Source organism: Apium graveolens, chromosome 3, assembly GCF_009905375.1.
Source record: "Apium graveolens cultivar Ventura chromosome 3, ASM990537v1, whole genome shotgun sequence".
In the NCBI taxonomy this organism is placed as follows: Eukaryota; Viridiplantae; Streptophyta; class Magnoliopsida; order Apiales; family Apiaceae; genus Apium; species Apium graveolens.
Window position 1 is genome coordinate 13,575,891 of NC_133649.1, and position 72,089 is coordinate 13,647,979.

The following is a 72,089-nucleotide window of genomic DNA, read 5'->3' on the forward strand; positions in this document are numbered from 1 at the left end:
TCTGGTTGGGTCTATAACCAACATGTCCCTGTCCTTCGGCCGGGCCTTCGGGCCGGCCGACGGACACCGGTTTTGGCCCATATTGGGGCGAAGAAACCCTAGGGCGATCGCTTCAGTTCCGCCTCGATCTTCGGTCGTACACGTGGTGGCAAACTTGTGGGGACTTGCATTGTATTAATGTGACAGCTGTTGGCACGTCGTTCCATGGCTCAATCTCAGCCGTTGAATATCAACCGTTTTGATCTGGGACGTCTATTTCAAAACCCCCCAAACGTCGCTCTTCTGAATTCATTTTAGGCGCCTATATAAGCCCATTTGTGTATTTTCTTTTCTTTTCATCACTTTTAGTTTCTCCATACACAGTGACAAATTGCGGTGAATCTTTCAATCACGGGCAACAGCAACTCCGTCTTCCCAGATCATCCCATTTCAATCCAAGAACATCTCCAGATAAGTAAGTCCTTTTTCTTGTTTTCCAGTTTTGAATTTGCATGCCGGTTTCCTTTGTTTTAGGATGTTTGCATGTGGACTTAGAGGTTTTGTTCTGGGTTCGTGGGATTTTTCTGGGTTTTGTGCGTGTGCCATTGTGTTTTTTGGGGTTTTTGGGAATTTCTGGGTAGGTAATAGAAGTTTCTCCGGGTTTTATCAATTTGAGGGGGCCCCATGGGTTTAAAGATGGCATGCGAGATGTTTTCTGACCAAGAACGTTTTTCGAGATTTCTTGGTTTTAGAACGTCTTTCGGGAGCCGACCCAGGGCGTAAATATGTGGTCCGGAGTCTGAGATGTTTGCGAAAGGTTCTGTAGGCAAGAACATCCTTCAGGATGGCTTGCCCCAGGAACAGCCTTCGGAAACCGCCTCCGGGGTTCTGGTTTGTTCGGTCCTGGGACGTGTACTCGGTTTTTTATTTTTTCTTTTCTGTCTGCTAATCCGAGTACATGGACTAATGTTTCTCTGTTCCTGATACAGGGACATGGACCGAGCAAATCGCCCCCCAGATTCTTGGGACCCCTTGTCGAATAGCTTGGCGGGAACGCCTTCTATTCGCCCCGAGCGGACGGGACGGGCCCTTTTTGGTTCGGCTGCTGACTACCCCGCAGCCAATAATCGATCAGAACTGACGAAGGGACGCGTGGTTCAGATGTACGATGATTATTCTGTCCCTCGAGGGTTTTGTTAGCTGTATGCGCCGAGGGAGGGCGAAAGGATCTACGATACTCCTGGGGTGCCAGATGGATATGAAGGCAGCGCTGTAGGGGTTTTGGAAGCGGCCTTCAAGTGTGGCTTGCGGGTGCCTCCGTTGAAGTTGATCAAGCACCTTTTCTTCCAGATGGGCATCGCCCTCGGACAGATGGACCCGAACTGGTTCATCCATATTAACTGTTTCCAGAACAGATGTCTTCACGCCGGGATCGCACCCAACACTCGTCTATTCTGGTATCATTACGACTTTCGGAAGAATCCGAAGAGTCCCAGTTTCTACACCATTGCCCGTCGAGCAGGGCGACCTGATTGGACGGCGACCAATTCGAACAATAAATCCACTCACACTCATTGGTGTTATGTGAGTGGTCCAAGGTTGGCGGCCATGTCGGTTTGGCGAGATGTGAATCCCTCGCTGCTTCTCATGCCGAGCCTGACCTTGGAGGAGAAGGAGAATTACACGGCGTTGGTAGACGTCAACGTGAAGAAGCTGGGTCCCGGAGAGTTTCGGGACAAGGACTGGCTCTTCAGCTTGTGGGGTGGGGGTAACAAAACTTCTTCCTTTGTGTTTTCTTTCATTAGTTTTGTCCCATCACCTGTGTATTTGTTTTTCCTTGTTATGCATTCGATTATATACACTCGGACTAACTTGTTTCCCCGTTGTGTTTCAGTGTCTTCGAGAAAGGCTTTGATCGAGAGGAAAAAGGCCAGGGCGGCTGAAAAGAGGGCGGCTGAGGAGGCGGCGAAGAAGGTCGCCGATCAGAGGGCTACGCCAGATCCTTCGGAGGGCACAGGCGAGAGGGCTCAGACCGAGAGGGCTCCGTCGCCCCGCCAATCTCATGCGGCTTCTGAGGCCGAGGAGGGGGACGACCTGGAGTACATGGGAGAGGGAAACCCTTCCAAGAGGACTTGGAGCAAGGAGGGGATTGTGTGCTCTTATCTCCCAGGGTGGGGCGTGCTCACGTCCGACCATATTGTGTATCCAGCCCGGCAATCCACAAAGGAGGTGGCTTCAGACCTATGCCATGGCCTCCAGCTTCCGGTCGATCTTCCGACCTTTGCTTCGGCCTCTGCAACCGAGGCCTGCACGGAGCTTCTGTCATTCCTGTCCTTGGTACGTTTTTTAATCTCCCCTTTTATTTTTCGTCCATCTTTTTCCCTTCGGCACCTTTTAGTAATATTTTTTGTCTTGTCCTTTTGCAGGCTGCTCCTTGGGTCGCAGCTGTGGAAGATAAAGTTAAGGACATGGAGACTCGGATGGCTGAGGTGAAGGAGTTGGAGAGGAGGGCCACGACGGCCGAGGAGGAACTCGTAAGGGTGAAAGCCCAGAACGAGGTCGAGGCCACCGCGCTGAAGGAGGACAGATCTCGGCTGGAGACTGAACTGGAGAAGGCGAACCGGAGGATCTCCCACCGGAACGTCCAGCTGAAGAGGTCTCGAAAGGAGCTTCGGAAGAAGCAGAAGCAGCTGGACCTGACGGAGGAGCGGTGCTTTCAGTTCGGTGCTGACTATGTCCTGGAAAAGGCCCATGACCTGAACTGGGATTATAAGCAGTTGTTGGACGACAGCCTGGAGGATCCTATCGGCCGGCCAGCAGTCGAAGTCCCTCCTGTCTCCTCCGGCGAAGACGAAGAGCTCTCGAATGAAGACCCTCAAGCCTAAGCCTTCAGCACTGAGGTGCTTGATATAACGGAAGATGATCTTGTTGCGAAGTTTGTCGTTGGTGTTTCCATGGTCGTACCCAACTCTTGCAGCGGCATTCTTCATTCATCTTCTTGTATTTTTATTTTTTGTAATTGGTACTCTTTTTATAATTGGTACTCCTGCCTTCGAGTTTTTGTAATTTAACTAGCCTTCGGGTTTTTATATTTTAATGCATCTTTCGTCTTTCGTCAGCATTGTCACTGCATTTAATAGTTGTATCTTTGGCTTCATTCGCCTTAACAATTTTAATAATTTGAATAAGATGAATCGTATCTTCGGCTTATTTATTCGCCTTAACGATTTTATCGAATTGTATCTTCGGCTTTATCTGTCTTAACAATTTTAATAAAATGAGTTGTATCTTCGGCTTCATTCGCCTTTACAATTCATTCGCCTTAATGATCTTAACAAATTGTATCCTCGGCTTATTTGCCTTAACAATTTTAATGAAGTGAATTGTATTTTTGGCTTCATTCGCCTTAACAATTTTAATAATTTAAATAAGATGAATCGTATCTTCGGCTTATTTATTCGCCTTAAAGATTTTATCGAATTGTATCTTCGGCTTTATCTACCTTAACAATTTTAATAAAATGAATCGTATATTCGGCTTATTTATCCGCCTTAACGATCTTATCGAATTGCTGCCTTATTACCCCCTACGGCCCCAAGGGTTAAAGGCCGAAGTTAGCTTCGGGCTGTTAATCCTTTTTACTGGATGTAAGCGAAGGAACAGGAATGCTGACCTTTCAGTGATTGCCCCTAGATCAGCATGTCATGTTTCGTTCGTCCCAGAGGAGGTCTTCTTCGGGATTGCCCCTAGACCTGGTTTTGGGTTTAATTTTGAATACCTGATTGAGGCCGAAGGACCATGTTCTTCTTTTGATCGCCCCGGGACAGGGGTTTTTTAGGCCTTTTTAATATCAAATGATTAGGGAAGACGAATGATAGGGCGTTATTCCAGGATTGCCCCTTAAGGCCCTCAATTCGTGTTTACCAATTGCAAATTGAATCATAATATTGGTGTGAAGGATGCTCCCGTTTTGGGCGATTTCCCCTTTTGTTACATGTTTATCAAATTGGATAAGGGCGGCGGCCGAATGGTTTATCTTCTTCGGGATCGCCCTCAGATAATACTCGGTCGGCCGTAATATGTGCAAATAAAGCAATGTGCCAGAATGTGCTTCTTTATTTAGTCGAATTGTTTACATTTTTCGAATAAAATTCAAATACAAACTTTTAAAGAAATTCCTTACTGATAAAATTTTCAAAGGCGACTGGCATGCCAAGTGTTTTTGATTGCCTCGCCGGATAACGTTTCAAGCTTGTACGTTCCCGGGCGAATGACCTCGATCACCTTATAAGGCCCTTCCCATTTGGGCTGAAGCTTTCCTTGTTTGGACGGCATAGATGCGGCTAATTCCCTTAGGACTAGGTCTCCTATTCCAAGGACCTTTTCTTTATATTGGAGTTATAGTGTTGTGCCGCTTGTAGTAAATACCTCATGTTCCTTTGATGTACAGCTTCTCTTTCTTCCTCCAGTAAGTCTACGTTTGCCTTCAACCCGAAACTATTAGTTTCCACATTGTAGGTCTCGTTTCGGTATGATTCCAAGCCCACTTCAACAGGAACTAGGGCCTCGGTTCCATAGGCCATTCTGAAAGGAGTTTCTCCCGTTGATGTCCTAGGGGTGGTTCGGTAAGCCCATAAGATCCAAGGGAGTTCTTCCGCCCATCTTCCTTTGGCCTCGCCCAACCTCTTTTTTATTCCTCGGAATATCACTTTGTTTGCCGCCTCGATTGCCCCATTTCCTTGCGGGTGGGCGACTGAGCTAAATTTCTGTTCAATTCCGAAATGGTGCAGAAACTTGCGGAATTTGTTTCCAATAAACCGAGTTCCATTATCTGAGATGCATGTTTTTGGAATGCCAAATCGGAGAATGACCTGTTCCAGGAAGAACTTCTTCGTGGCTTCTTCGGTTATGGAGGACAGAGGACGGGCTTCGACCCATTTGGTCATGTAGTCGATGGTGATTATGCAGTACTTCGCTTGCTTCGTGCTAGTGGGCAGTATGCCAACTATGTCCACGGCCCATACGGCGAATGAAATAGGGCTTAGTACAGAGGTCATTTCTTCTGGGGGCTGCTTCGGGACGGTGGCGAACAGCTGGCACTGTACACACCTTTTTGCATAGTCGCTGGCATCGGCCCTCAGAGTGGGCCAGAAGAATCCCTGTCGGAGAATTTTAAAGGTGAGCGACCGGCCAGCCAGGTGCTCGCCGCAAATTCCTTCGTGCACTGCCTCCAGAGCCTGTAGCTGTTCTTCGTTGTTCAAACAGCGCAAAAGGGGTTGACTAACTGATCGGCGATACATCCGCCCATTGATTACTGTGTAGTTCGATGCTCTGTATTTAATTTTCAGCGCCTCCTTTAGGTCGGGTGGTAGAATGCCTTTCTCCAGAAAGTTCCTGAGGGGGGTCATCCAGTCGCTCCCCTGGTGGATTTCAAGACATTCTTTCTTTTCGATCGAAGGCGTCTTGGCTTCGGTGAGGTAAATAGAACCAGTTAAGTTCTGTGTCTCGGTCGAAGCTAGCCTCGAAAGGGCATCTGCCCTGGAATTGTTCTCTCTGCCAATTTGACTTAGTTCAAAGGTTTCAAATGATAAAGAAGCATCACGTACCTTGGCAGCATAGGTTTTCGTTCGGGGATCTCTTTTCTCATATTCCCCTGTGAAGTTTTTCAAGACCAACATGGAGTCGCTGAAGGCTCTTAGGTGTTTTGCCTCAAGGTTTCGGGCCCGCTTCATCCCTGCGAGGAGGGCCTCATATTCGGCCTCATTATTTGTCAAAGGGAAGTCGAACCTTATGGTTTGGCATATCTCAAATCCTTCGGGGCTGGAGAGGATCAAGCCGGCCCCACACTTTTTTCCGGCTACCGACCCATCTACAAAAAGCTTCCACTTTCCTGGGATCCGGATTAGTTGTTCATCAGGTGAAAGATCCTTCGGGCCCGAGAATGTGCATTCAACCATGAAGTCGGCCAAAGCCTGGGCCTTAATTGTCGTTCGGGGAACGTATTCGAGATCAAATTCTCCGAGTTCGATGGACCATGCTACGACTCTCCCAGAGGCTTCGGGCCTAGTCAAAATCTTCTTCAGAGGTTGGCTGGTGACAACTTGGACCGTCCGGCCTTGGAAATAATGCCGCAATTTTCGGGAGGCCATAACCAACCCATATGCGAATTTTTCGGCGTTGGGGTACCTTGTCTCTGCGTCCTTGAGGACATGGGACACGTAGAACACAAGATGTTGATTACCTTCATAGTTTTTCACAAGGACGGCCCCCAGAGTTCTGTCGGACACAGCTAGATAAAGCTGAAGAGTTTCCTTTGGATCGGGCCTCATCAAGAGTGGTGCCTTTGTCAAATATTCTTTTACTTCTTCGAACGCCTTTTGGTATTCGGGCCCCCACTCAAAATTCTTTGACCCTTTGAGCACGGCGAAGAAGGGAAGTGCTTTCTCGGCCGACCGGGAAATGAAACGCCGAAGAACGGCGAGCTGGCCTGTCAATTTCTGTATATCTCTGATGCATTTAGGAGGTTCCATATTGATAACTGCTTCGATCTTCTCTGGGTTCGTCTCTATTCCCCTGGCGCTGACCATGTACCCGAGAAACTTTCCACTAGAGACTCCGAAGGTACATTTGTTCGGATTGATCCTCATGTTGTTCTTTCGGAGCGTTTCGAAGCATTCCTTTAAGTCTTCGGCATGATCTTGGAATAGTGATTTTACTATCATATCATCCACGTATACTTCCATGTTCCTCCCGATCTGCTCTTTAAAGACCTTGTTCACCATTCGCCGGAATGTGGCTCCAGCGTTCTTCAGTCCGAAGGGCATTTTAATATAAGCATAAGTCCCCTTCGGAGTTATGAACGTTGTCTTGGGCACATCCCTATCATTTATAGCAATTTGATGATAACCAGAAAAAGCGTCCAAAAAACTAAGTACTTCATATCCTGCCGTTGCGTCTATCAGTTGGTCGATGTTAGGCAAGGGGTAGTGATCCTTCGGACATGCCTTATTGAGATCCGTGTAATCCACGCACATCCTCCATTTCCCATTCGACTTCTTCACAACCACCACATTGGCTAGCCAGTCGGGATACTCGATTTCTTCGATAAATTTGGCTTCTAACAATTTTTCCACTTCGGCTTCTATTACCTTCTGTCGTTCGACTGCAAATGTCCTCTTCTTCTGCTTTACCGGCTTGGCCTCGGGCTGCACATTCAAGCAGTGCGTTGCCGTCTTGGGATCCAATCCGGGCATATCATCCGCCCCCCAGGCGAACACATCATGGTATTGCTATTGCCGGATGACAGCTATTACCTTTGCCTTCAGATCCACCCCCATGTTTTTCCAATCCGAACCATCTTTCCCGAATGGCCCGCGTACAATTCCACTTCTTCGGTCTCTGCTGCGGGTTCGGCAATTGGGCTCGAGAGATCGGCCCCAAATTTTTCCAGCTCGATGTTCAATGTTTCCCGGCTTCCGCTGGGTTCGGATTCTGCCCGCTTCCTCTTCCCGGTTCCATCTGGTCCTTCATATTCCTGATCCTTCTCAAGGTCTTCGAGCATTCTGATTCGGGCGGTTTTCTGATCGCCCCTCATTTCTTCTACCCCTTTTTCAGTGGGGAACTTGAGTTTGAGGTGGGGTATAGACTCCACTGCTTCAAAGGTTGATAAGAAGGGCCTGCCAAATATTGCATTGTACGGGCTTTCAATCCGAACCATATAGAACTTCACCAGCTTTTCGACGGTATACGGCAACTTGCCCAGGAGGACCGGAAGAGTAATCGTTCCTTCGAACTGAATAGGATGTCCTCCGATGGCATAAAGGGGAGCCTCGTTACAGGGCTCTAGTTGCTCTCCCGCCAAGTTCATCTTGCAGTAGGTTTTGTGGAACAGTATATTGGCCGAGCTGCCTGTATCCACCATCACTTTCCATATCTTGTTCTGCCCGATGATGGGATTGATGATTAGAGGTTCCTCGTACGGGCGAATGACATCCTCGTAATCTTCAGTGCTGAAGGTCATGGGCATGTGGGGCTTTGCCTATCCGAATTGATACAGATTGTACACCTGTCGGGCATACTTCTTCTTTGCTGTCTTGCTATCCTTATCCAGCATGCTTCCCCCAGATATAGTTTTTACTTCGCCCCTTATCCTGTCCCTTCGCTCTGGCTTATCGGCCTCTACTTCCTCCTCTTGGTTCTCCTTCGGCCCCAACCTATCTCTCAGATCTCGGACGAACTGATTAAGCTCGTCGTCTTTGATCATGCGCTCAATGAGCTTTTTGAGGTGATAGCATTCATCGGTGTTATGCCCCTTGTCCCTGTGATAGTCGCAGTACTTAACGAGGTTTTTCTTATGGTTCGGGACCTTAATCTTGGCGGGGCGAACAAACCCTGGCTTGCCCTTTATCTCATGGAGAATCTTGGAGATTGGCGCATTCAAAGGAGTGAACACGGCCGAATCTCTATCTCGACGCCGTTCGGCCCCACGGTCTGTTTCTTTCCTTCCTTCTTTCCTGCTATCCCTCCGGTCAGATCCTGATCTTGAGCCCTCATATCTGTCGGCTCGCTTTGATTGGTCGTCCCTTCTTGAGTCTTTATATCCTCCAATATTTTCCATCTTTCGGCGAATATTCTCGCCTCTTACATATATATCATTCAGGGATTTTGGGGGAAAATCGTAAAGAGATGAGCGAAGCTTTTTACCTTTACAGGGGTCTAGCCCCGCCGTTAGGAAGCCCATTGCTTTGATTTTGTCCAGGTTAGTGACCATCCCCGCTTCTTCCTTGAACTGAGCGAGATAATCCCCCAGCTCTTCATTCGCCCTCTGTCGACAGTGGACCAGGGCTTCAGTATCCTTCGCCTTTCGGCATAGGTGCGAGTAGTACTTTAAGAACTTCCTCTTCAACTGCTCGTAAGACCCGATAGACCGAGGTTTCAGGGATTTGTACCACATCGAAGCAGACCCTTTGAGATAAGTCTTGAACATTTTGCACAGCATGATATCATTGTGGCCCATCCCAATCATCAGGAGTTCATACTTTTCACAGTGGTCCTCGGGGTCTCCCTTCCCGTTGAACTCGCTCATCTTGGGGAATTGTCTCTCTTCGCCCGGAGGGGGTCGGTATAGCTCAATCTCTTGTGTTACAACAGGTTCTCGGTCGGGCCTCCTATCACCGAACAGGGCCTTCTCTAAGCGATTGAGCCTGAGGCGGGATCCATCGGGCTCCTCATCTGAATCAGAAGAGTAAGGTTGCTTAGTCCTCTTCCTTCGGGGACGCGAATCAGAGTCAGACTCATCTTCTTCGTCATATGCCCTACGTTCCCTTCTATCTTTATGTACTCTGCCGGTCTCGTCGGCCCGCATCGCCTCCCTCAAGGTTTGTTCTTGTAGTTCAATTTCCTCCCTCTGTAGTTGCAGGGCTTTCAGTCGGAGCGCATCAGCTTCTCTTTTCTTGGCTCGCGCTTCCGCTTCTTTGTCAATCTGATCAACTTTGGTCTTACCCTTCTCCGCGGCCTTCTCCGCCCGGATCTTTAGGAGTACGGCCTCTTCTTCAGGGGTTAGTGTGATAACCCCGTCCTCGTCGATTAGGGAGGACGGTTGTCCTTTGTCGGTGAAACCAGACGGCGGTGAATGTTCATGAATTGTTTCTGTCATAGTCTCGTTCTCAACTTGTAACTCTCGTATTTCCCACAGACGGCGCCAAATGTTACGCCCAGATCCTTTCAGTAACTTGAACAGGTTTCGGCTGCCTTCGAGGTGGTTTCGGCCGTACCTGAAAGTGAAGAGAATGCGAGAGTTTGTACCCCCGATTCACCTCCGGTGTGAGAATCAGAATCTGGCTGTAAAAGTAGGGTAATAATACAAGAAAAGCAGAGTGTTTACGAGAATGTCTGTCTATTTTGTCTTACTTCACCAGGGTTTTTATACCCAATTCTGCTTTAAATGTCAGCCGTTATCAATCATTAAGGAGGGAGTGAAATGGGGGCGTTATATCCCTTGTTCTGTCCAACGGTCTGCAAGTAGTGGGTCTCGGCCTGGACTTTCGTGGGTCTTCGTTTCTCGGGCCTGGAGTTCCTTCGGCACAGTACCTTAACTGCTTATTGGGCCTTCGTTCAATGGGCCTATAACCAACCAACAGTATGTCTCCAATGGGTTTGGATTGTATAGCAAAAATGGGCAAGAACGGCAGATTAAACAAGATTTTTTAATCTTGACGCGTTTTGAGACGGAAGATTATACATACAAGTTGACATTTTCCTGTACTCAAGTATTTTGTTTGGATTATATTGACTTTTCAGTAAGGGTCCGCTTAACTTTTCAGTAAGGGTCCGCTTATAACATCCTTTACCCTCCATTAAACCATGAACGGTAATTAGCAAGAAAAAAAATAAACTAGCTGAACTTTTACATTAAACTAGCTGAACTGTTACGGGTAAAAACTAAAAGCCGTAGCATCGCCATTAATTTTGGCAACTTGAATCGGCAGCTTATTCCATCGTTCAGGACCACCCCTGGCTTATTCAGTCCTGATGGCAAAATATTATATTCCCGAGCATTCACCCATTAATCAAGACAAAATTTTGCTAATCTTGCTACTTCATTAAAAGGAGATTTACGTTGCCATATTAACTCACTACGCGCTTTCTAAACTGACCACAATACAAAACTTTCTTACCAAATCGGTTTTTTCATAAAACAAATTACATACTAATATGTTCCACAGTAATCAGGGTATCCTTAAGAAATTTTATAAAAAAAGTACAACAATATAACAACATACATGGTTGCAGATAACTAACGTTCAACTCTCGTTTATAAAAAAGCAAAATTAACTAGTCCAAGGAAAAAACATAAATCCTTCTGCCTAGCGTTCAGATGGGGGGCACTCACAATTAAGCAAACGAGTGTATATATCCCCACAACTCGGTCTTTCATGCGGTTCTGCCCAACAATCTGCATCAACCAGATGCAGTCAGTTTCTCTAAAAAAGCACTACAATTTTAAATAAAAATGGCATAAGAATATGATGTGGAAGACCTGCAATTAGCCCGCTAAGTGGACCTTCAGGGATTTCTAATCGCGATCCCTCATGTCCAACAGTATAAACAACCTATATACGGAAAGCAACAGTCAAGATCTGACTCTATTCTGTAAGAGAAGCAGAGATGTAAAATTAACATTAAACTCTATAAGAAATATGTAGGACAAATTACCCTCTCTGGTGGAGTACCGTGCCAAGGCCTACGTAGTGTGGATAATTCCCACATTATCACTCCCAGGCTAAAAATATCACACTTCTCGTTGAAGGGCTCATTTCGAAAAAGTTCTGGAGCCATCCACTCTGGAGTCCCTGCTGAAGAGGAGTCAGTGATGGGTGCATCTACCATCATTCTTGAAAGCCCAAAATCGCAGATCTTAACTGTCCAATGTTTATTCACCAGGCAATTTGCACTCTTTATATCACGGTGAACTATGTTCATCCGGTGTATACACATCAGCCCTCTTGATTGCAAGAGATAAAGCAATAGTCAGATCATGTTTACCACAATAACTATGATATTTAGCTTAACTATGATATTTTTCTTAACAAATTTGAGTTACTGATACTTGTATTTAAACGATAAGCAAAACGGTGTATGTGAAAAGAGGATGTCAAAGCATACAAGTTAACAAGTAATTAAAAATTAAAATATTAAAAGTAAATGCTTATAATAACTCACAATCCCTCTGGAGCCTGGTATGGTTACATAATGTGCTAGCTAATATTTCACAAATAGTAAAGAAAATTGCACAATGCACCTTTCGCAGATAAGCCACACAAAGTCGGTAGTGGCCTATAAATTAAAATTAGACCAACAATGCTGTACCAAATTTATTTTAAAGATATCAACAATATTACAAAAGACAGTCTATAGAGCGTAATACAAGATTCTGTCTTAGTTTTCAGCAGATCAAACACCTGACCACAAAGGATATATCACTTGATGTCAAAGTAGAAATTCGCTATAGAATACAGATGACAACCAGATACAATAATTAGAAATTAGTCACTGCTATGTTTAGAGCAAAAAGAAAGTTTGTGAATGATCTCAGTCTCTTAGTTTGAAATTTGTATTACATTCAAGGGAACCCAGCAGTTCGTAGAAGTTCAAAACCAAAAACCATTCACGATTTGCAATTTGGAGAGCTTTTACATAATATAAAGTACAAACTGAAATATTTTCATTTCAGGTTTTCAGATACAGGGGCATGGAGATTTTAATCTAGATTTACTATGTGTGCATCACAAAAGCATTGGAAGTTGCTTTATACATGATCACGACTAACTTGCTAGGTGATGAAACACAATATAAGATATAGTCATTGATTAAGTAGATCTATAGGTAACTTGATATTCTTTAGAATGAGATTGAAAAACAATAATTCTAAGAAAAAATATGAGAATGGTAGAAGTCATCACTGACATAAATGCTAACCTGCAGATATCACGCAACATTTTAAGCCTTTTTCTCCAGCTAAGTACATTCTTCTGACCACTTGAATGAATCAAGTAATACAGCGATCCCATCTCCATGTATTCAGTAACCATAGATAAGTATGGAGGCTTCATGCATGCTCCAAGAAACAAAATAACTATATAGTAAAGGTGGAATAGTTAGAGATGAATAGCTATTGTTCTTATTCTACACATTTTAGTCAAATACAAAATTCACCATATACTCCCCCCACCTCCTACATATTGGTTCTATTTATATTGAAATGGTTAAATAGAAGATTATTTTTTGTTACTATTTATATTCATAAGTTCGGGAGGGTGGTGTTAGAGCATCTCTAAACCAACATGAACACACAATAATAGTGTAAAACTTACACTACTAGTGTAAAACCGACTCCAACCCAACACTATAATGGTGTAAACTTTACACTAAATGAATAGGGTGACATCAAATTTGGTGTCAAATGTTCATTTGGTGTAATTTTTTACACCAATTTGGCATCTTTCAGACTGCCAAGTATTCCCTCCTGTTTGTTAACAAAACAAATTCATTCCCCGTGTGTCCCATTTTTATCCTATTGTATCACAACAATACAATTAATTATATTTCTTCTATTGGACACAAGATTTTTTTTAGTGTAAGATACAATGTAAAAGTGTTGGAGTTGGTTTTCCAAATAGTGTAATTTTTACACAAAAGTTGTGTAACTTTTACACTACTCAAGTGAAATGGATTGGAGATGGTCTTCAGGACTGAGCATTGGCTTTTACTTTTTAGGCTACCCTGAGTGAGACCTCTATGGAAAAATATTTATTTGCAATACTCTAAATTTTATATCAAAGCATAGAGAGGAATTTCAGTGAAAAAGAAAGGAGATAAGTACCGTTCGGATGTCGAAGTCGACTGGAAGAGAAGGAAAAAAATTCACAAGAAACACAGGGCAGTTAGAAACACATCACATAAAAAAAAAGGTTAAATTATAGAGAATTATAACTAGAAGAGAAAACTAAGGTCATATATATATACAGAGTAATATACCCCAGGATGGATATTTCATTACAAAAATCTTCCATGTTTTCAGAAGTAAGATCTTGTTCCAGGAACACTTTAATTGCAACATCAGTTCCATTCCAGGTGCCACGAAAAACCTCTCCAAAGAAACCTATCAATTAACCAATTTGAGAATCAAATTATAGCACTGCAAGAATTATCTAATCATTTAGCTAAAACAAATATACACACATGCACATACGAGTCTATGTACACCTATAATCGTAAATACTGCTGTGTGCTCTACATTTGTTATCTCACCCAACATTTTACTGAAAGATGAAAGCAGTATCTACCAACCAAGACAGTTTTAGTGTATACTTTTTCCTTCCAGTAGGGTGCCAAGAAAGGGATCAAACAATGAGAGACACACGTCACGGTGGTGATGTTCCTAGTGGCAGAACATACAGAAAACCACATACCAGCATTACCATTCACAATAGACCAATTCCCTTCTAAACTAATTAATCACCTTGCAATATAACATAATTGATAATTTTCTCAGAAGGGTACTGCTTAGAACAGTTTATTCGAAGCAGGTTTGTTTGGTTACAAAATCGTTGAGGCTGTATACTTTAACCTGAGAACTGGAAGTCATAAAGTTGTTGGCTCAAAAGAGAACAATGCAAACAGGAAGTAGCATAAGAGGAAAAGAGAGGACTTATTTGGCCAATGCTGCTTGTAACATTGTAGATTTAAATAGGTAGACTATGGGACACGTCACATGTATATTTTCTGATATGGATATTTGGTTGGTAAAATGTCTCAAAAGTGTTGAAAATGGACATCTAAGACTGTATGGCCCTTTGGCATATATATGCCAGTCCTTCAGCGTCTAGAGCTAGTGGACACTTGAATATTCATCAAATATGGATCATCTAATCTTCTGTGCTAGGCCTATAAGATTAGGTTGTCATCAGTGTTAAATGATCATAAGTGAGCTTGTGTCTGAACACATAAGCCATTTCAAATAGCACCAGAATCTATTCTTATACCTGTTTCACAGTCTTATGTCTATAAAGCAACATAATTACAGTTGATATTAACTATTAAAAAAAAGAAAGCCAACTTTTTTAAGGCTGAAAGTAAAATAGCAAATATGCGGAATTAGACACTAGGGCTGAAATACAAAGAACGCTCACCAATCCCAACTCGTGAGCCAACAGTTATTTCTGAGAAGTCAATATTCCATTCATGGAAAGGTAAAAGAAGCTTATTCTGGAACATAGGTGATTCCAGAATTTTGTTCCATGTAGAGACCATTTCATCATTCCCCCCACTTCTAGCAGAAGCCCGACTACTATATTCATGAGGAGATGAAGGTAATGACATTGCCTTCTGCGAACTGTAATGCTTCTTGGGAAAAGCATGCACGGACGAATTGTTGGCAGATAGTTCATTTCGACCATCAGGTTGAAACTCACTTACCTGAAGTAAAGCATACAAAAAAAATTAAAGACCGTAAGGTGGAAAAATTTCTCAGAAACATGTAAATGCTATGGTGCAACATTCAACAGAAGAGAAAATAGTTAGGCCTTCCTTATTTTAATAAAAGTAGGAAATAACTACATTCCAGGGGACACTTAACAACTTGGTAAATTACAAGCCATTGTGCCACCAAACTGGGGAGTTGAGAAACACAAAAAAATCCTCACGACCCAAAATCACATGGTTATAACAAGGCTTCAATTTCTCAACACTGACATTATAATTATTCTTATAATATCAGCATTCGACAAAAAATATCAAAATAACATATTTTAATCCATTTCCACAGAAATTACGAAATTAATAAATTTGAAGTTTCTTTTAACTTTTTATGATATATAATAAAAATATTATATATTTTGATCTTAAACATAACAAGTGTACTTAAAAAGATAAATACATCAGACTGGAGATGGTAACACGATGATTTATACATCAGAAATATCGCGTACATATATTCAAATCCCCTACAACAATAAAAATGCCAAATATGAAAGCAAAACAATGAGCTGGTCATGTATTTAGCAATCACACTTCTAAAACATAAAAAGGTTCATGAGGATTCACATAAGTACATAAAGCAATTCACTCTTAAGGCAAATCTGTTGCTCCAACGCCTGGGTGGTTATTTAATTTTCTTCTACATTCTCCAAGCCTAGTTCATTTTAGACACCACAGTAGAATTTCCATATCGAAACATGTGGAACGACTCCAGCATGAACACATGTATACGAGCTTAATTTTAAAACTACCAATATGCAGCTTGACTTTTGGAATATTCCATTGTAGCATAGAATAGACACTATAAAAGCGCCTGGCGGCAATTTTAAACATGATTTGTACTTGATTAATTGTGACCAGTCAATGACCCCTCCCCCCATCTTGATTTATCACCTATCTACTTGATGTAAGCAAAAGAAAACTACAAAGAGGTGAGGAGCCACATGTGCCGCACTATATGGTGCTGAAGTCAGACTGAGCCTAGTAGGCTAATAAAGGTGCATGTTTTCAGGAGAAAATTTACCACCATCTACAGATGGAACTTAACGAAAATTAATAAAAATGTAGTGTATAATCTGTGCTACAAGGAAACAAGAACCTTCTTATGAGTTATGACTTTAACTTAGCCTATGGTCAACCACTTATTTTCTTTACACTGATATCAATCATTGCTCCATGCTAATGGTGAGGCTTAGGTCACTGAAAAGTAACCTGCGTGTACAACTTGACACTGTAAATCACTTTTCGGATTATATCTATCACCCTCCATATCTTTCTACTATCTTTACTGGTTTTAACTTCTAGAAAGATGTACTCTTGAGCAGCATTGCAAACCAAAGGGAAAGTACACTTCAACATATAAGATGTTGGAAAATGGAAACTGATAACAGCAATGGGAAAAACAACAAAAAAAACACATCGGCAACAGCAACATATCCATGATCAAAAGTTCGTCTCAATTAGCGCAACTCAAAAATGTACATCCAAGTATTGGAATCATCAGCAACTGATAGACCAAAAGAGCAAAGACACATACACTTTTTTGAAGATCTTCACCGCTATTTTTGCCAGCCGAAGAGTGAGGATTCAAGCTATTACTTCCTTGCTGACGTAAAAGGCGATCATGTTTCAGCGTTTCACTCATTGCTCTTACAGCCCTACAAACATATTACATTCAACGTATAAATCAAACTTTAAAAGAAGAATATGAGAATCTAGGCACATCAATCTGACATAAAGAGAGGAACCACCAATGTCATTAATATACAAATTTATTTAGATAATAGGTTATACCCAACTTGTGTATGTGACTATGAAAGAACATTAATAATTAAATCTAAATACTTGAACTAGCTTTTGTCAAAATAAAAAATAAAATCAAAGCATGATTTAAAGATTTTTAATTTGTCTTGAAAAATTTAAAGTTTTGCAACATGTTCAAGCAGATTTCTAATTCTTGCACAGACAATGATATGTTTAAATTGCTGCATTCTAGAAACTGAAACTATGATAAGACCAGGCTAATCTTTTAGAGAATCTTCATTTCTGCCAGTAGCTAAGGTGGGTGCTTTGAGTTTAATTCCAGATCAATATCATGTAAGGATGTCAAAATCCTATTACTATTTCAGCTATTAACTAAATATACAATTATTTAACCACTCCGCCAAAAGATGCCACAATTTTGATCTAAGATTAACTTTTATATGCAGATTTCTATCCTAAAAAGCTATCAGTTGCAAGTCCAACAAATACTAGTTGTAGGTGAATGCTGATTTAATTGAACTGAAATCTCTCAGAGCCATAGGATGGTATGAAAAGAGACCCAATTAATAATTTCCTTTTCTGTCCGCTCATGCACACACACTAAATACATATTTTGTATCTCGGCCGGTACTTGATAGGACCAACCATATTCCTGTTAAATCTTGCTAGGCAACGATAAAGCACTGTGCAAATAATATATAAGGAGCGTTTATTCACTAATTTAAAACTCAATAATGAACTATATATCATTCAAGAGGTGTTAATATTTGATATTCATACGCACCAGGAAAAAATAATGAAAAAAATTACTAACTCTTGAGACTAATACTAACATAAGCATTGAATATATCACTGCATATAGACGGAAATAAGAAGGCCCAGTTCCCCAAAACAAGCCTACCGCTTAAACAATGCCTACAAATGGTAAGATCCATCAGTTTGGATTTGGAAATGCAGCAATAACTACTAATATTTACTGCCGAATAAAACACAACTTTATTATCAGCCTATTTAAGCATATCAAAACTCGATTTAATTAGAAATCTCCGCAAGAAACTAAGTTAAAATGCAAAGACCAAAGTAAACCTCAACAATAGACTATTCCTAGAAACTACCGATACTATTGTAGATCTGTGTGTTTTGTTAACAGAGCAAAGGGCATCTACTTCAATAGGTGCTAAATTGAAAAGCTTTGGGATAGAAGAGACCTTGTAGACTGGTGACTAATTGCACGGCTTCTTCGATTTCACGTATATCTTTCCCAGAAAAAAGTTATGAAAATTTGGATTGATTATTACTTTATAAGATGGAGGAGCCAAATTTGTCAAATCAAGAGCAGCATAAATTCGTCGGATTTTAATAGATGCACGTCTTGCCTAAGGGCTGTAAAGTTGAGGGAAGGTTAAAGCCTAGTATTCTAATAGTAAAAAAAGAAGCATCTTTGCGGTTGGAAGGGTGCTTCTAAACAGATGGTACATCTTTATCATTCTTGCCTAAGGGTTTTATTTGTGTACCCAATTCCAGTTCACGAATAAAACCAAATTACTTCTAAATTACAATTATGTCCCATGTATTTCATTTTATTTACAAGACTTCCAAGTTGCAAAGCCTTTTGTTGTGTGTTTTGGGAAGGGCTAGTTTAGTCATTAAGTCTATCTTTCTTTACTCTCTCCATTCACCAAGTTCCTGGCCATATTCATCACCCCTAGCCATATACTCGATTATTTGACATCACGGTTGCTGCTTACAGATAAATACGTTGTTTGTTCAAATGTAACTTCTATTTGTACAATTGTACTCTAGCATCACATCTAACATATCTTAAATTACATATTATATATTTCCCAAAGTATAACGCAGAAGTACAAAAAATGTGTACAAAAAATGTATGCATTTTAATTTCACATCATAGATAACATCGATATGGAGATTTATATATATGCCAAAATCATTAGTAAATTGCATTTACTTTATTCTACTACTGAAACAACATGGTTTTTAACTATTTTACTCCGACTCGTCATTCTGCCTCAACTACCCGTGTCGGACACTCGACACTCGCACATGCACAGTCGGACTTGGACACTTCTTTGAAATGTTGTTGTGTCCGACAGTTGGACACATATCCATGTTGAAAACTTCTAGCCGAGTTCGAGTAACAAAGGTTTTTGAAAAGGTTATCATAAGATACCAGCTATATAATATCTAGATAAGCTATGAGTATGACTAAACCTAAGTCATACATGTAACCACAAAATCATTTTTTGCACACCACATTGAACATAATTTTATTTGATCCATATATTGCTCCAAGTGAAACATTCATCTCCATATTCAGACTCTCTGATTTATCATGATGAATAACATAAAATTTAAAAGAGAGGATGTCAAAAGGTTGTTCATTGAAGTATATGTTATTTGTCTAAGAATATTGTTAAAAGAGGGTGACAAGGAACAACTTTTACCGAATATGATGATCATTGAGCTAGAACAAATTATTCTCCTTGATAATGAATCAATTTTGAGAAAATAGAATCTTCATATTACACCATGTCCAAAATCTAGAAATCATCAAAAAAAAATTTTTGTCCAAATTTAACTTTCTTTCATAAATGAAACACAATGTATTCAGGAGAGATGGTGTATCCTTATCCGAGATCACATGGAGAATGGTAAAATATAGACGGTGTGGTATGGAGCTGCAAATAGAATCCTGGAAAGGTCTATGATAATGTACCATGTGAACATATTCGAAAAGTTAAATAATTGAAGAAGCGTCATAGATGCATGTTAGAGAAATACAAGATATGTCTATAAGCACCTGTGCACCTGTGGTTGAGGGAAGGTTAAAGCCTAATATTTTAATAGGCTATGAGTATGAATTAAACCTAAGTCATGTAACCACAAAATCATTTTTTGCACACCACGTTGAACATGATTTTATTTGATCCATATATTGCTCCAAGTGAAACATTCATCTCCTTGTTCAGCCTCTTCGATTTATACATGACGGGTAACATAAAATTCAAAAAGAGAAGATGTCAAAAGGTTGTTTATTGAGGTATATGTTATTTGTCTAAAAATATTGTTAAAAGAGGGTGACAAAAAACAACTTTTACCGAATATGATGATCATTGAGCTAAAACAAATTATTTTCTTTAATAATGAATCAACTTTGAGAAAATAAAATCTTCATTTAGACCATGTCCAAAATCTAGAAATTATCAAAAAAAAATCTTTTGTCCAAGTTAACTTTCTTTAATAAAGGAAACACAATGTATTCAGGAGAGATGGTGTATCACATGAAGAATGGTATAATATAAACAGTGTGGTATGGATCTGCAAATGAAATCCTGAAAAGGTCTATGATAATGCACCATGTGAACATATTCAAAAGAGTTAAATAATTGAAGAAGTGTTATAGATGCATGTTAGAGAAATACAAGATATGTCTATAAACACCTGTGGTGCCTAGTGGGTAACAATACCCATGGGTAGCTTTAGTATTACACTTGAGAAACAAGATGTGTGCGCTAGTTGCTTTAAGACAACACATTTCATCACAACTTACATGAGGTGCACAAAAAAGGTAAAAGTAGGCTTCTCGGTAGGGGGGAATGAAGGTCAAAGATCTTAAAGATAGTTTTAAATATATGAGATCTTTAAAATGTCATGCGGTTATAAAGGTCTAGTCATTAGATAAGTAGAGATTTACCGATTAGTTTACATGAACAGGGCCGATCCTTGGGTAAGGCGACCGCCTAGGGCATTACCTCGGGTAGGGGCACCAAAATTTTCCAGTAACATATATATTTATATAGGTGTAATTTTTAAATTTAAGATAAAAATTCTATCCAAAATATACTAATATTTAAACATATTTGAGTCACTCATTTAATTAAAAACATAATATTCGAGAACTATTTTTTAAAGCTAAAAATCAACTTAAATTGAAAAATAAGGAATAAGGCAAAACTATAATAATCCATTATCGTGCCTATTTGGTGCATCATTTAAGTAACTCTCTAGGATGATAACGCCAGTGCTTTTCAAGTAGTGTTTGGGTGATTTGCTTAATGAAGCCGATAACAACTTAAATTTGGAAAATGAGAAAGCTAGGGAGCCTGTACTTTCTTGCTTCATTTTGTTCATCATTCATTCGTGCTCTTGCAATTCCTTTATTTTAATATCATTTGAATTGTATTCGATGATGACTAATTTTTTAGAGTTATCTAAAATATATTTAATTACAAATTATATTAGTTCACACTGCAATATTATTCTCTCCGTCTCACCCGATTTTTTATACTGAGGACAGGCATCTCATCACACACTTTAAATCTCTTATATGATGTAGTTGACTAAATTATTTTTTTTTAAAAAAATTCCTCTAAATAAAAATATAATGTTCAAATTTTTATAAAAGAAAATTTTTAAAAATAAATTATGAAACTACTATATAGTAGCCTTAGACTACGCGCCCAGACACGGAAAAACTATAAAAAAAATGAGTGGGACGGAAGGAATAATTAAAAGAGATTTTTTTAAATGCAACTTTTTAAATATTTTTACAAGAATATGTTCTTTATAATATTTATTTAAAAATAAGATTTTTTTATTAAAAAACAATTTTGCACCTCATTGTAACTAAATGCATTCTCAAATACGACAAAAAGTAATCTCGAATGCAATCAAAAAGAATTTTAGTTACTTTTTTAGAGAACAAATAAAAATTGTATTTCTATTTTCCTATTTTAAAATTTAGTTTTCTTAATTTTATATTTAAGTATTAAAATTGTTATATTTAAGTTTTAATCCTTTTTAAAAAAAAATAACTTATAAACTATTATTTACCAAATACATCAATAATTTATAATTAAATTATCCAAACGCCTAAATCACTTATTTGCAAAAATTCACATCTCACTTTATATTTTCTAAGAAACCCCAAACGAGTCCATTATAACATGATGCATTTCTAATCAGTTATTCAAAAAATTATAGAGAGAGAGAGCCCATTATATCTTCTTGAAGAATACATGATTTTACAAAGTTTATTAGAGAGAGCAAAGAATTTAGAGAGAGAAACTGAATTGGTGGAATGAATTCTTTTTTATAAATGTGCATACCAGTGATTTGGAGGAGATCTCTCATAACTGAAATACAAAGTTCATAATAGTATTTGTATTACTTAACATCCCAACTATTAAGTAAAAGACTAAAGTACCCTTGGTTATTACAATTGAACAATACTACTAATACTACTGCTTAGCCTAGATTTCCCTTTCCTGCATAAGTGTTGTGTGACAAAAATCCTTGTTAAAACCGAAGAGTGGAAATTAAAAGCATTGAGTGATGAAGAAGGCGTTGGAGCGGAATATAGAAGTTGAGAAATTAAGGGCATGAAGGTTACTATTTAGTTGCCTAGTGTTGTATAGAATACTAAATGAAGTATTTCAGACAAATTTTAAGAGTTGTACCTTTTATTGATGAAAAGAAGAAAAACTAAAGTTGTTTGGCTACACTCAGAGACTAAGGACGGCCACTGTGATCACTGTTAGAAGGATAAAGATTGTTTTGATCAAGACCAATGATGACAGGAAGTCACGAAAGACATGGAATGGGCAGCCAAGACTCCTTGTGGGTATGACCATATTATACTTTTAGTATGCTAGTATAGGAACTCAAGGAGGAGTTTCAAAAGACGACTTATTACAATAGTTGATTCTTTTGGGATTAAAGAGTTGGGGGTTGTGGGCTGGAATAACCTTGAAGTGAGAATCTAGATCTCTATAACATGTTATAGCAATATCTCCTTACAAAAAAATCAAATTTTATAAAGGTAAAGAGAAACTCAAACTTAACTAATCATCAACCATTGACAATTTCAAAATATTTGCATAAAAATGGGAAAAAAAAGTAACTCAATATATAGCGAATACTAACCTTACAATGTCATCACCAATTTCAGGAGTAATACTCACGCTTCTTCTTCTTAGTTTACGAAATTCTGATGTTGAAGCTCCTTCTGACCTACAGCTACATTACAACTAGGTAGTCAGCACCTTAAATTTTACAGCTTAAGAAAGTACTTCTTATAGAGTTTAACCCCGGTGCACATATTGAAAAAAAACTCTATAACCTTTTTACTAAAAGTTCAGATTAAGTTCTAATGGTATTTAATATTAGTACGAATAGTACGAGGATGCTGGTTTTCCCAAAATTTTTAATAAAAATAATAATAGTTATTATTATTTTAATTATAATAAAAATTATTATTATTATTATTATTTATTTTTACTATTAAAATTCTATAATTGTATTAGAATCTTAAATTTATTTAGATCTACATCAATTCCTTGGATTCAACTAGAATTGCAAATTTATATATCTACTTCTACAAGTAAAATTCTATAATTGAATTTTAAATTCATTTATATCTACTTTTTTGTACTCTTAAAAGAACTACTATTATTGAAACATATATATATATATATAAATTCTATGATTGTATCAGAATCTTAAATTTATTTAGATCTACATCAATTTCTTGAATTCAACTAGAATTGCAAATTTATATATCTACTTCTACAAGTAAAATTCTATAATTGAATTTTAAATTCATTTATATCTACTTTTTTGTACTCTTAAAAGAACTACTATTATTGAAACATATATATATATAAAGTATGATTTTCAAGTTTATATGTCTCTTAGAGAGTATAGAATTTTTGCATAGTATGTTTAGCATGTTGAGGTGGTCAGATTTGTCATATGACCGAAAGAAAACAACTTAGATTATGGAATAAAGATGATAATAATTCATTATTACATATATTCAAGTAGTATAAACTATTAAATTATATATTTCAGTCTCAATCATATCACACAGAATTTGTTTCGTTTTTCAACATTAATATTTTATAGATCATACTCTACAAAAAGCCTAATTTTGTTAAATATTGTCTAGTTTGGTGCCAATGCTACGTTAGTATATAAAAGTCTAATGTGTCCGATTATATAATCAGTTTGCATCCATATATTTGCTTCATTGGTTACGTAGGTAGAGTTATAAAATCACAATATATACAATACTGATGGTAGTTAATCAGAGATGGAAGCACCCATAATATTATAACATCAGAACTATCATCCAATTTTCTAAACATACCAGTAGTGTAAAAGCAATTATTAGACATCAATCTACGTGCAGTTAAAAACTTTAAACTAACACTTAAGCAAATGGAGGAAACGACCGGAAATTTTTTGCAAGAAGCACCTAGTTGCAGCAATATCGCCAGAATAGTCTCTCAATGATTTCCGGTCACCACTAAGCATGGAGCGGCCACGTGCTCGAAATGACGGATGCTCCGGACTAAAAAAACCCAATCAGAAAACAAAAGAAAAGGTATAAATGACTGAAACGTTACAGTAAAGATAGTAAATATTCAGCCTCGTATCAATATAATTATATCTAGTAGTCAAAAGTATTATCATGATTTTGATATACCCACGAAACAGTCTTTCAATGAACAAAGTCAACCAAGACTTTATAAGCAATGAAAGGAGTAACATAATATATATATTATTATATTCCCAATAGATTTAATACAAAGTCATGAATCTTTGCCCAAGTTTTGTGCTACAATATCATTCTCTTAAGGTGATTAGAATGGTAACTAATGCTGCTTAAGTACTAAAAAAAACCTTGAACTTGCAGTCCTCGTTTCAGCGACCGTTTTACGGCTTCTTCGCCAAAAAGTGGTTGCAATATTAGGTTCACTTTGTGATAAACTGAAAAAGATTCATAAGATCTTGTAAGGATCATGCCATGGTGATAAATGATCTAATAAGTTTGAAATCTTCTGTTAACAGAATATGCAAAGCAAGAATAGTAGATTGTATTATAGAAATCTTGACTCGATTTTCAGGTCAAAAGTAGGGATTGCAAAAACAAGAGTACTACATCACCTCAAGTTTCTGTCAATAGAGGTGGACCGCAACATCATACTCCTTAAAGAAGGCCCCGTAGCATTTAAGGATGCTTCTAATCTGCGCTGGAAGTGTTGGCTGTCATCTTTATCAGCACTGCAGAATAAATGAAACATATCATGAAGTAATCAGGTTACGCCCACAATGTATATTCCACATCTTATATGAGTATGAACTCCCACATACAACCTATAAGCTGCTACTCACCTGTCTGGATCATGTCTATCTGAAACTCCATATAGAGGACTATTTGGTTCAAGTGGTGAATCACAGGAATCATTTTCAGCAGAATCACTTTCCCCAGCTGCAGATACATGAGTCATAAAAATTGCTTTGGTAGATTGAGGTATCAATTGGCCAGGGAAACGCATAAGATCTACAAGTAGTTCGACGGAATTCAGGACAACTATTACAGACATGTGTTTATATGAGTCCACGCAATCAGATGTTCCTTGGTCAGGAAAGCCCTGTATATGAATTTAAAAAGAAAGAATATATGTTTAGAATTCACTGCCAATACTTATCAATTCATCAATTGCAAATCTGGTGCAAAATATTGACAAACTTAGTTGTAGGATATAAATTTTAATTATCATATGATATAGGAAAAATCTGAAGGAAAATATATATTCCATAAGGTCCGCACATGAAATGGTAATTGTTTCTCACATTTTTTTGGAAAAGGGTCGTGTTGAACAATATATATTTACCTTGAGGTTGAGGGTAATATCAGTTCCTAACCAAATACAGAATATGCAGAAAAGAGAACCCTTACCACCATTAACCTACTTTTAAGACCGACAGCATCTGCAAGAACTTTGAATAAGATGGCTCGAGGACGGCATGAACCATTCTTTATTTGTCCCAGCATCTGAACCCCTCGATTAGGACAGACATGAGAGGTTTCCTCGCATCGAGCTTTTGCTGTTGGTCGTTTATGTACATCAGACACCTACAGAAGAAATAGCATGTTGTGTATAAAAAAATGATACCTACACAAAGAATCGCACAACTAACAGGCATGGCAGCGTAGATCTTATTTCAGAGGCAAGATAGCTAGCAATTTTACAGTCAACAGATTAAAGGTGATCTATACTCTATAGTTTAGCACATCTTCCTTTCGATCATTCAAGAACACAAGGTTATCCAAAGGTCACAAACCAATTATAGTTTTCAATCTTCAAGTACGCCATCCTAAAACTTAGGCCCCATTTGTTTGCCCATAACGCTTCTGAATGAAGTCTTACCTGACCGAATCCTATATTTAGTTCATTTGTTTGAAAGTTTTTTGGCTATGAACGATTTATATATTACTTAATCATTCATGTAAAATAATGTGGCCTAATGGTTCATGTGTAGTGCTGCTGCCTGCTAGCCTGTTAACTTCCATTTTACCCCTTCCTCTTATTTCAATTTTTATGCTTTATTTTTGTAGAATAAATCTTTTTCCAATCCTAATATAATATATAAATAAATAAATTTGATAAATAAATAAAATCTTAGATTTTAAACGGCGTCATTTATCAAAATTTAATGTATCATCTAACATCTTGATATATATTATTAATATTAATAATACATATTTTCTCTGCATCTAGTATTTTAATACTATCTAGATTCTTAAGCTTCGTAATTTTCTAAACTTATTTTTCAAAAAATTATTAGCAAATTCTTCATTCAGAAATCATAAAAAATATTATATACCAAACAATCTTATTCGTTCAACATTCAGAATTTTGATTCGTTTGGATCATTCAGAAATATAAATAAATCAGATATAAATGATTCAGATTTGCCAAATGACCCTTTAATATATTAAATAAAGGAGAGCGCCATTTTTGCACACTGACCAGTGACCACAATCAATCATGGGAGATACCATCCAGTGACCACAATCAATCATGGGAGATACATGGTAACCCGACTTCAAACACTGATATCTTAAGTAGACCAGAGAATTTTCTACAGTTTGGGTTTAGATTTTGGTACCGAAAGCACAAGCAAGATTTAATTTTTTGTTTGGGTTTTCAATTCAGGTACACGACACAACATTGAAGTACACAAAATAAACAAATTAATATATTTTTTATATTTCATATAGTTCTTAAGCTGCAACTTGGGGTACCAATTGATGGAATTTTGACACTGCATGATCAGGAAAAAGTACCTACAAGACTACAACAATTTTTATACATAAACAGGAATCTGCAGGGGGGGGATTTTTGAAATGTAAAAGAAAACTCACCAATACTGCAATCTTTTTTATCATCGCCGCAGGGTTTGAGCTTAAACCTTTAACCAAAGTCACAATCAATTGCTTTAGCTTAGACAGCTTCTTATCCTTCTCTGAATCTACAAGAATAATATCACCCCATAAGCCCTCATGCTCTAAAGCAGAGAGCTCATCCAAAGTAGGAACGTAATGAAAAAGATCTTTGAGTTTTTTTTCCTGGACAAAAGAATATGCTAAATCAATTATTAAGAAATACACCAATTATTAAACAACTGAATTTGCTATACATGCTGAGAATACCAAAAGACCAACAATGAAACATGTTTCTCCTACAGAAGTAATAAGTAGTACAATGAAGGCGTAGATTCTGGTTGACAGACAAAATATTTGGTAACAACTATTGGAACCCGTTCTGCAAGTCAAAACCGATTACACTGATTTACAAAGAGAAAAATTCACAGCTTCGGTTAAACACTTAAAAGCTATTAAAAAGAGAACAAGTGAAACTAAGATACAATATAGGTGTACAAGTTAGGACCAACTGAGACTGCAAGGATGTGCATAATGTTATTTTTTTATTTTTTTTTAAAAAAAGAACACTCTAAGCTCTATATGCTACATGAAACAAAGTTATTTAGAATTTGAAACCAGCTTTTCAAATTTCAAATCACGCCCAACTTTCTATCTGCTTCCAAATAATCAACTTGAATCAGATTACTAAAGATACATTGTGACCTAGAACAAGTGATCAACAACCCAATCAATTTTGCTATGTGCATGTTCCACCTGCCACACCATTCATCTTATATGTCTTAAAAACTACCATGTTTATCATTTCATTGTGAAATATTTACATATACATATACATATATATAAGCAAAACGGGCAAATTACTTGGTAAATGTCCCCGTGTTGCTGTAGGAATTATACAGTTGGGACTATAGTCAATGCAGTCATTCTGACAAAATGATTCCTGGAGAAACGCAATTCCAATTTCACCAAAAGCACATAGGCCAAGAATCTATAGGTCCCAAACGGAAGGAGATCATGACATAGACACAAAAAGGCAATTCCTAATATTAAGTGTCAACTCCAAGGACTGAAAACTGGCAGAGACCTTCAAGAATAATCTCAAGGCCGAAAAATTCAATTTTACATGCTTTGGGACATTTTTCATGTTAAAACATTATAATGACAACAATCATATATTTAAACAAATCTACATATAAGAGAAATTTTCTCTCAGTTCTCACATGAATGACAGAGTAAAAACCATCTGGAATAGGTTCTGAAAGCATTTCAGTACTCCAGAGAATCTGTGATGCTGTGGGAGATGAATAATCATCGTATGCAATGTCACTTATTAGTTGGTTTCCGCTCAAATTATCAATTTCAGAGTTCAAAGAAGCTGATCCAAATTTTTCAATGAAATCTGCAGGCCAGCAATTAGTACTAAAAGGCTTCTGCTCTGAGGGCCCTGCTTCATCCCTTGAGTCTTCCATTTCCATGTGCTTTTCAATGTTAACATCTTCTTCCTCCTACCTATTACACATAAAATCCATTTCCAGTAGAGGAATTAACCAACAACAGTGTATCAATTGACTACATTCCTTAATTCCCTAGGGCTGGAGGCACATCACCTGGAAAAATTAAATAAAAATATTCAAATTCAAATTTAAGCAGCACAGGCCTCTGCAGGCGACATAGGACAAGTAGTAATTGATGAAAGGATGATTTAAAAATGAAAACAATGACTAACAGTGTGATGTGATGTGATGATAAAAGGATGTAAAACAAAATGTAAAAGTTTAAGCTGGTGAAATGTAAAAAAGTTAAAAAGATAAATGGTCAACATTAAAATACTCAAAAAGAGGCATTTCCACCCAACCCCTTTTGGTCTCCCTCTCCCTTCACGGGATGTCAAAAGGTTCGAACATTGTCAAAGACAAGATGGGTGTGTAAAAAAAGAAAAGCATTTCCAACCTACAAATATGAAGTGCTAAAGCTAGTGTAGACTACACAGCCCGCAGACTTGGCTTAGTGTCCGCATAAACAATTTAAATTAAGATCGGAAGGCTGACCATTATTAAGTCCTTTAGTAATTTAGAACCAGATCTTAATACAGATATACACTATCATATAAATTATTGTCTCACTTATGCAATTCAAGAACTAGTCGGAAGTAGACTGCATTCATTAGTTCCAGTTTTAGTTCTAATCTCCAGAGTTTATCAGAGTCCTGCATCGGATTTGATGTAATAATATCCTTTACAAAATGAATTAAGCAGCTCTTCAGCACAATGACCCACTATAATTGCTTCGAGGGAAAAAATGCCAGTTAAACAGGAATCTAACTGGTTAATACTTTAGTATTGAGGAGGTACAGTATTTTGATCAGCCACGGAGGCTGATGTGCACTACAGAAAATTTTCGTAATGAGGGTCCTGCTCACTCAGTCAAGAACATTGTGATAACATAATTTTACTAAAAATTATCCAATGGGTGCTAGAAGCTTCAACAAAAAAGATTAGAGTACTAAAAGGAATGGTAGGGCAAACAGTTTCAGAATCCTGATGACCTACAAGGCTACCATCAATTGTGTTCACACCAACAGTCCAACTAGACCCAAGAAAGCCTAGTGGTATAGCTCCGCAAGTGCAGCTTTTATGGCTAGCCGCTCAGGTATAGCTCTGCAAGTGCAGCATTTAAAGCTCAGGTTTCCTCATTGACAACCCACACCAAAGTTTCAAAAATAAGTTTGTCTTTACAGTTACATAAAAGGGAAAAGGGAGTGAGGAATTGAACCCATAACCTTTTTCAAAAATGGTTGTCTTTAGGACTATGCTAAACCTCCAGCCTCCATAATTGAAAACTACCACATAAGTGCCATATGCATCACGCAAGAATTACCACAGAAGTGCTATATGCATCACATAAAACTTGTATTCACAAAGATTCTCAATTATTTGCAAGTCTTAGGCTCTTAGCTTTAAGAATACCCCCTCTCCTCTTGATAATAAGAGGTGGTCATTGAAGTCAAACGAAAAAATTAGAATATTAGTTTGTATATATTTTATATTACTAGTTAGAAATAGATTTAATTTTAATATATTTCGAAGTTAAATCATATATATTAGTAGATATCTTCAAGACATGGTAGAGAATAAGAAAAGGATTTGTTTCCTTTATTAACAACAGACCACTTGATAGTTAAGTTTTAAGATTTATTTTATAAACAATTGTAATCTTCATTATTAAATAGAGTTCAATTATATGAATTGAATCTGCGGATTTCTAGTGTTTCTTGCCGATTCTCTGCCAAGATAGATATTTACCCCTTCTTTTAACCCTTCCACCACCCTTGTCCTACATCAAGTGGTTTCAGAACCCACCGTTCCTTCACCAAAACACCATTTCCAACCATTCTATAACCAAAATTAACCTACAAACACATGCAAAATCACTGCCCGTCCATTCTTGTCTCTCGAAAATTTCATCAAACACTTGACGACAGCCATTATAAACCGGCCCAGCAGCCGCCAGCTATCAAAAACCACCCTAGAACTTGCAAAACAGCCCCTAAATTTTACAGAACTTGCATCAGGCGTTTATTTTACACAATGATTAATGCCGATGAAGTAAAAGCAGTTTTGTTACATATATCGAGAAAAACATCACGAGATAACGAAATTTGGAGAATAAGTTTGAAGATTTAAGTTTACGAATAAAAGATTTTCAAGTATCCCTCAAAGTTCAGTAAATTAACATTGAAACACAAGAGGATGAGAAGACGTCTATTCAGCGTTTTAACATTGGAAAGGATGAGGCAGAGGAGGTTGGTTGTTAAAAGTGAAAAAGTTGTAAACCCCGAGAACAACATCGTCAAGGAGAAATATCGTGATTCTTTTAGGCATTTACATATCGGGAACGTCTACCACGTCAAAAAATCTTATTATGCATATGTTGTTTCCAAAATTCTTGATGTTTTCAAGTGTCATGACTCATGACAAGTCATTTCTTTGTTGATTCTTAAACTTTATAAAACTTGTTGAAGAGTTTTTTCCAAAGGAATGGAGAATGATGCCAAAAAAAGAATTAGAATTTTAGTTCATTTTTTTAAAATTTATTAGTTAAAAATAGATTTAATTTAATATATTTTACACTTAAATAATATATTTTAGTAGATATATTCTATATATCGTAGAGAATAAAAAAATGATTTGCTTCCTTTGATAACAAGATAATTACTTGATAGTTAAGTTGTAGAATGTATTATATAAACAATTTTAATTCTCATTATTGAATAGAGTTGAATTACATGAATTGAATCTGCTTATTTATAGTGTTTCTTGCCGATTATCTATGGAGATGGGTTATTACATCTTTCCCCACCATTATCTTGCAGGACAAAAAAGAAGATAGACAGAGGTTTATGGAACTATATAATAACAAAGATATATGTTAGTTGATTAATTGTGATAACCACAAGCCCTATGATGATCCAACAAAAGAGAAACCATTACCTCCGGAGAGATGGTGCTGTCAAACGAATAATTTGGATATGGATCTGTCTATATTCTCTCTGAAATTGTCGGATTCAGATACAAATAATATTTGCTTTATTAAAGATACAGATAATATCCACTTTATCTCGGATACGGATGCATATATTTCATAATGGTATTGGATTTTTTTACAACTGTACGACATTAACGATTATTTCGAAACAATAAAATTGCGAACATCAACTAATTTTATACATCTTTCAATCTAATTTGTTATCTTTAAAATATTGAACTCAAACGAAATTTTAATATATGTAGATAATATTTTTACAATTATATAAAATATAATGACTATACACATACAAACACTATAAGCTAATTGAATAAATTTTAAATTTTATATAATTACATATATAAATATATAATTTAAATATAACATATATTTAATTTCGGGTTCGAATATTCCGGTTTCAGATACGGATAAGATCCGTTTTATTTCGAATACAGATATTATTATCCGCTTTTTCTCGGATACGAATGCAGATATTTCGGACGAATATCAGATTTTTCAAATTTTTCGAATGTTTTTAACAGGCCTACCAGGAGAAGAATCAATCAAAGCCTTCCCGTAATACAATATTAAATCTCCATATAGAGAGGAGCAAACCATGATACTTGACCAATGAGTAAAATCCTAATAAAATGTAACAAATTTTTTTCTTAACCTCTACCGTAATCTTAAATATTCCTGATTACCTAATCATATAATATATTTAACTTTTATAATGAATCGTGACTAAATCTAATCCTAATACATAAAACAAATACAAATTAACATTTTAATTTCTTTTATCAGCATCATTCGCCTCTATAAAAACTCGTCCATGAGTTTTATAATATATATGAATTAACAGACAAAGAGATGATTCACCATAGAGTGTAAAGACATCAAATTTTAACTCTATGAGCAATACTTTCGAAAACAGCCTCTGAATTATAAGATATTTTATTGTGTCAGGTCCTTCAAAATGAATATAACATGATGATGTATGTCTCCTTATTTAGAACTTAAGTTTTAAATGCCTAATCTGCCTCTACTTTTGTAGTGTTGGTACACATAAGTTTAGGAGGTTCAACCATCATATACTTTCACAATCATTTTTCTACAAAACTTGGAACATGCTCACCATCTGAAATACTTTTATCTAATATGTTTTTTAACACTTTTTTCCACCTCATCTCACCACCACGTCATCACCCATAACAAGAATATTCTTACATTCAGGATTCAGCAAAACCGGTGGTAGTGACCATCATATTATGATAAGTCTCTTCAATGCCCTGGATTTGTTTTGGAGAACGGTACCTCATTAACAATACTGTGAATGGTACCGGATGAACAGTACTAATGTGTCCTAGTAGATGACAGCAAGAAGACACTTGACTATCATATCAAGTCCTAATGTCAACAGAATTATAAAGTTGATACTTATTTTTTATGACATAAATTCTTAACCCATATACTTGACCACTTAGGAACTTAGATCAGACTTCAGAATTTCCCAATAATATCATTTAACAAGTTAAATCTATGTAAAAATTGCAAGTTAAATATGTTGTTAAGTGCGGGCAGTAGCGAATCTCTTCATTTAAAAAAACAACTTGTCTAAAAGCAACAAATGTGGACAACAGGTAAATTGGTAACACGTAACAGGACTGATCTGGCTCTCTGCTCTGAATCACTAAATTCTCAATCATGATCAAGTATATTACAGCATTATGCCAAGACCGGCATCCACATAAATACATCTACATCAGTTCCGGTGTCACATCCACAATCAACTAGTTTCGGCATAGAGGAAGCATTCAGTTTTCAAAATTCATCCCTGCTTCCGGAACATCCAAATTCCTGAAGCCCCAACCTAGATCCTAATTACGTAATAACCTACACCTTTTCTCCAATTATAACTAAGGCAACACTGCGAACAAAATGAATAATCCAAAATGAACATAGTCCAGTCTTACTGAATTCATACTAAGGTCTCGAAACAAAAGTTGATCACTAAATTGGATTTTATATTTGAAACCATACAGATTTATCAGAATTCAAATATTAGGCAACCAGCACAAAACTAGCATGTACTATGTAAAGTATAAAAAATCACTCACAGCAGCACAAACTGATCAAAACATGCGTATGCATATACATAGAGATAAAAAAAATAAGAGATAAGTTACCAGGAGTAGATCCAAGAGAGTTGAATATTGAGGTGAATCAGGTGCGGATACTAGTCCGAGAAGTAAGGAGAAGATTGAATATTAGAGAGGGAGGTAGGGAGAGAGAGAGACAATGAGATTGATGCAAACTAGTAGAGTAGTAGTAGTAGAATAAAAGTAATGTTAATATGGAGGGAGAGAGAGAGAGAGAGAGAGAGAGAGAGAGAGAGAGACTGGGCGGGCGTTGGATTCAATATTTGTGGGTTTAAGTAATACAAAAATAAACTATACACAGAGGGTAGGGGGTAGTACGTGTATTGAAATTGGAGGGGATAGTGTAAAAATGGCTGGGGTGAGTCACGTGGTTGAGGAGGGAAAGGAGGGCTTTACTTTGCGTCCGACACCCCAGCTGGCTTATCAGAGGGGGCGGCCTGCCTATTATTATTTCACTGCTCTACGCGTCATGTTTAGACTTTCCCGACTCTCTTCGATACATTTTTTTGGCAGGGACTTGCAATAACACTTAAATTCGAACAAGTCCGCCCAATTTTATGATAAGTTATGCTTTTAAAATTTCCTTTTTGAAATATGTTATTCATTTTTTTACATTTTAAAACTTACCAAAAATAGTTAATGAATCTCTCATTCCTCCACTTTTCCTTCCTTTTCACACTATTTTTACCTCACTATCTCTCTTCACTCATTTTTCTTTCTTTTTTTCACTATTTTATACATATTTCTTCAGTCCTTTTGATAACAAATCAAAAAAACGGAGGGAATAAATTTTTTTTCAACTCTATCAGATTATTTTAAGCAAAGTTGAACAAATTTGCATCTTCAACGAGTAATTTAAAATTTTAAATTTAGGACAAATTATCCTAAATTGATCCAAATTTCGATCACTCTTTATATAAAATATTAATTTTATTATTAGTGTAATTTAATTTTATTAGACCTAAAATTAATTTATGGTTAATTAATAAATGTTAATGATATTTTATATCTTAAATAATGAAATGCATGTGTTTTTAGCTAATTAAGTATATAAACTTAATATTTTTTATAGTGTAATAATAATCTATAAATTTTAGATAATTGTTACTTAATTTCACTTTACACCCAATTGAGCAGAGTTGTTGAAAAAATTCTCGTAAATTCATGCTCATTTAAATAGAGTTACTATAATTTTTTCAAAAATCTCATTATGCTGCTAAGATTTCAAAGGACAAAAAATATATCAATATATAGCATTTTATTAAATGACAAGAAAGAAACCACAGTTAAATACCGTAAAATTTTAATAAATTCTAAAATTCAAATTAAATATCACCATAATTTTAATATATTTTTTAAATTGAATACTCAAAATTTAAAAAACTTTTTCTATTTCCTTTCAAATACCGCCTGATTTTAAAAAATATATATATTTCAAATTAAATACGCGTGAATTTTAAAGCCCAACAAAATTATTTAAAACTGAAATTTATGCACTCCTAGTATACGAGCTAATATACGGGCGCTTAAAAGTGATTAGTTTGTCTTTTTAATAGTATTAGCTTAAAATCTGTGCGATACACGGATGTACAATTTTTTTTAATATTATATAATCTTTTAAATAAAAATATTTTGAATTGAATTTTTTAAATTTTATCATTAATTTTTATTTATACCTTTTTAAATGATATGACTTCGTGATAATTATATTAATACACGTATATGTTCATAGTTTTTTTAAAATATTATTATAGCGATTTTATAGTTTTTTTAGAATAAAAATATAATGTTTCTATTATGTTGGAACTTTAACAAAAATATTATTTTGAGAGGTTATTACTTAATCGATAAAGTATGGATAACTATCTTCTTGATCACAAGTTCGAATCCCACGGGAGAAGAATTTATGGTTATGCATCATGAGTCAGAGCGTCTGTCGCTTAAATGCGGTTTATCTTGGTTCACGTGTTTTGCACGCTATTGCGTGAGCCCGTGGGGTTTACCAGTGCGCACCCGAAAGGTAGCGGATGCGGGTTCCCTACGATAAATAGAAAAAGACAATAGTACCGATTGAACGATATAGTTTTATTGATCATTTTATGTGTTTAAAAAATAATAATTATTATTATGTTTAATTAAAAGTTAATTTTTGGTTCATATCAATAGGATACAAATTATGCTTAATCTGATATTAATTTGATTTATCCCGATTTAATTTATTCTATTCTAACACGAGGCCCATTACTACGAGCAAGTTCAACTAATTAAATTTAGTTTATTTTTAATTTTTTATGTCCGGATCAATATGATAATTTTGTTCTAGCCCGAATAATTAATATATATATAATTTTATTTTAGTTGGTTGAATTATATTTTAATTATCTTGGATAACTAATATATATTATTTCGTTTATTCTAATTCAATATAATATAATTTTTTAAACGGAGCGATAGTATTTATTATTTTTTCTTAACCCGATACACATTATATTAACTAAATTCAACATTTTTTTTGCTAAGCTGTGTATATATATAAACAAACAAACAAAAGGGGCAGGGATTAACCCTTGCTCTAAGACATGCCTTAGAGACCACTATCTATAAACAATCTTTAAGGAGAAAGATTGTAAATAGAAAGCCAAAAGAAATTCCTACATCAGCCTAGCCAATCAGAGAATATGTCTATATAATCTAAATTACTAAACCAACTAGAAGAGGAAACTCTAGCTTTAATATCAAGTAAGATCCCCGAGATCATCTTGTGGGGACAAAAAGCACCTTTGTTATGGATGCATGCATTCCTTTCTCGCCAAATGTGATATCCAAAAACTTGCAAGCAAAGAAGGGCCAGTGATCTTTGTCCCATGTGTTGGATTTGATTCCAAGCATTGAGATGGTCATTCCAGGAGTCCCTAGGGGGCAAGTGCAGTTTCAAGGCAAGGTGTCTTAAAACATAGCTACTGTAAGAGCAGGATCCGAATAGGTGATAATGAGATTATATACCACCAACACAAAGACTGCACGTTGCATCAACTTGGAGCCCAAAAGAAGAGAGTATGTCCATAGTGGGGAGTCGTTTATGACAGATTAGCCATTGCGTGAACGCGTACCTGGGGACCATGAGTTTATGCCAGACACTGCGATGCCATGAGCATTCCTGACCTCGATGGCGAATGGTGTCCCATATATGCCACGTTTTAACCTTCTTCAACTCCAGATTATCCCAGCAGATTGTATCAGACCTGTTGATTACCAGAGGGGGGAATTCAAAAGAGTTCAACCATTATTCGAGGGTGGGACTAATGTGGTGCAGTCTTCTATTCACTGTAGGCAGCATACATTGTCCATCAACAATAATAAAGGAAACTGTAGCTCGAATATTAGATCGCACTTGTAAACAAATTGGATCTTTGATACTTGTGGCAAGACAAGTTTTTCTCCACCACGGGTCCAACCAAAGGTTAGTTGAACCACCATCACCTATGTTGTAATTGATAAATTGTCTCGCCATATTCCTGAGTTTCAACACTTGACGCCAAATCCATGAACAATCTGTAGGCTCTTTCATAGTCCAGAATGAAGAAATTTTTAAGTGAGTGGAATGCACCCACCGTGACCATAGTGAAGGAGCCCGTCTAACCACTTTGCATAATTGGAAAAGCAGTTGCACCTTGTTCCATTCCTCAGGGTCCCTAAGACCAATGCCACCCTCAGAACGGGGTAAAGTTAAATTAATCCAGCTGATTTTTGCACCACGCTTTTTAGTAGAGTCTCCCTTACAAAGAAATCTAGAAAGCATTTGACGAATATATTTATGAATCGATTTGGGGAGCATAAAGTGATTCGTCCAAAACCCCAGAATTGCATTGAGAACCGTCTTGATCAACTGTACCCTACCCGCAAGAGAAAAAAGATAGTAGTCCCACTATCAATTCGTTGCAACAGCTTTTCAATCAAGGGCCTATAATCATTTATACTGAGCTGGGATGAGATCAAGGAAACCCCTAGGAATTTAACAGGGAGAGACCCATGGGGGACTCCAAAATTTAGATCAAATCAATCGACCACATCAGTAGTGCAGTTACACAAAAAAATAGTGCTTTTGTGTATACTCGGTTGCAAACCACTCATTTTAGAAAAGGACTCAAGGCAATTCATAATATGAGTGATGGAACCCTTGTCACCCCTAGAAAATAATAAAACGTCATCCGCAAAGAAAAGGTGTGTCAATTTCATACATTTGCATTTCCAATGATAATTGAATTCTCTAGAAGTGTTTGAAAGCAAGCAAGAAAGAACATTCAAGCCAATAGTGAAGAGATACAGTGACAAGGGGTCCCCTTGACGAAGTCCCTTAGCCCCCTTAAAGTATCCTGAGAGGCCTCCATTTACCTTGACTGAAAATCGAGTTGTAGTAATGCATTCCGTAATCCAGTGAATAAATTCCAAGGGGGATTTTATTTTACTCAAAGCAGCTAAAATAAAGTCCCACCTTATAGAGTCAAAGGCCTTGTGGAGATCTATTTTGAGAGCACATTTCGGGGTCCCTGTATCTCTCTGATAACCTCGAAAAAGTTATTGAGCAAGGAGAATGTTGTCTGAAATGCTACGGCCTGGAATGAAGGCTGATTATGCCTCGTTAATCAGGTTAGGCATGATAAACTTATTCTATTGGCTAGAATTTTGGCAATACACTTATATGCAACTGAACATAGGGATATTGGACGAAAATCTTTCATTCCTGAAGGCGTCAACGACTTGGGGACCAAGGCTATAGATGCAGAATTAATTCCAGGGTGCATTTGTCCTCCCTTGAAGAAATGAATAACAACATCACAAAATGTGGGGCCAACAAAATCCCAAGTGGAGATGAAAAACTCAACATTGAATCTATCAGGGCCCGAGGCCTTGTTCTTTTTCATAGATTTAATAGTCTTTTATATGAGATCAGGAGTGACTTCCATGGTCAAAATACTGGCATGATTTGGAGTTATTTCATTACAATTAATATCCTCCAAACAAATTGCTTGGTCTGTTGGAGGGGCGCCTATAGAGTTTGTAAAGAAATCAACAACAACCTCAACCACGACTTTGTGGCCAAAGACCACATTCCCATCAGCATTTTCGATAGCCAAAAGTTTGTTACGGTTCCATCTGGCTTTGGTTTGACTGAAGAAGAACTTAGAATTGTTGTCCCCAACATGCAACCAAGTAACCCTATATTTCTGATGAAGGAGCTCTTCTTCTTCAAGAATTTTCTTCTCAAGATCCTTGATTGCTTTTCTTTCAGCCCTGTTAAAATTGACGTTCGTGGGATCCAAAGGAAGTGCGTTTTGGATCTCTTCCAGGGCCTCCCTACCAACTGCCACATTGGAGCTCACATTACCATGGATGTTGTTGAGTTTTTTCAATTCCACTTTCACCTCTTTTAGTTTTCAACAAAGAATACTCATAGGGTCCCCATACCACCGTGAGTCCCAACCTTTAATAACAGTCTCTTTGTAACCTGGGATGTCACACATAAAATTGAAAAATTGAAAGGGCTTGCGCACCTTTTCCAGTTGTAAAGGCAAATGTAAAAGGAGAGGACAGTGATCCATAAGGCCTTTATTTTTTACTTGAGCAAAGGCTTGTGAGAAAGTATTGAACCACAATGAGTTTACTTAAATTTATTTTAGTCCGAAATATTAATTAGAATAATATATAACTAAATATGAATTAGAATTTAGAATTGGTTGAAGAAGTTGACTTTAATATCAATTAATAATAATACAGAGTTGGATATAAAATATAATTTAAATTGATAGAGAAAGTTGACTCCGAGCTATAATATATTATAATAGCCGGAATGGGGTATAATTTGTAGTTTGGTTAACTCCTCATTTTGATTATCCCTTTCCATCACAACTGTTGGATCTTCTTCATCAAATAATCAGAGTCGTTAAATCCAAATACTAAAAAAATACACTCCACAAGTTCTCAGTTTCGAATCCCGTCAACAACAAATATTTATATTATTATTTATAAAGATACATATAAGTTCTCAGGTTCGAATCCTATTAACAACAAATATTTATATTATTTATAAAATATATATTTAAGTTTTCAGATTCGAAGCTCACTCACAATCAACAAACATCTACATTATTATTTATGAATAAGATCTCATCAATTATATACTATTTGAACTATTTGAACATAACTTGAAATTATAATTATATAATTATTATTTAGTATTTAATTATTTTATATAGAATTTTAATAAAATTATATGAAATAAAATTAAAAATATATAAATATACTATATTATAATAGCCGGAATGGGGTATAATTTGTGGTTTGGTTAACTCCTCATGTTGGTTATCCCTTTCTATCACAACCGTTGGATCTTCCTCATCAAATAATCAGAGCCGTTAAATCCAAATACTAAAAAAATACACTCCACAAGTTCTGAGTTTCGAATCCCGTCAACAACAAATATATATATTATTATTTATAAAGATACATATAAGTTCTCAAGTTCGAATCCTGTTAACAACAAACATTTATATTATTTATAAAATATATATTTAAGTTTTCAGATTCGAATCTCACTCACAATCAACAAACATCTACATTATTATTTATAAATAGGATCTCATCTATTATATACTATTTGAACATAACTTGAAATTATAATTATATAATCATTATTTAGTATTTAATTATTTATATATAATTTTAATAAAATTATATGAAATAGAATTAAAAATATATAAATATTAAATAAGACTCGTGCATCGCACGGGCTGTAAACTAGTATCAATAATAATTGGAATTGACCGATAGACTAAGTAAGCATTTACATATAGAATAATTAATTAAGGGTAATTAAGTAATTTCAACGAGTACCGACAGACCGACCACCAAATTTTTAATATTTTGTTTATTATAATATAGTATAGATGATAAAAATGATACTCCCGGCCCCCTAAGTAGTATATATCGGGTAAGGGCCTTGGCATATATTTTAATACTCTTTTAAATTTTAGTTTTGTAAATAGTTTTTAAAATTGGTTTTTTAAATTAAAAATTTATTTTTTAAAGTTTTATATAAAAAAATCAAAAATAAATTTAAAAAACATATTTTATATTCAATTTAAAATATATGTCGAATATTGAAAACAATTGTATATAACTAAATGGGACACAGTGAATAAGTAATTTCATTACACTTCTTTATAAGTTCGACACATACGGTTAATATAGTTAGGTTGGTTACCATTTTAGTTATAGAAAATAAATTATTGAAACTGATTTTTTTTATATAATATTTATTTATATCAAATTTGATATACTTTTAGTTTAGAGAACTTAAACGTTAAAATGCTCTTTAAAAATGCTCTTGCAAGATTTACGCGGAATTTTACCTGTTTGCTAAACAATTTATTAACTAAATTGGTACTAACTAGTTTAATTTGTTCATCTTAAATTGATGGGATTAATCCCATTATGAAATTTGTATCTTATTTGATGTGCTCTCGACTTTTATCATTAGAATAGGAAATTTGGGGAAAAATATTTATGGAGGAAATATAAAAAGAAACGTGTAGTTAGTTTTTTCCCTTGTGGATTTTTTTTTTCGACAGATCCCTTATGGAATTAATTTTAAGAATAATTTAATAATTATTTGTATATGATTTCTTCTTTACTGTTTTCCCAAGTCTCTCTTCATTTTGTAGCTTGGGGAGATGGGCAGATAACGATAACAATTTACAGCTCTCTCGAATAAAGCTAAATACATTGACCAGAAAATAAAGTCGTGCAAGGCGGGACTGGTAACCATTTTACAGACAAACATCGCACCGTTCACCGAAGTTAAAGTATTTAGACCACAGTAAAACTAAAGTTATTTTGTTATTAAATGATACCCCTTCTGTACCCCAATATGTTTCCCATTTTGACTTTTGTTACTGTTTACGTTAAGCGATTGACTATTAATTTACGGTTAATCTATAAGCTCAAACATAATCATGAATGACTTGTTGTATTCGTGTTTACAGTACTTTAATATATTGAAATTTTTATATTTAATAGTAATACGAAATTAAAGATATTAACGATAAAAAACGTGCATTGAGAAACGTGTATGACACAAATGGAAAAAGTATTTAGGAATTATTTATTGATAACTAGAATGCAGGGTACGGCTTGGAAAAATTACAAGTTTAATAAGTTATTATTTATTGAGTTGCCTAAGATACGTAATTACTTAAAACACTGCCAATTACTCCCTCCGTTTTCATTTACATGTCGTTTGACTTTTTTGCCCACAATTCTAAGTCCTTTGATCATATAGATAAAATAATATTTTTTCAAATTTATTTTTTCTAAATTAAAATTTTAGTTATATATTTTTATTCATAAAAAAAATTAAAAATTATTATTCTAACTATGACGTCAAAGCACTAAGAAGTGTGTGCACAAAAAATCAAACGTTATATAATAAAAAATAGAGGGAATACATGTTTTTTTTTAAAAATTACGCATATTAAGGAAAAAAAGAGTTAGTTGGATAAGATTTTTCACCAAATATCCTAATTTAATGCATTGAAAAATGAAAATTGAGTTAACTTTTAAAAAGTCAAATCTTGGGAATAATAACTATAAAGATAATTTTGAAAAATGGGTTTGTATAGTGTGCGTTCACGAGCACATATTAAGCACATGTTAAGTACTAAAACTTATAAGTTTAGAATGTTTTGATTGGTGTAGTTGTTGTGTATATAGCGGGTTCACCGTTAATAAGAAATTAAGAAGTGTTGACCAATCAAAACAAACTAAAATTATAGAAGCTTGTGCTTAATGTGTGCACATCGGCACATTATATAAAAATTGTTGAAAAATTACACTTAAATTTGTGTTACAATAACAGATGTACAAGTAATTTAGGACATTTTTTTTCAAAAAAGGACATTTATATTGGGACGGAGGGAGTATCCAAATACTTGGTAACATGAATTTATTTATCTCGTAAATTGCACTTAACGAAAAAATTATAATAGGTGGGAAATAAAAATTTTATTTGATTGCTACTCACTCACCATGGAAGTGCAAGTTAAGTTAATAAGGGAGATGTTTGAGAGTAACTTTCTATATTTGATGGGATTTCGAACTTCCCTTATTTTGTTAATCAAACAAATAAACAACACGATATTTTTGGGTATTTTAAGTTTCGGGTTATCTTTATGTTAATCAAACGACCTCTAAATCATTTATTGTGTCGATTTTGTATTATGAGCATAAAAGTCAACGAAAATTATCGTTATTTATTATATTTTGTGTGTAAAGCAACTATTGATTTTTTTTTGTTTTCGCTTTATAACTATTTGATAATTTGTTAAAAATGTAATTTTGTTATTTATGGAGTATTAAGCATATGACGGGTGGCAAGACATATTTAAGGGATTTGACAACAGTTCAAACGATAGTGTCGAGGGAAGGAGACATACACACTCCCGTGTTTATTACTAATCCTAGTAAGCATCACATTAATTATAACACTCAGATTTTCTTTCACAAGGGGTTGATTGGTAAAGGTCGTGATGCTTTTGACATGATGTTTTCATCAAGTTGACCAATGATTTTGTGGTGATTGTATGATTATATATTTGATTCACAAACATTGTGAGCATGTAAATGGTCAATTTTTTTAACGCCTGCATATGAGTTGGATAGTTATATTTCTTGTTATATTCATGGTATTTATCCACCTGATTACGTTCTTAAAAGTGTTATTTATTCAAAGGCCGCTATGCATATTGTCCAACCCAGTATTTTGGATGTTATTATACTTGACAAAGTGTTCCAATGCTCTTTTCGGACTGTAAAAAATATTCATGCTTGTAGATTTTCCTTTTCTGGTTCTTATGAGGATGTCTTGACGATGATTGTCAGCAACCTTCTCGTTTTACCCGAGTGTACTTTAATGAGCTTCACTACTTGTGATCACCGAGAAAAAATACCAGGTAACAAAATGGCCATACAATAGAAGCACATTCTCAGTGTTTTGACAACTTGAGATGGGTCAGATTTGCCTTTTAAGCTTCTTGACAGGGTTTCTGAGGGATGTTAATTCCACTTAATCGTAAAACAGATTATCACCCTACGAGGAACGATGTTAAGCAATGTTTAAGAAAAAATGACGATCGTCATTATTCTACAGTGATCAAGATTTTGACATCATCAGGTTTTTCCCTAAGCACTTCATATACCATTCTTCTACTAAAAAAAAGCACCCACGTGCACCTTCTCTAACAATGCCTAATTTCTTTTATGTTTTAAATCCACTTTTGGCAAATGTTGATATTAATCATTGTTACATCAAAGCCTTTCCAAAAGGGATTTCTTGTGGACGAGATGAGTTAAGAGATCAACATCTACTAGATGCATGTTGCGGTGATAAGTATATTTTGGCTAAAGAGCTTCTTTCAGTCCCCACTGTAATTGTTGATCTATGGTTGCAAGTTAATTTCCCGAGCAGAATTTGTAGAAGGTGCTCCATCAACTTCACTTCTTAAGCCTAATAATGGAGTAAGACCTATTGATGTAGGAACCATGTGAAGACGTTTAGTTTTCAAAGTGACGATGCAGTAGGTGGGTAAGGAGATGGATCCTAACTCGGGAGATTTTCAGTTTGGGGTTGGTATATCTAGAGGTGTTGAGGTTATTGTGTACACATGGGCACATTACAAAAAGACCGTTGAAAAATTACACTTAAATTAATATTGAAATAAGAGCTGTACAAGTAATTTGGGACATTTTTTTTCAAAAAGGGACATTTATATTGGGACAGAGGGAGTATCTAAGTACTTGGTAACATGAATTTATTTATCTCGTAAATTGCACTTAACGGAAATATTATAATAGGTGGGAAATACAAATTTTATTTGATTGCTACTCACTCACCATGGAAGTGCAAATTAAGTTAATAAGGGAGAGGTTTGAGAGTAACTTTCTATATTTGATAGGATTTCGAACTTCCCTTATTTTGTTAATCAAATAAATAAACAAAACGACAATTTTTGGGTATTTCAAGTTCCGGGTTATCTTTATGTTAATCAAACGACCTCTAAATCATTTATTGTGCCGATTTTGTATTATGAGCATAAAAGTCAATGAAAATTATCGTTAATTATTATATTTTGTGAGTAAAGAAACTATTAAATTTTTTTGTTTTCGCTTTTTAACTACTTGATAATTTGTTAAAAATGGAATTTTGTTATTTATGGAGTATTAAGCATATGACGGGTGGCAAGACATATTTAAGGGATTTGACAACAGTTCAGACGATAGTGTCGAGGGAAGGAGACACACACACTCCTGTGTTTATTACTCATCCTCGTATGCATCACATTAATTATAACACTCAGATTTTTTTCACAGGGGGTTGATTGGTAAAGGTCGTGATGCTTTTGACATGATATTTTCGTCAAGTTGACCAATTATTTTGTGGTGATTGTATGATTATATATTTGATTCACAAACATTGTGAGCATGTAAATGGTCAATTTTTTTAACGCCCGCATATGAGTTGGATAGTTATATTTCTTGTTATATTCATGGTATTTATCCACCTGATTACGTTCTTAAAAGCGTTATTTATTCAAAGGCCGTTATGAATATTGTCCAACCCAGTATTTTGGATGCTATTATACTTGACAAAGTGTTCTAATGCTCTTTTCGGACTGTAAAAAACATTCATGCTTGTAGATTTTCCTTTTTAGGTTCTTATGAGGATGTCTTGACGATGATTGTCAGCAATCTTCTCGTTTTACCCGAGTCTAATTTAATGGGCTTCACTACTTGTGATCACCGAGAAAAAATACCAGGTAATAAAAAGGCCATAAAATAGAAGCACATTCTCAGTGTTTTGACAACTTGAAATGGGTCAGATTTGCCTTTTAAGCTTCTTGACAGGGTTTTTGAGGGATGTTAATTCCACTTAATCTTAAAACAGATTATCACCCTACGAGGAACGATGTTAAGCAATGTTTAAGAAAAAAATTATGATCGTCATTATTCTACATCGGTCAAGATTTTGACATCATCAGGTTTTACCCTAAACACTCCAAATACGAGGCTTCGACTCAAAAAATAAAGACACCCACATGCACCTTCTCTAACAATGCCTAATTTCTTTTATGTTGTAAATCCACTTTTGGAAAATGTTGATATTAATTATTGTTACATCAAAACCTTTCCAAAAGGGATTTCTTGTGGATGAGATGAGTTGAGAGATCAACATATACTAGATGCATTTTGCGGCCTGATAGTGGAGTGAGACCTATTGATGTAGGAACCATATGAAGACGTTTAACTTTTAAAGTGGTAATGCAGTAGGTGGGTAAGGAGATGGATGCTAACTCGGGAGATTTTCAGTTTGGGGTTGGTATTTCTAGAGGTGTTGAGGTTGTGTTGCATGCAGTTGATCGATTTGTGGAGGCTTACTTGTCAACTAATAACCTTTCATTGCTTTGGTGGATTTTAAAAATACGTTAAATTTGATTGATACAGAGAAGATATTACATGATGTTAGACTTAGTTGTACGTCTATCTCTCATTGAGTGGGATTTTATTATGGATAATTAACTAGGTTATTTTTTAGATCCTGTTTCATTAGGTCGGCTAGTGGAATACAACAAGGAACCCCATCGGGGTCTCTCCTATTTTCTATTACATAGCATCCATTACCAACCAACCAAACAAACCCAGTAAAATACCGCATAAAGCAGTGTGTGCGGCAAAGAATGAAGATGATGTTTCCAACAATGACCACCAGCTTGTGTGTGCACATAGATGTGTGTTACTGGTTAAAAGTGATAAATAATGATACATGTAAGAGCTTAATCAACATGAATTTGAGCATATAATTCATAACTTATCCCATAGTTCCGTTTACATGAGACTTACCTATACAGCAAAACTCTTCATCCATTTTATGAATATATGACCCAAGGAACATGTTTTTGTTTTCTATAATACTTGTTTATTTTCTAGTTGCTTCATTTGTAATAAGTGGTAACAATAAATCTAAATCACACCGTCATGTCTGATGAGCAAAAGCAAGATCCAAAATCCTAGATCTAGAATTCGATCGTATCAACGAAACACACAATTGACGGTACTGATCGATAGAGAATGAGCGAATTAAAAGAATTTGATAATATTTTAAACATTATTTGATTGACATCATGATATGTTAAATTGTAAAATGAGTCTGATAAAAAAGAGAGTTATTGTAAACATGGTGGGATGTCCAAATTTGGACAAAAATACCAGACTCAATAAAATCTTGATCCAACCCAAAAACCAAGACCAGACGAGTATTCTTCACCTATTACATTGAATCCATTGATTTTTAATATACATGATAAATGCAATCTCTAAATTCAGGCTTGGTAATTGGATGATGGCACCGTGATTGGAGGATTCAATTAAGGTTTTTTAGGGCTTTGGTAATTAATCCACGTATTTCTCAAGATGACCTTTTTCCTTCTGATATTGGTCGACCTCAATATGGTACCAGACTTCTTAGTGGACCTGTAAACACAGATGTCGGGTTCATAAAAAACATTGATGATCAAAGAGTCTTCAGGTCCGTAGCAATTATGGGTGCATTAGAGCAACTTAATGATCTCCAATGTGAGTTAGTTAGAGCTTGTGTGGGGTTAAGTAAACTATGTTATACTTAATACACATGCTCCCATAATTTTTAGTTGAGATTTTTGCTCAGTTTGATGATGCATTGTGAAAAGTTTTGGATAATATTGTGACATATGAGGGACCTGGTTTTGATATTTTTCAGTGAAGTTTCTTTACCTATTCATGTAGGTATGTTGGATGTGTATGATGCATGTGATGCTTGTTTATTTACATTTATTGCTTCTCAGATACAATATATTGATTTGTAGATTATATATGGCAAGTGATGAGGTTCCCATCAGAGAGCACTTTGGTTCGGTACAAGACTATTTACAACTTATTCTCACGGATGTAAAATTGACAAAATTAATTGTTAAAGGATATGTCCCCTTAAACAAATGCACTATCTGACAGATTGTTATTTTAGCGGTGTTTGTAAGAATCTATACATTGTATTTGATTTTTCAGAGTGACAAGCATCAATATTTAAGTGCTTAGGGCCAAACATGCATAAGAGATTCTACTGGATAATCCTATAGAAGGATCGGGACAACGTATGACACCACATGAGTATCCGATGAGTATCCTACACACTTATGACCTCTTATTTTCAGAAGGTGCACATTGTACTTAATGGTTATCTCACATGAACAAATTGGGAGAACATTGTTCACTATTGAAAGCAACCATATTTTAAATATAGATCTGACATGGTCATAGATGTGTTGTATGATATTTTTTGGAGAGTTGGGATTCCGGTTAAAAAGAGGCACCGGTGAACTTTCTTATTCTTCCGGAGGAAGTTAGTGTCAGGTTTCGGGGCATAAGACGCAATGAAAACAAAGTATAAAAACTGTAAAAACCAGAAAAATCTAAAACCTAACGCAGGATCCATGTGAAAAACAATATTTAATTCGTATATTTACCTTAAGAAACTTTACGATTATGGTAGTCTAATGGAGGTCTTTGCTTTAATCTATCACCCTCCGAGTTATTTACGCCGTAGAGGTATCCAAACGAAAGTTTAAGCGGAGGAGGCGTGTACTAGCACCAAGTCCGAACTTCTTTTTTCTCTTTCTCACAACTTTAGATACTGGGGTTTTTTTTTTATCTTATTAAAATATAACCATAATTTTAACTTAAGGATGTTTATATAAAGAAGCCAAAAATAGTTCTAACCCTAATTCAAGTTTGAGTTTATTAAGATCTGAAATTCTATTCATTTAATAATTAAATTTAACTCAATTATCAAATAACAACTGAATTTTAAATTTAAGAAATTTATTTATCCTATTAATTATGTCCAACTTAATTAATTATAAATATTTAAAATTTTCCGTTTTAATTCAAAATCTGATTCAAATTAAATATTCCTCCAAGCTTTTTTTTGTGTGATTCTATAGGTTATTATTATTTTGACAATAATTTTAATATCTCATATTAAAATTATAAACAATGAGCGGCATCTAGCAAATACATCATTGCTACCCAAGTAATAATAATTAAATTGGCGTTCGATTAATTTTTTCGTAAATATTGTATAATGTAATATAATTTTTTTAACCACATATCATAGATTATCGAGTCATGTAATGTGTCATCCTCTTCATGATTTAATTTAGGTTTCCTAGGTTTCCTTGATTAATGAGTAGACTATCATATCAAATCAAAATTTGAGCGTGACCACGCATTTCATAGTTTAGCTCATATAAGAGGCCAATAATATCAATCCTTAAAATAGGAGGGTTAAATCATTTCTAGATCATTCATATTTCTCATGCGATTCATAATATACCCGAAATACAGTTTTATCATTACACGATCAAAGGTAATTTTTATTATAATCAAAGTACATTAATTCTCGTATAAAAATATAATAATTTCAAGTCTAAGGACCATTACATTATTATCATTGTCATAATTACTTATGACATAACACACATGTAAAATCTCACATTGGGTCTATCCAGCACCATGAACAATTACACGTGCCTCTATTTTTTTACTTTAGTATCACTATACATATAATAAATGAGATATGATCATCGTTCCAAAAACACGTTAGTCTTAATACATTATTATTGTCCTTTAGTAATAATACTCGAGTTAGGACCTTTAGGAATATTAATATTATTCTCATAACCTTTTTTCTAAGTCACGTACTTAGAGATATAGAATAGATAACATATTCCAAGGACATGTATTAATCTAGCATTTATATAGCAGTAGATTAGGACATAATAAATTATAAAGACAGTAGATTAGAACATAAACATTAATAATCCAAATGTCATAAACAAAACATAACAGTGATGTTTCAATGACACAAACACTAATATTTAGATCGAATAATAGACCGATTGATATTTTGGTATACAGTTGTAAATTGCAATCTAGGTAAACATACTTGTATTAATTTTTCAGGAGTTTCTTCCCTTAGCATTTTCAGTATTGGGATATTTATAGTTGGTCAGGCGGTAACTAAGGCAGCTGAAGTGAAGATCAATAAGCATGATTAGGCGTGTAAGGATAATTAAAACAGTTTTATGTCATTTGCCTTTGATAAATTCAAGTTTTTGGCTTCTGATGCGGTTGAATTTCTGAGTGGAGTACAAAAAGTCATCAATAATAATGTAATGACAACATGCTAGACATGATACACGTATTTTACCGGCTACATTTTACAATTCAATGAAGTATCGCAACGCAGTTTATTACACGTTCACCTCGCACGTTTGTAACTTGAATATTTTCAAATGATAAAATTATATATCATTTAAAGAAATATAACGAATGACATGAAAATATTTGAAAATAAATGTCTAGATTTTTATGTTTACGTTATTTTTATGATCAGAGGAAGAATATCATGAGGTCTACATTATATACCATATTCTAATGTATTTACATGTGTTTAATATGATGTTATGAAAAATATCATAAAGTTAACCTCATGATCTTTATTCTCTTATCTATTTGTGCAAAAACTATTTGAATATGTGTGAAATTTCAGACGGTATATAGCTTTTCGTCAAATTTGTGCCAATATTTATAATATCATCATGTTACAAATAAACAATGTAGAACGTAATTGACAAAACTTGTTATATAATGTTGTAGATGCGAGGAATCATGTAAAACTAATTAATTATATTATTTAATGATAATCAAATTTTGATATTTTAATACTTCGGTACTATTGCATTTATCGAAATGTATTGATCTTTTTAATAATTTTTTTTATAAATGAGTTGATTCACGATTGGTTTCTATGAATATAATAAGTGACATAAATATGCCGAGCCTTTTTCCAAAAATCAGGTCAAATCCTGATTCTGGGTCCTAAATATGTTGAAACTTATTGGCCAAATACAACCAATTTGGATAAATAACAAGCCCACCACAGATTCTCAAAAGATCATGATTTTTGTTGCACATAGTAGTAGTAGTAGTACTTTGCCTTATATACTAAATTAAATTCCCAAATCTCCTCGATGTGGGACCAGAATTTTACAAACTCCCCCACTTAAAATCCTGCCATCCTCGTCAGGACAGAACAGATAGCCCATGGGGGATAATATCGGCTGGCTTCGTGTCTCCACCTCTGGATCTCTGTCCATTATGAGATAACACCACCAGCCTTTGTGTCCCCCACCTCCAGTAACTTGACGTATTAATCTTTCGTGTCCCTACCTACGGTAACTTGACATGTCAAATATTTGAGAGTCGACTCTGATATCATATGTGACAACCCGGGTAAAATCCTGAGTCTTTTTTTGAAAATTGGTTCAAGTACCGATTCTGAGTCCTAAATAAGCCAAAGTCTACTGACCTATATGCAGCAAACTTGGATAAACTAGAAAGCCACCACAGGTCCCCAAAATATCATGATTTGTTACTGCACGTAATTATTATATTATGCCTCATATATTGAACTGAATTCTCTAATATTCTCGATGCGGGCCCAATGTGTTACATAATATATATTTACAAATCACAATGCCTTTAACAAATAATGTTTACCCGTTTTTATTCGTACATTTTTTATATATTTATCTAATAGAGTTGGTATCATATACCATTTTTGAATATTTATATTTTTAACTGATTTTTTAATTATTAGTTATATATTCAATTATGTAATATGTTTTTTTGTTAAAGTTTTTATATTTTCAATAGTTTGTGTATCATCCTGGACCAAGAATGATGACTTTTACATTGTCGATATATGTTATGTACATTTAATAGGTAATTTAGTCGTTAATACCACTTAAATTGGTCGATTCGTAACATCTACAATTTTTATAATTTTTCATAGTTAAATTTAAATTACATGTCTAATCAAAGAATTATCTATCAGTTGAACTTTTACTTTGTTTATTTTTAATTTTGTTTTAATATATATTTAATTTATTTGAGAATTATCTTTGTTATCATTTTATTTTCATAATTATTACTTTAACTTTCATATAATTGATATGCCAAAATATTTTTTTGCTTATCTATGTGTAACTTTGTTATTGTAATCGATAACTTTCATATAATAAAAGGAGATCTGGTTTGCATAAATGTTACATATTGAATTCTCAATGATCAGAAGAAGCTCAGGATCTGGCTGTTCGGATGTAATCAGGAACTGATGTGTTGTCAGGATTTGGCATGTGATCAACATTTGGATGTCATCAGTATTTGAAGACAGTCTGCTTAAAGGATTTGTACTGTTCCTTGTAATGTGGAGCAGATAACTTTTACGTCTGAGTTATAGGACTTTATCTATTCAGTTGAAAAAATATATCAGTTTCAGTTAGCTTTTGATAATGCATATCTTAGATTGATATGTTGTAGCTGTGTAGTATATAAACACAGTTTAGGTCATCACTTAGTGTATTGATCTCGAGTATCATTCGACCTAGCAGCTCTCAAGAACATCAGTATTTCTTGAGAGAATTTTGTAACAGTTTTTATCAGAAATATAAAAAGCTGTTATATTTTATTACTTGTTCGAAACATTTATATAATTGTATCCAACCCCCTTAAACAATTATATCTTCAATGGGCAACAATTGGTATCAGAGCTCACTGATAAATTTACAATTAGAAACGATCTAAACATGTCTCTGAATAAGTATGAAAGCATTAAAATTCCCATTCTGAAAAAGGCTGAATATCCAACATGGAAGGTGAAGATGCTCACGCACCTGGAAGCTACAGATCCAGATTATCTCGATGTAATCAATGATGGACCCTTCATGCCAACAAAACAGGTGCCTGCAACTCCCACTGTTGCTGAACATTATCAGCTGAAGGAGAAGACTGAGTGGACACCAGAAGAGAAAGTAGTTGTGCTGAAAGATGCAAAGGTAAGAAACATTTTGCATAACAGTCTTTATTTTGTGATGTCAAACATGGTTATAGCCTACAAGACTGCTAAAGAGATCTAGGATGCTCTTGAAACTCAATGTCAAGGAAATATGGCCATCAAGAAGAACAGAAGGGCTGTTCTGATTCAAGAATATAAACACTTTGAGGCCAAGCCTGATGAAAGTCTCACTGACATCTATGACAGATTTATGATCCTACTTAACAATCTGTCTTTGGTGGGAAAGGTGTATGATCGGGAGGATTCAAATACCAAGTTTTTGACAGCTTTGAGTGAAGAATGGAAACTCATACTTCAATCATACGACATCAGTATGATATGGAAGTAATTACTCTGGATGAAGTCTATGGCATGCTGAGAACTCATGATTTGGAGGTTCAGCAAATGAGGGAGAGAAAAAGCAACAAAGGAAAATCCGTTGCTTTGAAAGTAAATGATAAAGCTTCAAAAGAAAAGTCTGTTGGAGCTATACGAAAGAAGAACAATTTTCCAAAATCAGATACTGATGATTCATCATCAAATCCTGATGACGATACTGATTCTGAAACTGATGAGAACATGACAGATTCTGATGTCATGCAAATGGCCGCATTGTTGGTTAAGGCTTCAGGAGAATGCAATTCAGGAAGTCTAAGAACAACAGAAGCTTCAGGAAGAAGTTCACTGGAGGTGAAAGGAAGTCAACTGGGAGAAAAGATGGTAAGGACTCTAAAGCTGGGAAGGTAGACAGGACAAAGATCAAGTGCTATAACTGTGATGAACCTGGTCACTTTGCCTCAGAGTGCAAGAAAACAAAGCATGATAAAGGGAAGAACAAAGCCCTGATTACTTCAAGCAAGAATTGGATGGACTCCTCTGATTCTGAAGGTGAAGACACATGTTATGCACTGATGGCTAGTCTTGATGATCCTGCTTCCTCTGAGTCTAAGGTACAAACTCCTTTCTTCTCCTTTGATACTGAAAATATATCTGAGTTGAAATCTACTCTTAAATCTTTGCATCGAAATTTTAAGAATAAGACTCTAGAGAATGATAGACTTATAATTGAAATTGAGATCTTGAAATCTAGGAATGAACAGTTAGAGTCTGACTTAATAAACCAGATAGATTTGAAGAAAGAATGTGAAAGAGCTAAACATACAGTAAATATTCTTGAGGCTAGATACAGTATATTAGAAAAGGATCTAGAAGATGAGATAAAAACCCTTAAAGCCTGGACTGATTCAGGCAAAAAGGTTCGTGAGATAATCTCAAAGAAAAACTGGAAAGAATGCCTAGGCTATAAAGATAGAGTTAAGGATGTTGACACTGAAAATAAAATTACCCTTAAAATTTCTGTTAAGTTTATCTCTTCAGAAGCTGATGAACCCAAATCCACTTTTAAAAAGGTTTCAACATCAGTGTCACAAGAAAAACAGGTAAGTGATAAAACTCAAAGAAAGGAAAACAAGGAAACCATTAAGTCTATTAAGAAAGAAAAGAACATAGGACTTTTTCCAGCAAGACAATTGAAAAAGAAATTATCTGAGGTTACTGACAAACCTCAAGTAAAAAGTCCTAAAAGAAACAGGAATGGTAAGCAAGGTATTTCTAAGGATTCAAAGTACAAGGTTGTTCCCAATGCTCCTAGAAAAATATGTTTTAACTGTGAAAATACTAATCATCTTGCTATTGATTGCAGAAGGAATAAGAAAGTGAAAACTGCTATTCTTGAGTCTGATGTTAGGGGTAGATCAGTATTTTGTAAACCAAAAAATCCTTGTTTTCATTGTGGTAGTAGCTGACATTCGATTTATACTTGTAGTTCTTATCACAAGTTGTATCACAATTATTTTGAACCTTTGCCTAAGTTTAATAAAGTTGCTCGTGTGCTTAATTCTGTTAGTTTTACTAAATCTGCTTCTGACAAGACAAATCCTGACAAAGGAAAAACTGTCAAAAGTAATCCTGACACACAAAGGCTTAAGTTGTCCAAAAAGAGGGCCCAAAAAGTGTGGGTCCTTAAAAATCCTTCTAATTAATTATTCTTCTGATTGCAAGGTAAGAAGAAAAATACACTTGTCTTGGATAGTGGATGCTCAGGACACATGATTGGAAATAAATCCCTGTTGTCGGAATTTGAGAAGAAGGTTGGCCCAGATGTATCTTATGGAGATGGAAATATAGGACACACTCTGGGATATGGCAACTTGATAATTGGAAAGGTAGAAATAGAGAATGTAGCTCTGGTGGATGGACTGAAGCATAATCTTCTGAGCATCAGTCAAATCACTGACAGAGGTTATCATGTTGTATTCTATGACTCACATTGTGAAGTTTTTCATAACAAGTCAAAGAAAATTGTCTTGATATGATATAAACATGGTAACATTTATGAAGCAAGGCTACATGAAAGTCTTAAAAAGGAAGCTACTTGCCTTATATCTAAGGCATCAGTAGATGAAAGCTGGAACTGGCATAAGAAGCTCTCACATCTCAACTTTAATTCAATCAATGAACTTGCCAAGAAGGAGCTTGTAAGAGGATTGCCAAATGATATACTCATTTGATGGTCTTTGTGATGCTTGCCAAAAGTCCAAACAAAGAAGAGTATCTTTCAAAAGTAAAACTGAATTCTCCATTTCTGAGCCATATCACATGCTACATCTGGATCTCTTTGGTCCAGTGAACATAATGTCCATCAACAAGAAAAGGTACACACTTGTAATTGTTGATGATTTCACTAGATATACATGGGTTTATTTTCTACACATGAAGGATGAAACTCCAGAAATTCTTCTGGACCACATAAGGCAAATTGAATATGGATCTACTCATAAAGTAAAAATCCTGAGAAGTGATAATGGCACTGAATTCAAGAACTCAAAGATGGAGGAATTCTGCAAGTACAAAGGCATAGAGCAACAATCCTCTCAGCTCCTGATACCCCAGCAAAATGGTGTTGTTGAGAGGAGGAACAGAACCTTGATTGAAGCTGGAAGAACTCTGCTCGAAGAAGCAAAACTACCCACTTACTTTTGGGCTGAAGCAGTAAACACAACATGCTATACTCAGAATATCACTCTGATAAAGAGACATGGTGTTACTCCTTATCAAATGCTAACAGAAAAGAAGCCCAGTCTCAAACATCTTCATGTATTTGGATGTAAGTGCTTTGTTTTGAGAACTCATACTGATCAGCTTGGAAAGTTTGAATCAAAGGCTGATGAAGGAATCTTTGTTGGATACTCACCATCAAAAGCATACAAAGTGTTTAATCTGAGAACATACACTATAATAGTCTTCATAAATGTATCTTTTGATGATAAGAAGATTCCTGGTTTTGAAGAAGAAACTCATGAAAGCTTAATCTTTGCAAATGAAAATGCATTGTTGGAATCTGGATCAAACTCTTATGAACTGTCAAATCCCGATGATCCAAATCCTGACACTCCTTCAGATTCTGAAGATAATCATTGTACTACCGAACCTGCACGTGTTGAGGGGGAGCAACAACAAGGGTCAACTGATGGTACTAACACTGAAGAATCATCTCAAGATTCTTCTCAATCAAATCTCTCAGAATCTAATACAGATTCAACATCAGATGAACATGAGTCAAGTCCTAATATTTCATCAGGAGATAACACAATAGATTCAGAAGGAGCCTCAAATGCAGTTGATGAGGCATACAATTCAGGGGTAGAATCTAGCTCTAGAAGGACACTTCCCAGTGCCAGAAAATGGACTAAAGAACATACTCGTGATCTGATCATTGGAAATCCTGATGATGGTGTAAAGACAAGAAGTGCAACTCAGAATGAATGTTTATACCATAAACTACTTTCAAAAGAAGAACCAAAGAAAGTAGAAGATGCACTTAAGGATGCAGATTGGGTCATGGCTATGCAAGAAGAATTAAATGAGTTTGAAAGAAATGAAGTGTAGAAGCTGGTGCCTAGACCTAAAAACAGGGCAATTATGGGCACAAGGCGGTTCTTTAGAAATAAGACTGATTCTAATGGAACAATCATCAGAAACAAGGTAGGATTGGTGGCTAAAGGATATTCCCAACAAGAAGGTATTGACTATGATGAGACATTTTCTCCCGTTGCTAGGCTGGAAGCAATCAGAATATTCTTGGCATATGCTGCTCACAAGAAGTTCAAAGTCTTTCAGATGGATGTCAAGAGCGCATTTCTCAATAGAAAACTTGAAGAGGAAGTCTATGTTGAACAACCACCAGGATTTGTGGATCCTAAACATCCTGACTATATTTATAGACTTGATAAAACACTCTATGGACTGAAGTAAACACCTAGAGCATGGTATGAAACCCTTGCTCAGTTTCTACTTAAAAGTGGATTCAAAAGAGGTACAATAGATAAAACCTTATTTTATCTGAATAAAGGTAAAGATTTGCTTTTAGTCTAAATTTATGTGGATGATATTATTTTTGGATCAACTAATCAAACACTGTGTGATAAGTTTTCAAAGTTGATGCAATCAAGATATCAAATAAGTATGATGGGAAAAATAAGCTACTTCCTAGGCTTGCAAATTAAACAGACTGATAATGACATCTATATCAATCAGTCCAAGTACACAAGAAATATACTGAAGAGGTTTAATATGCAAGAAAGTGCAACTACAAGTACTCTTATGACAACTGCTATAAAACTTGATCCAAATGAAGGTACATCAGTTGATGTCACAACTTACAGAGGTATGATTGGTTCTCTGTTAAACCTAACTGCTAGGAGGCCAGACATTATGTTTGCCACTTATTTGTGCGCAAATCCAAGGGAGCAACATCTTATTGCAGTAAAGAGAATTTTCAGATACCTCAAGGGTACTGTTTCACTTGGACTTTGGTATGCAAGGGAAGCTGATTTTGCATTATGTGGTTATTCAGATGCTGATTTTGCTGGTTGCAAAATAGACAGGAAGAGTACATCAGGAAGTTGTCAGTTCTTGGGAGGCAGATTAGTCTCATGGTTCATCAAGAAGCAGAAATCTATTTCTACTTCAACTGCTGAGGCTGAATATATTGCAGCTGGAAGTTGCTATGCTCAGTTGTTATGGATGAGAAATCAGCTCATGGACTATGGATTATCATTCTAAAAAATTCCTATTTATTGTGATAATCAAAGTGCTATTGCTATGACAGGAAATCCGGTGCAACACTCTCTTACAAAGTACATCAGTATCAGATATCACTTCGTAAGAGAGCATGTCATGGAAGGAACCATAGAACTTTATTTTGTTCCTACTGATCAGCAGCTGGCTGATATCTTCACAAAGCCACTACCTGAAGCAACATTTACAAAGCTTGTGAATGAACTTGGTATGGTTAATTAGGACAAGTAAATTTATTTCAATTTATATTTGATCAAATCCTGATGTATACTGATCAAATCCTGATATGTCCTAAATGCTGTGTTTTTCGATATTAAGCCAGAAATATTTGATGTATTTCATTTTTATATGCATGATAAATTAAGTGAATTTATTTGCTAAATGTGCATGTATGAATAAATATATCACTGTCATCATTACACATCAGTCTAGGGAGACGCGCCTTCAAAGGACATCTTTTGGTTAATTCATTAAGTTAACTCTTCACTTAATAATTAATCAGTACTCTAGTCCCTTGATATTCCTTTGGCTATTTAACCGTAATTTTCGCTCAGTCATATCATCTCATATTCTCACACAAAATGATTCTCTCTCTCTTATTTCTCACTCATTTCTTCTATCACAAAAATGGTTCTTGTAAACATGTTCATGAACTATGAGAATTTCAATGTCGAGTTCAGTTGTGATGACTGGGAGCAGGAATGGCACATCACTGCCATTCCCAATGAGATATGGAACTTGGTTCCACAAGAGATTCAGACAAATCTCTTATTCTTTGAGATGGACTATCAACTCCATCTTGATCGCTTGGAAGAAGCACGGAGAGAGGCTCTCCTTCAACAAGAACGTATCATCTGTCTTGCGGTGCTAGTTGTCAATAGCAGGAGGAACTAATCGACAGCCTTAGTTCTTAGACCAAGGCTGTTGATTTTCACCATCTTAGACTAGGATTATGTTGTAATCTTTTTGCATGTAATCTAAAAATTTCATGAAATGTACTCTTCTGATATATTAATGAAATTTCTTTTGATTTAGTCTATGTTAGCTCGTATTGTATGCATGTGAATGTTCTTTTTGAAGCCTGTTAATCTTCACATCATCTACTTAAATTATATTTCTTGATGATTGTTTTGATTAAAATTGTGGTTTGCTAATAATGTGTGCTATCTTGATAATCAACTGTTGAATTCGAATCGACATATTCCGAGATTATCAAATCCTGACATAAGAAAGGTTTCAAATCCTGATGACAGGTCAGCATGTTCTAATTCAGATTATTAGTGTTAATTAATCTCTGAGTAAGTTGTATTGCTACAATTAAGTGTCTCACTTAATTAATGATTAATGGTGGATTATCTAATAAACAAATTTTTATAGTTGTGTCTTGACATATTTGTATGTATTTTGTCTTTACTTCCGTAATTTACTCCACCGTCGAATTCTATTACTCAGTAATTGTTCCATGTTCGAAGTAAATTCACTAAGTTACCTTATTCATACGAGTGTGTCATACTATCTCTGAATAGTGAAGCTATAAAACCAGAAGAAATTATGTGACACAATTCATCATACACATAGTTTCACTGTGCACATCTCACATTACTCTCTCTCACAAGCTATACATATCATGACAACTTCTGAAGCTTCACCACTCTTCATTCAAACCACAATCATTCATGGAAATACATTTGGCACTAAAATTACCTAGCTCTGCTTACACATCAGCAACTACCATCATCTTTTCATGATATTCAGGATTTTCTTCTTCTATGTCCAATTGGGTATGCTCTTACGAATCCTGTTAAGGTGTCATATAGGGCTGTCATGCAGGTCTGGAATACAGCAGTGGTAAATTCAACAAACACCGACTTCTTCTTTGAATATAAGGGCCAAAGATATGAAGTTAATGCTGATATTCTGCTTCAAGCCTTGAGATTGCCTGCCCTGGATGGTGCTCCTGATACCACTGAGCAACTGTTTGATATGCTAAGGACTTTAGGGTATCAAGGAGAAATCACAACCATTGGAAAACTGGCCAGGACTAAACTGAAAAGAGAGTGAAACTTTTTCTTTGACTGTATCAGTAGATGTTTCTTGAATAAGACAACAAACTTTGATGCTCTTCCATACACTTCTCTGAGAATTGGGTACTCTCTTCTTTACTCTGGTAATATTGATTATGGTAATACTATATTACAGTTCATAATTTCTAGGAGAGCAGATGCTTCAGGAGTAGTAGGGTATACTAGATTTTTACAACTGATTTTCAATTATCTATGCCTTAATGCTATTTTTGATGATGATGAATTACTCCCTATTTTTCAAATTCCTGAAAAAGCAATCATTGATCTTATTAAAAGGGATGAAAAGAATAAATTTTTAGGACCACCCTTTCTTCCTAGAGAGGTCAGGCAATTTCTGTTAAGAAATAGACCTACTCCTACACAAGTGCCTGCAAATCCTGATGTTGGCACCTCTGTCACAGTTCCAGATGCTGAGAATCAAGAAACCACCCATCTTGTTTCTAACCCAAGCATTTCTTCTTTCAAACAGCAAACAAACCAAACCTCTAAATTAGCCTCCTCTGCTGTCTCTCAAAAGACATCAGTTGTAACAAAGAAAAGGCTGTTTAAGAAATCTGTCACATCAAGACATAAAGCTAAACAAGCCTCACTGAGTGAGAGTGAAAGAAACAAGACTGCTTTCCAATTAGGAAAAGAAGACTGATCATACAAAATGATTCTGACTCAGATGATCAGATGTCAATAGGGTCCTTATCCAAAATCAAGAAGTCCACTGATCAACATCCTGATGACCTGATTGACACTACTGGAATCAAGGAGCCAACTACTGATGCTAGTGCCCTGCCTGACAAGCTTCCAGTAATTGAAACAACTGCTGAACACAAGACAACTGCAAAGAGCCAGTTGAAAAGAAGAAGTGAAGAAGTAGTTGGATATATCAGAAAGAAGAAGAAGACTTAGTCTCTTGACAAGGATGTTAGTACACAAGAACCTAGGTCTCAAAAGGATTTAGCAACTGCAATACATCCGGTCACACAAGAACTATCTTCTCAAAGGGAAGATGCAGACACTGAGGCTGCACGGATCATTGTTAATATTGTTCAGAGTGATCTTCTTGCTGACTCCGTTCAACTACTACAGGAAAAGCAAACTCATTAGGAGATATTGTCTCAGGTGGATGCAATCATCAATGATCCTATTTTTGAGAAGAGCACACAAGAACTTTCACCAAGCATTGCTGAAGCAGCTCACATGTCTCAGACTCCACAAGAACCATCAGTTCAAAGTACTGATGTTGGTCTTTCACCTTCTCCTGACAGATCAAATCCTGATGTTGTAACAACTCCTACTGAAAATCATCCTTCAACTACACTAGCTACGATTGATGATCCATTACTGGTTGCTAGTTTGAAAAATCATCCTGATGTGCTGTTTGTTCCTCCACTTTCATCACTTTCACTTGAGGACTCACCTTCAGGTATTGCTAACTTCTCATATATTCTCATGTTTGTATGATTATAAATAGTCTCTTCTTTGAGGTTACCTCTATTTATATGACAAGCATACAACTCTTCTTAGCCATCTCTTATTTCTTTGCTAAATATGTGATTGAGCCTTTCTGTGAGACTGTGTGAAAATATCAGATTAAATTTTTTTTGAGTGGCAGTCTCCTGTACAGGCAAAAGGAGAGGTAGCTTTGCGACAAGAATCTTATAAGTTTTTCTTTACTTATAAAGTTTCTTCTGTGAGAATAATATTACTCTTAAAAGTAATACATTGTGTGAGAAGTGGTGAGATCACTTGAAAAAAATAGAGAGATTTAGGTGTTATCTTGTCTCTGTTTCAGGATCTTATCAGCCACATGCATCTCTTGCAAAGAATCTGGATAAAGGCAAGGCAATTCTGCCTGGCTCTACAAATTCTTCTGATGTCTTGTCTGATTCTGATAATGACAGTGATGAAGATGATTCTCATTTAGCTCAGCTTAAGTCTGCAATTGATGCATCTAAGAAGTCCAATGTTGGTTCTTCTTCGTACTTTAATGAAAATCCCTCTTATTACAATGCTGATGCTGAACACTTTAGACAGACAGAGTGGCATTATAAATGGAGACTTGCAAATTCTTCTATCTCATCTACGGTTGGCCTGCAACATATTCATCGTGCTTAAGATGAAATTCAAACTCCTTATCTGAAGTTGCATGTTAAGGCCCCAATTATTTATGTTAAAGGAATTCACTCTAATCTTGATGAAATGAAGAAGTCTCATGCTGCTGTCAAGGAGAAAATTGATGGATTTTTACTTCATACACTAAACTCAGTTGAAATTAAAAGTGTGAAAAATACCATCATAGATGTTAAATCTCACGAAAATATGGCCTCTAGACTTTCCTCCTTAGAAGATAAGGTTTCTTCTATAGGTGACAAACTGGATGCTCTGTTTTCTCTTCTTTCAAATACTACCAAAAAGGGGGAGAAGATAATTGCTATAAAATGTATACCAGATTATATCCAGACAAAAGATAAAGATATTGATGATGATGGTGATAAGAATAATCCAGTTACAGATGTTCAAATTGCTTCTACTGCTCAACAAACTCAACATTCCAAGAAGAATGATCCTTCAGGACAAAGGAAGTCTACTGGTGCTTATAAAGTCAAGCACAGGACTACTGATGGTGCTACTGAGGATGATGATGTTACAATATCTAACTTAGAAGATGCTAAAGGGTTGTTCTTTCATTATAGGCATAAAGAAACAGGTGAAGAGAATGTCTTGTACTACAAAGACAAGAGGTTTGAGCAAAAGTATGCTAGGAGTGCTCTTGGGTATATAACTGAAGAATTTCCTGATCTAACACCTGAAGAAGCGGTTATGCAACAAAAGGAACATTTGGCGCAAATTGAAGCTGAAGCTAACACTTCTAAGGGAAGAGGAAAAAGAGGTTGAAAGGCATATGTCATAGCCTACTCATTTATTCGAGTATTTAACTCAACTCAAATAAGAATGTAATAAGTAAATAGTGGATCAAGCATCAGAGAGATCTCACAAAGTAACATCTGTCAAAGAATAAAGAAACATTGTTCATCTGCAGACTTGAAGATTCACTGGAAGAAGTTCAAGAATTTGATCATGCCTCAGTGATATAAATCAAGATCGTGGATTTAATCAAGTGACAGAGATCTCGTCAAGGTATCATTTATTACAAGGATTCAATCAGAACAACAAAGTCAAGACATGAAGAAACGTCACGAAAGTTAGTCACTCATGAACCAGACAGTACATCGAGTGTCAGCATTGAAGTGACGGAATTGATTCATAAGTCTCAGAGACTTTCAGAAGATTGTCAGAAGAATGGATGCTGCTCAGGGATAGTATTAATTCACTATTAATTAATTAAGTCATATAATTTAATTAAGAGAATAAATTAAATCTGCAAGGATTAATTTATTGATTAATTGAATTAAATTGATTAATTAATTTAGAATTAATAATGAGGATTTTCAGAATGTTAATTGATTAAAATCTGTGATAATTCTAAAAAGACAACTGATTGTACTAGTATGACAATCGGTATGACAATTGATAGTCATACCGAATGTCTTGCTAATTCAGTTGATTGTATTGATAGAATTTTCAATTAGATTAAAATCAATTATGTATTCAGAAAAACAATTTCAATTGTACTACTATGACAATCGGTATGACAATCAATAGTCATACCGAAAGTCTTGCTAGTTCATTTTAATTGTCTTCCTAGCTCTAATAGATTGTCTCACCGAAAGTCTTTCAAGCTCAAATAGATTGTCACACCAGTTCAACAACTTCGGCTGTGATTGATTAAAAGAAAGCAGAAGACAATATCAACAGACTACTCAGCAAAAACAGAGCAGCACATACAGAACAAGAAAACACAGCAGAAAACAAAAGAAAATATTTCATCATTCATCTGCTTATTCAAGATCAAATATTCTAGTTTGTTAATGTTAAATCCAAACCACTAGAATTACTTATCTTGTTCTTGTATATCAATCTAGCGGATTAAAATCCCTAGAACTTAATCTCAAATCGCTTTTAGCATTTGATCTTTTAATTACAAAAATAGAAAAAGTTCATGTCGAATTTATTCTAAATTTGTAATAATTGATTTGAGATTAATCCCTTGTAATCGATACCGTAGTTGTAACACCTTTCAAGTTTAATAAAAGTTTTATTTAACTTGAATTTTGTTTCACAATTTTATTCCGCATTTTATTCGAAGAAACGGTATTGTTTGCATTCAACCCCCCCCTTCTACAAACAAATTGGGACCTAACAATTGGTATCAGAGCCTTCTGATTAACGTACAAATCAAGATCCTAGACTTTTGTGTTTCTTTCACTTCTTGAATTTTTATTCACTCAAAAAATTCATAATGACTACACAAAAAGTTGGAACCGTTAAAATTCCACTTTTCGATAAAGAAAATTATGTGATGTGGAAGAAGAAGATGCTACTGTTTTTACAGGTTGCTAATCCCAAATATTTGCAAGTGTTGAAGAAGGGTCCAAAAATTCCTATGGTTATTGAACCAGAGGTAATAGAGAATGATGTGGTGATCACCAAAGCGAGAACTTATGTGAAGGATCCTGAGGACTTCTCTCCTGCTGAAATAGAAGAAGCTTCCCTGGATGCTAGCCTTCAATTAATCTTAGTAGATTCCCTTAATCCCCTAATGAACAGACATGTGATGAATTGTAAAGATTCTAAACATATCTGGGAAACTATTGAGATTATTAATGAAGGCACAGAGGAAGTTAGGGAGAACAAACTAGAAATCCTAACCTCTGAGTATGAATACTTTAAATCCAATCCAGGAGAAGGAATCACTGAAGTGTTTGAGAGGTACAATGCATTGATCAACAACCTGAACATTAATGGTAAATACTATTCCATCAAGGAGGTCAATAAAAAGTTCCTTTTAACACTGCCAACTCATCTCGAACATAGAATCACTGCCATAAGAGAAGCAAGAGATCTGAGTGAGATTTCTTTGGAAAGGCTATATGGTGTGTTAAAGACTTATGAGTTGGAGCAGATTCAGCAGAAGGAAGTTTACGGGAAAGGAAGAGTGGTCAACACGTCTACTGCTCTGGTAGCTGATGAACAACAACAACAACCACTATATCAACAACAATCTCAACAGTCAGATAGAATGGTACAGTCTTCCAAGGTTGAAGATAATGTGATAGTAGCAGAATTTGATTCTCCTACTACAAATCAATCAGGAGATGATTATTATTCCTTGGAAGAACTGGAGCAATTGGAGGATGAGTCAATGGCCCTGATTGTCAAGAGATTCTCAAATGTCAGATTCAAAAGGAATCCCAAGTTCAAGTACAAGTCCAACTACAACAGATTCCAGAAAGATGGATCTTCATCCTCTAACACCAGCAGTGGTGGGTATAAAACAGGGATGGTTGATCGAAGCACCATTCGATGCTTCAACTGTAATGAGTTGGGACACTTTGCCACAGAATGCAGGAAGCCAAAACAAGCAAGGAAGAACTCTTACGATTCTAATCAGAAGAGTAAATCTGAAAGGGCGTACCTGGCAAAGGGAAGAAGCTGGGATGATACTGACAGTGAAGATGAAGAAGTTGGGAATCTTGCTCTCATGGCTAGTGATGCAAGCACCTCATCGTCAAGAAAAGAGGTAAAACTTTCTGATGCTGAAATGGTTTATCATCTAAGAGGTAACTTAGATTGTGCTCGTCGTGATAATGAATTGTTAAATCAACAAATCAAAGACCTTGAGAAAGAGGTCAATGAATTAAGACTTGTGCACATTAATCAAGATAAACTTAAAGACCAAGTATCTTTTCTAGAGAATAGAGTTGACTGTTATAGACAACTCGAAACTATTCTCAAAGACAAGATCACCGGTCTTGAGGCTAAGGTTAAAGCTTACTTTAATTCTTGTTCGAAGTCCAAAGAGTTTTACAATAAGCAAGCTGTTAATCAAACACATGGAATAGGTTATGATTACAATGCTGCTATTGGAAAATTAGGCATAAACTCCCCTCCTCATGTATGTGCTAAAGGCAGGGAAGTACCACATGTGCTTAAGGGTGTTGATGAACCCCTCTATAAGGAATCAATTGCTGAACCATTTGATGAGACCTCTTTTATTATTCAAGAAGAAATCCGTGCTGAAGATAATGCTAATGGGAAAGCTGTCTCCAAGTCAAGTGTGTCAAAAGTTCCAGTCAAGGTTGTGAAAGCAACTGAGACTAACTCAGACACACATGAGTTGGATAGCACAAATGCCATGTCTACCATGCATAAGTTGCCTATTGTTAATCCTTCTCATAAAGCATGTGGTGTTCCTGATTGTATGTCTTGTGCTTTTAATCTGTTGTTTGCTTATTTTAATGGTAAGCATGCTTCTAATGATAAGACTACTCCTCGTCAGCATGTGAATAATAGAAAGCATGATAGGTCTAAGACTGCTAGTCCTCCTAAAGCTAGAAAGGAGACATTTGTGCCTAAGCCTAAACATAAATCTGATAAGGCTGTTTTAAAGGTCAAATGTTCAGTCATTGAGAATGTTGAGAATAGTGAAATTAAGAATGTTGTTTTGCCTGATAAAGGCCAATTTTACAAGTATGCCGGACCCAGCCAAGCTTGGGTTCCGAAGAAGTTCTAATCCATTTGTATTGCAGGGCATTAAACAGGTACAACCGGTAGTGTGGATTCTTGACAGTGGATCGTCAAGACATATGACCGGAGATAGAGCCCTGCTATCAAATGTGGTTGAGAAAGCTGGCCCAGTGGTTACCTTTGGAGATAACAGCAAAGGTTTAACGGAGGGATATGGCTGTTTGCAAGCTGGAAATGTTATCATTGAAAATGTATATCTTGTGCAAGGACTTGAACACAATCTGCTTAGCATTAGTCAGTTCTGTGACAACGGCTACAATGTTTTATTCGACAAGCTGAAGTGTCAGATTCTGCACAAGAAAAGTGAAAAACCCTCCTTAATGGGAATACGGAAAGGAAATCTGTTCGTAGCTGACATGAACTCTGGAAGCAATCTTGAAGTCAATTGTTTCTATGCAAAAGCATCGTCAAATGAGAGTTGGCTATGGCACAAGAGACTTTCCCATCTCAATTTCAAGACAATGAATTCTCTTGTCAAAAGAGAATTGGTAAGAGGTCTGCCTCAGCTGGAATTCTCTCCAGAAGGACTATGTGAGGCTTGCCAGAAAGGAAAGTCAAAGAAAGCAAGTCACAAAGGCACTGACACATCTTCCATAACTGGTGTTCTGCAATTATTGCACATGGATTTATTTGGTCCAGTTAATATCCTTTCTATGTCAAAGAAGTGTTACTGTCTTGTGATAGTTGATGACTATTCCAAGTATACGTGGGTTTTATTTCTTCACTCTAAGGATGAAACACCACAAGTTGTGATTGATCATATCAAGATGATTGAGTTAGATTCTAACGTCCCTGTTAGAGCAATAAGGTCAGATAATGGAACAGAATTCAAGAATGCACTTCTAAATGGATTCTGTACAGACAAAGGGATTACCAGACAATTTTCAGCTCCTAGAACCCCTCAGCAAAATGGAGTGGTAGAAAGGAAGAATCGTACATTGATTGAAGCTGCAAGAACGATGTTAAATGAATCAGGTCTTCCAATGTACTTTTGGGCTGAAGCTGTCAATACTGCATGTTATACTCAGAATCAAACTCTAATCAACAAAGACTTCATGAAAACTCCTTATGAGATTTTGAATGAACAGAAACCTTCTATCAAATACTTTCATGTATTTGGTGCCAGATGCTTCGTGCTCAAGGATGGAGATGATCATCGTGGTAAGTTCGAGGCAAAGGCATATGAGGGTATTTTTGTTGGATATGGAAGAAGATCATATAGAGTGTATATCATTGATCAACACAAAGTAACTGAAAGTGTCAATGTTACATTTGATGACACTAAACTCCCTAGTATCCAAACTGAAGATCCTTCTGAGAAACTGAAGTTTGATGATACGTCAGATTCAGAGCCAGAACATGGTCAAGAACCTGAGGTTGTTGCTGTTGAAGAACCTGTTAATCCTGATAATACTCAAGGTAATAGTGATGGAAACTCTGGAAACAATGGAGATACCACTGCTACTGACGGAGAATCTTCAAGTCAACATGGCAATAACTCAGGGGGAGATGCTGAAGGATCATCTAGTAGGACACAACATCACAATGAATTTCAAGGCGAATCATCAAGATCAAATCTTCCAAGACAGACTGTCTGGAATAAAGCTCACCCTTTTGAGTTGATTATTGGTGATCCAGATGTTGGAGTCAGAACTAGACGTGCTACTCAAAATGAGTGTCTGTTCTCAGGATTTCTTTCTGAGATGGAACCTAAGAAAATTGAAGAAGCACTAACTGATCCAGATTGGGTGATTGCTATGCAAGATGAACTCAATCAGTTTGAAAGTCAACAAGTCTGGAAACTGGTACCTAGGCCTGTACACAAGAAAGCTGTTGGTACAAGGTGGGTATTCAGGAATAAACTAGATGAAGATGGTGTGGTTACAAGAAACAAGGCAAGACTGGTAGCTAAAGGGTATTCTCAAGCTGAAGGTATTGATTATGATGAAACCTATGCTCCAGTGGCTAGACTTGAGGCCATCAGGATATTTCTGGCATTCGCAGCATTTTCAAACTTTAAAGTTTATCAAATGGATGTCAAGAGCGCCTTTCTGAATGGAAAGCTGGATGAAGAGGTATATGTAGAGCAACCTCCTGGTTTTGAAGATCCAGATCATATGGATTTTGTCTTCTTTCTTTTCAAGGCTATCTATGGGCTAAAACAGTCACCAAGAAAATGGTATGACACTCTCTCTGAATTTCTTATTGAAAATAGCTTTATTAGAGGTGTCATAGACAAAACTCTCTTTTCTAAAAAACATAAGAATGATACTATATTAGTCCAAGTCTATGTGGATGATATAATATTTGGGTCTACTAATGATAATCTCTGTAAGAGATTTGCTAAGTTAATGCACAGCAAGTTTGAAATGAGCATGATGGGAGAGCTGAAGTTCTTTCTTGGATTACAAGTAAATCAAAGGTTAGACGGAACATTTATTTGTCAATCCAAGTATCTCAAGGAACTCCTCAAAAAATACAATCTGGAGGATTCTGCATCAGCAAGGACTCCATCAACTACAGCTGTCAAGCTTGGACCATGTGAAAACTCCATTAAGGTAGATGTCACAAGCTACAGAGGTATGATTGGCTCGTTACTCTATCTTACTGCAAGTAGACCAGATATTATGTATGCTACATGTTTATGTGCAAGGTTCCAAGCGGATCCTAGAGATATTCATCTCGTTGCTGTTAAACGAATCTTAAGATATCTTAAGGGAACACCAAATCTAGGTATTTGGTACCCTAAAGAATCTGGTTTTAACCTTGTCGGATATACATATTCAGATTATGCAGGAAGTGTTGTTGATAGGAAAAGCACCTCAGGAAGTTGTCAATTCTTAGGAAGCAGGCTAGTCTCATGGTACAGCAAGAAACAGCAAACAGTTTCCAACTCAACGGCCGAGGCTGAATATATTGCTGCTGGAAGCTGCTGTGCTCAGATCTTGTGGATTAGGAACCAACTACGAGACTATGGCTCTGTATTGAACAAGATTCCTATTTTATGTGACAACACAAGTGCAATAGCCATCACCAACAACCCTGTGCAGCACTCGAGGACAAAGCACATTGACATCAGGTATCATTTTATTAGAGAGCACGTCATGAATGGTACTGTTGAACTATTTTTTGTTCCAACAGAAGAACAAATAGCAGATATTTTCACTAAACCACTTGACGAATCCACATTTACCAGATTAGTTGGTAAATTGGGCATGTTAAATAGTTTTTGTGATTAATTTAATTAATATCTGGAATCTGTTCTTGAATGAATTTACAAATGAATTTTTCATAAATGAAAAATTCATTTGCAAATTTATTTTATCATTTTATCATATTTCTTGCTTATTTCTATGTAATATATATTATCTTATCTATGTTATTTACTCTACTTGTTAATTTAAAATATCTCAGAATATTTTATTTCCTCTAAAGATATTTTTCTATGAATTTTATTTGCTAAAATTCAACAGAAATCTATTTTTAGAATAAAAATAATTAATTCTGAAATATTGTCTTTGTCTCTGTGAAAATTTTAAGTGTTTATTTCAGTTGTACTATTATGAAATATAGCTTCAGTACATTAATAATTGTCTGTACATATTCATTTTGTTTTTCTACTGCAAAGACAATCGGCAAGACAATTAAAATTGTCTTGCTGAAAATCATTTCAGTAAACATGAAAATATAAATCTGTTAATGCTTATTTTATCTTATTCTAGAAAGACAATCGGCAAGACAATTGAAATTGTCTTGCTGAAAGTCATTTTAGTAATAATGATTGCTTATTTTAAAATCAGATTAATTTTATAACTGGCAAGACAATCGGTATGACTATTGATTGTCATGCCAGTAATAAAATTAATATCAGAATTATATTGTTTTATTTTGTACTGGTATGACAATCGGTATGACTATCAGATTGTCATACCAGTTATAATTTTAATACTCATTCTGTTATTTATTTTCCTTCTTTTTGCCTGGTATGACAATCGGTATGACAATCCTGGATTGTCATACCAGCTGTTATATAAAGGCTGTTGCTGTGTTGTTTTTCACCAATTCAACTTAGCAGTTCATTTTCAAAAAATTTCTAACAGTTTTCACTCTCATTTTCTCTCTTCTCTCTCCTCGAACAAACAAAAAAAACAGTCACCATATTTCCTTGCTCGAGTTTTTACTCAGCACACTTAATCATCACTTTAGTGATATATACATATAAGTATATACATAAAGAAGTGCTGTTGAATTTTCTTAAAAATAAAAGTTATTATAAAAAACGCAAAAATCAAATTAAAATCAGTTTGCCCCTTCAAATTCCATTTTAATTTTAATTTCTTATTTGTGTCTTTTGGTGTGTCAAAACTGTGTTAGTGATTTAAGAATTTTAACGAGATACATTTCTGTCTAAATTTTTCGATTATAATTAATTTAATTCGAATTATTAAATTAATTTAATTAATTCGAATTTTCTTAATATTATTCTTAAAATTCTGAAAAGCTTGTGTCTTATTCTTATTTTATAAAAAATGGCTCTCAATTTCCAAATTGTCGCGCATAATCAAGTTGGTTATTTCAATCCGGAAAAATGTGATGTTGAAAAATTTAAGCCTTGGATTAGATTTTTAAATGATCATTCGATTGTTAGCTCTGCTATTAAATCAAATGTGATTTTAAACGTCGATCTACTTAGACTGATTTGCACAACTTCTACTGTGGCCGATGATTCAAAATCTTTTTCATTCACCATCGCAAACACACAGTATGTAGTTGATGAAACAGTCGTCAATCGTGCGTTAAATTTTCCACTAGACAATTTCTGTAATTTACCCTCTGAAAATGATATCACAAATTTTTTCAATGCTATTCACTATCAGGGGGTGATCAATTTAACCAAACTTTCTAAATCAAATTTGGTGTCTGAATGGGATATATTCTTCGATACACTTTCCAAAGTGTTTGCCAACTGCACAAAATCTAATTTTCATAACATTACTTCCACCCTGCAGTATATTGGTCTTGCGGTTGTTTTCAATCAAAGAATCAATTTTGGCAAACTACTTTTTCCCATTCTCTTGAGACGTCTAACTTCTGCTTTACGTGATCATTCTACAAATCGTAGGGTATCATGTTACTATGCTCGTTTTCTTATGCTTATAGCAGATCATCTACTCACCCCTGAACACAAAGCACTTTTTGCTAACTCTGCTGTAACCGAACCCCCACCAGTTAGCAAAAAGATTTACACTCGCCAAGACACAACCTTCAAATTTATGCAAGTACCAGTACTTGTATCTGCTTTCATGGCCAATTATATTCCCTTGCCTATTTTTAATCTTCCCGGCCATGAACAGCAACCTCAACCTCCAGTGGTTCAAGCCACCCAGGCTCTTCCATTACAGGTAGTAACTCCTCACTCTCACTCTCACTCTCTTCCTACTTCTGTTAACAGACCCTCAGTG

The 72,089-nt window shown here is 35.5% G+C and overlaps 1 protein-coding gene across 3 annotated transcripts; it reads right to left on the reverse strand.

Annotated features, from left to right (window-relative positions):
- Positions 1-10,639: 10,639 nt before the first annotated feature.
- On the reverse strand, positions 10,640-34,159 carry LOC141711743 (putative serine/threonine-protein kinase SIS8). 3 transcript variants are annotated; one of them, XM_074514414.1, is made up of 18 exons: positions 33,748-34,158; positions 29,587-29,694; positions 28,258-28,644; positions 27,017-27,220; positions 25,547-25,723; positions 24,979-25,238; positions 24,751-24,867; positions 24,487-24,573; positions 24,059-24,154; positions 22,726-22,818; positions 16,553-16,673; positions 14,670-14,955; positions 13,516-13,639; positions 13,361-13,380; positions 12,457-12,613; positions 11,194-11,482; positions 11,018-11,090; positions 10,640-10,933 (listed from the first exon to the last, which is right to left on the reverse strand). In XM_074514414.1, the coding sequence occupies exons 3-18, from the start codon at positions 28,510-28,512 to the stop codon at positions 10,845-10,847; spliced, it is 2,448 nt and encodes an 815-aa protein (XP_074370515.1). In that variant the 5' UTR covers positions 28,513-28,644; positions 29,587-29,694; positions 33,748-34,158; the 3' UTR covers positions 10,640-10,844. The 3 variants fall into 3 exon arrangements, with proteins under 3 accessions (XP_074370515.1, XP_074370516.1, XP_074370514.1); XM_074514415.1 differs by lacking the exon at positions 29,587-29,694 and having other exon boundaries at positions 22,726-22,812; positions 33,748-34,159; XM_074514413.1 differs by lacking the exon at positions 29,587-29,694 and having other exon boundaries at positions 33,748-34,157.
- Between the last annotated feature and the right edge of the window lie 37,930 nt (positions 34,160-72,089).

Bases quoted from the DNA above. Each gene is read 5' to 3' on its own strand.
- LOC141711743 (XM_074514414.1), bottom strand. From the start codon at position 28,512: ATGGAAATGGAAGACTCAAGGGATGAAGCAGGGCCCTCAGAGCAGAAG. The intron at 14,956-16,552 runs GTATGTGTCTTT...GCTTTACTTCAG, and splicing joins GTGAAGATCTTCAAAAAAGT to GTAAGTGAGTTTCAACCTGA. The intron at 12,614-13,360 runs GTACTTATCTCC...TTTACTATATAG, and splicing joins TCGACTTCGACATCCGAACG to TTATTTTGTTTCTTGGAGCA.